General features: G+C 32.2%; 4 protein-coding genes and 2 long non-coding RNA genes across 8 annotated transcripts; 5 read left to right on the plus strand and 1 right to left on the minus strand.

The window, feature by feature from the left end:
• Positions 1 to 301: 301 nt before the first annotated feature.
• LOC124457218 lies at positions 302 to 5245 on the minus strand. Its single transcript, XM_047007499.1, has 4 exons — positions 5074 to 5245; positions 3658 to 3884; positions 2051 to 2186; positions 302 to 351 (listed from the first exon to the last, which is right to left on the minus strand). The coding sequence occupies exons 1-4, from the start codon at positions 5210 to 5212 to the stop codon at positions 302 to 304; spliced, it is 552 nt and encodes a 183-aa protein (XP_046863455.1). The 5' UTR covers positions 5213 to 5245.
• Positions 5246 to 19174: 13929 nt separating this feature from the next.
• Positions 19175 to 22671, plus strand: LOC124457871 (uncharacterized skeletal organic matrix protein 5-like). The gene is made up of 3 exons (XM_047008038.1): positions 19175 to 19208; positions 19830 to 19959; positions 22036 to 22671. The coding sequence occupies exons 1-3, from the start codon at positions 19195 to 19197 to the stop codon at positions 22549 to 22551; spliced, it is 660 nt and encodes a 219-aa protein (XP_046863994.1). The 5' UTR covers positions 19175 to 19194; the 3' UTR covers positions 22552 to 22671.
• Positions 22672 to 28694: 6023 nt separating this feature from the next.
• On the plus strand, positions 28695 to 36221 carry LOC124458332 (uncharacterized skeletal organic matrix protein 5-like). Of its 2 annotated transcripts, none has more exons than XM_047008367.1 (5): positions 28695 to 28916; positions 29005 to 29140; positions 32663 to 32699; positions 33321 to 33450; positions 35515 to 36221. In XM_047008367.1, exons 1-5 carry the CDS (start codon positions 28809 to 28811, stop codon positions 36040 to 36042), a joined length of 939 nt encoding a protein of 312 aa, XP_046864323.1. In that variant the 5' UTR covers positions 28695 to 28808; the 3' UTR covers positions 36043 to 36221. The 2 variants fall into 2 exon arrangements, with proteins under 2 accessions (XP_046864323.1, XP_046864324.1); XM_047008368.1 differs by having other exon boundaries at positions 35539 to 36221.
• Positions 36222 to 47214: 10993 nt separating this feature from the next.
• LOC124457770 (uncharacterized skeletal organic matrix protein 5-like) lies at positions 47215 to 53862 on the plus strand. Of its 2 annotated transcripts, none has more exons than XM_047007943.1 (4): positions 47215 to 47419; positions 50117 to 50153; positions 50497 to 50626; positions 53057 to 53862. In XM_047007943.1, the coding sequence occupies exons 2-4, from the start codon at positions 50140 to 50142 to the stop codon at positions 53570 to 53572; spliced, it is 660 nt and encodes a 219-aa protein (XP_046863899.1). In that variant the 5' UTR covers positions 47215 to 47419; positions 50117 to 50139; the 3' UTR covers positions 53573 to 53862. The 2 variants fall into 2 exon arrangements, with proteins under 2 accessions (XP_046863899.1, XP_046863898.1); XM_047007942.1 differs by lacking the exon at positions 47215 to 47419 and adding an exon at positions 47495 to 47643.
• A 603-nt stretch (positions 53863 to 54465) lies between these two features.
• LOC124458484 lies at positions 54466 to 54867 on the plus strand. The gene is made up of 2 exons (XR_006953212.1): positions 54466 to 54720; positions 54791 to 54867. It is a non-coding gene; the product is annotated as an uncharacterized LOC124458484 (long non-coding RNA).
• A 14454-nt stretch (positions 54868 to 69321) lies between these two features.
• Positions 69322 to 71611, plus strand: LOC124457675. The gene is made up of 3 exons (XR_006952723.1): positions 69322 to 69429; positions 70019 to 70131; positions 71177 to 71611. It is a non-coding gene; the product is annotated as an uncharacterized LOC124457675 (long non-coding RNA).
• Positions 71612 to 72089: the final 478 nt, after the last annotated feature.

The following is a 72089-nucleotide window of genomic DNA, read 5'->3' on the forward strand; positions in this document are numbered from 1 at the left end:
CCATTGCAAGTTAATGTTTAAGAGCGTGAACTTGATTGCCATGTCCAGAGACTGTTTGATCGTTATGGAGCAAGTCTTGGTATTTTTTCCATTTGTATTATTTGGAGAGACAATGAAGCCAGTATTTGCATTTAATGTTTTCTTTGAACAAATATTGATGGCGGAAGCTTAAAAATATCAAGAATAAGTTGCTCTGAAAGAAGCAAACTATATTTATGGCAACAGAATGATAATATTTTGTACGCTCTAGTGTTTATAATACATTATCTGTCAATGAATTATTTAAAAGTATTTTACTACTTTAATCTTTATATTTACCATTTGGATAACTTGCTGGGATTGTTGTTGGTGCTTTAAAAAAGAAACATTGGAGAAAGTATCAAAACACATTCTTCGCGTAAAAACTGAAAATAGCCACTAAAATGGAAACAGCTAACATTAAAAATATAGTATAAAATTTATCAATGGCAACAGTTTTATTTTATACCATTGGCCTTTCTGGAATCATGCAAATTGGAATATATCACACAAAAAGGTTTTCCCTCCAACTTCCTAATAATGTAATGTAAGCAATCGATGAGAGCAAAAAATTAAGCTTTTTACTCAATGCATGAAAATCATATATTCTTGCCCTGCAGACCTTATGCTATTCAAGCAAAGTCGCCAGCTAGGATGTTTCTCTTTCTTTTTACGTTTTAAAGCTTTTACATTGATCATTTATTTAAAAACATGTTGTTTATAAAGTAATTTTTCTATAAAGTGAAGTTAGGTAGTCACAAATAAAGTTCGAGAGTAAACAGTGTTGATGGAAAGTCAAAAAAAACTTTTGAGAAGTGTTCTTTAATAAAAATCTTTAGAAAATACAAAATGAAATATTTTTACATAGAATTTAAATGAAATGGCTTCTTTATAACTCAAGTAAACTTATATAAGAAATATTCAATCGTAGAATCAAGCGTATTTGACAAGCTTGCTTATTGTTTGACAAATTGACTTACTATAAATTAAAATTTTGAAATTTTACAGTCAAAAGAAAATTTTTTTGTTAGAGGAAGTTTTCTTTTTAATGCATAATGTACACAAATATCACCAAACTAGTAGATACCCTGGTCTGATCCAACATGGCACATACGCCAGTCCAAGCCTGATATAAGAGTTCACATGCAAAAATCATCATAGAGGCATATTGCACTTCGTTCACTTGCTTTTAGTTTTGACTAGATATGACACACAAACTTGACAATGAAGTGCCAATTATCACACAAGAAATGTGAATAATACAACTTAGTTACAAACTTACCAACTAGTTTTCTGATATTTGTGTACATTACATGTACACAAATATCAGAAAACTAGTATGTACTAGAATTTTTCAAATATATTTGTATGTTTTTATGTACTTTCTAGATAACACGATTTTTTATTGTTATTATGCTTATTTTAACTAAACGAATTTCGACCAAAAGAAGGGTAGAAATTGTTGTGTAAACTTTGTAATTTTCTTCAACCTCTTACGCTTAACTATTAACACGCATCTACGCCTCTCTTCTTTATTCTTAATTTTAGAAATTTCCTTTAACTCTTTAGGTTTGCCTTCTTGATACAAACATTTTTTGGGATAAACACAGAAAAATTGCAAAACATAACAAATCATCGGACTATCGACACTACTTAACAATAGATGAACACTTGATGATTTTTTACTGCGGTGTTTTAACTCGTTGATAATTAAATTTGCAATTTTTTTGAGAAAACTATTTTTGTTTATTTTATGTGTACCACTTTTATAAACGGCGAACAAATTAATTTCTTCATGTGGAATGACGTTTATATTTCAAGCATTATGACTGTTTTTGGTTTTTTTTGTTTATAATCAATCCTTACGCTTTTTTATTTATTCAATAATTTCGCAGGAATTAAAAACAATAATATCCTCTTAAAACAAAACAACATATTTTCCAAAAATATTGCGTGTTTTTGTTTAAATGTCAAAAACCTATACACGCAGTCTATACACAAAAAACTGTCATAAAGCAAGAGGTTTACTTACATACTCTAACCAAACAATTCTCTCCTGTAAATCCAGGACAACATTGACATCTATAGGGATTAGAACTAGGTCCATCTTTTAAATTAATAACCATTCTCCCTCCGTTTTTACATGTATTCTCTCTATTAGGTGGAATCTAAAATGATGTTTTAATTAGCTAATCATTTTTTAAATTCATTCAGGTTCAATAAAAATTCAATTTTATGATAGTATAAATTTCGCTTAGGGGTGGATTTAGTATACCTCAAATACCTCAACGAATCCAAGCAATGAAAATACATCAATATTTCAAAAAGAATTTTTGATTCAATCGCGAATTTTTTGAAGGAAAAATTAAAATGTTTGTTTAAATATATCAGTTTTGTATTATTCGTAGTTTATAAGACTGGGTTATGCAAATCTTGGAGAAGTTTGTGAGAACTCTCGAGCAGGTGCAACCATCAAACCTTGGCCTCTGGCTTGGGCTGATAAGCTTTCGAGTTCTCCCAAATATTTTCTCGGTCTGCATATACTAATGTAAAAACACCGTGAACATCTTTTATCTTTTAAGTAATTAAAATCATATTTACAGTCGGGATAGTCTTAACTCAGCTGTCAGTATCCAGTTTCTAATCCAGTTTATTTTGGGTTTACTTTTATGATTACATAATCACACAAATCTTATTCCACTTTGTGCAACATTTATAGCTACACGAGCCATAGATACACGAGCTGTAATGAGCATTCTGTATGTAGGAAAGGGGGGAAAATTTTGATGCACATTAGAAAAATATTAAGGATCGTGAAAAGTTTTTTAGACGGTAGAGCAGCAAAAACTCCTAAGAAGCGAGACTGATTGAAGCAGTTTTCATAAAGCTTACCCCTATTGTGGATAAAAAGCAATTTCTGAAGTCATGCAACAAAAGTAAATATCGATATGTTTGATATTCAATATTATTGTGAACATTCATGAAAGTAGTTATCCATTTACTGTTCAATTTAATAACTGATAGCAGAAAAAACAATCTATAATCAGGAGCAAGGCTGGAAAGCTATTTGGGGCAGGGGGGGGGTGACTATTGATATAATCTTCTGTGGCCAATTTGTTTCTTTTTATTTTGAAATAGATTGCAAAGGAAATCAGTCAGGTAAAGCTGAATATTTTTATACTCACCTACCCCCCTCAATTAGTGTTTTACCTTCCCTTGTATGAAACTAACAAACAACAATAAAGACTAACAAGAATGTGTAAGTCCAAAAAAGAAGACATTCAGAGGAAACTGTCAGTGTCAGAAATATTAGACTTGAAAAAAACAGTCTGAATGACAAAATAGATCACAGGAAAAAACACTCAGCAACAAGAATTGAAAAATATAATATACGAATTTGTATAACATCAAATGCGATGACATATTTTAAATGAACTCAATAGCGTGGCTAGCAAGCAAGTTTTGGTACAGCTATGTAAATTTAAAACATTAGCGTTATTTGTTTCTTTACAATTCTGCTGATTTTACAGTGAGTGAATACAGAAAAATTAACATAGCATGACCAAATCTGCAGGCTGGCTACTTCACTGTATTATTTGACACGTGTGACTTCATAAGGAAATTTTGTAAGGGTAATACCTTTCTTTTGGGATTAAGTAATTCATAAAAACTCCAGGTCTTGTCTTGGCAGTTTTCATTGTGTTTTGGTGGCTTATATGTCAGCTGGCATTTAATACTTTCCATCGTCTTCTCATCTTTCATATTGATTCCGGAACAGAAGGGATCTTGTAAACATTTCATTGAACAAGATAATCGAGAGGGGTATGTTGTTTCAAACAGAACATCTTCTGTAAGTTGACATGTCTCTAAAAAAAATTCTATTGCTATTAGAAGCGTAGCCAGCCCACAAGACTTATATACTTCCTATTTCAACTGGTATTTTTACAGTGAGGGAACAGAAAAACTTGCATTGAAAATTAAATGAGTAGGTTAGTGTGGGATTTTGTTGAAGTCGCTCGAATCCTTTGCAGTTGAAAATTTCTCCGTGGGACTTAACAGCTGCTTCACAAGCTCCTAGTATTCGGCCAAAACGTTTTTGAAAATGTTTTTTTCAACTTCTGCCTAAATTATTAACCCTTTGCTGCATGATGTGTCTTCAGGGCAACAATGATTGAACACGATGGAGCTCAGTCGATGAAAAAAATATTCAACAAAGGGTTAATATCGTTTAAAGAGCTACAAAAACACTTAATTTTTACGTTAAAGGGTGTTTTTACATTTCAGTTTAGTTTATCCACGCACATTTATAATAACCAGCGCATGATAAGGACATAAACCCGAACCGTGCTTGAACGCTTGGCAATTGAGTCCCAGATTATTTGGCATTTTTTGTGTTTGGCTAATTGCGATGCATTTTACATAATTTATTTTTAATTCATATTTGTATTAACTTGTATATATGCATAATTGATAGCACACATAACAAAGTGTATTTAACAAAAATGAAATATACAAAAACTAACCTGCAATTTAAAAGCCAAATGTGCGCGTACGCATTAGCCGAATTTCATAAAACTTTGTTAGCTCGAACAATATGTTCCATAATTTAACCAATGTGTTCCAATTACTTTTAGCTATGTCATTTTTGTGAGGACACGTTTTCAAATGTTTTTTCCTTTAGCACAAAAATTACCTTAAATTTTTTTTTGTTATATGCCACATATTTAGTGTCAGATTAATCCTTAAAAGTCCAACTAACTATTTCAACGAAACTTTTTGTTAATATTCTGCTGACAACTTAATTTTAGCAATGTTTCTCAAACTGCATAGATTTTGTTTGATGCACCCTATAAAAGACAAACTGTAAGAGCTTTCAAAATTTACGTAATATTTGAGCATTGAATTTGCTTACGAAAAAAACTCATTCGTCCATTTCTTAGCATAAGCAAGTTAAATAACTTTAAAACACATCATACTCAAGTAATACGGTGCAAACATTTTGCAAACTTTAAAGAACTTCTTGCTTTCTAATTTCATTTTATGATGCAAACTTACCGCTTTTTAGCAAACGCAACTTGGTCATTTCATGAGGGCCATGATCCTTTTCAACGGCAACTGTGCTTTTTGGCGTTGTAATTAAAAAGAAACATGATGATAAAATAGCAAACATGTTCAACATCAGGAAAATGAACATTTACAAAGACGATGTTACACAGTATGATTCAATATGTTACATACATACGCAACACCAAAAGCAATATGATCCCCTAAAATGTTGTTTTATTAATATATATTAGTATATGAAGAAATAATATTATGCAAATTATTATCACTTTGGCGGTCCTTATGAAAATTGGCAATAAGTTTTCTGTCTTAATAGACTGGAAATAATTACAGTGAAGAACGGAAAATTATATTTACCAAAACAAAGGAATAAAAATTTAAAAGACTTTTTCATAAAAAATGTGCCGATTGCAGATCACACCAAAATTTCTTGGCATGAGTGATTTCACTTCGGTTGTTTTGACATAACTAGCACAGGTGGCGGCTTATTAAAATAAATGTCCTTTCAAAAAACACATATTGACGTAAGTCAAACAATTATAAATTTTCAAATTTACATTTTGAAGTAGCATCACTTAAAAAGTATTATGGACGTACATGTTAAATTTGAATAAAAACTGTCTCTATTGAACCAAGTAAGTAAGTTTGTGGGTTGGTTAGGTACACAGTAATGACAATATACAGTAGAACCACTTCATTGAATTTTTTCGTGCCACGCATATCTTATTTCGCATATGAATAACATAGGGGCATCAGTCAATTGATTTTTTTGACCAATAGGAATGCTTTTGACCAAATGGCCAACGACGGCCAGTAATCTAATTTAATGCTCAGCAGCAAAGTTTCACACGAAGGGGACCTAATGTATACTCCTATACTGTGCATGGTTAGGTATTACGTACTTTTTCATGACGTATACGTAAGGGGTGAAGATAAAGCTCTCAGTTTTATGATGATTTTAAATATAACATTTGTCTTTTTTTATTGATATCTAAATGACATGATTTTTTTCAAAACTTTTTTCTTTTACATGTTTTATGGCTCTTCAAGCCTTACTTGACTTAAGTCAATTTTCTAAAAATCTTAGAGTTTTTTTCAAAAGTGTACACTGTTGTAATTATGTCCATCTTAATTGTGCCTTATTGTAAAATTTTGCTAAGTGAGACAGTGAGACATTTTAGTTTTAGACATCTAAAATTAAAAAAACAAAAGAAATCTTTGAGGAAACAACTTAATATTTCGTAGCACTTTCTTAAGCCTATATTACTCACTGGAATATAATTCGTGTAATAAAAATTAAAGCACAACATAAAGTTTTGATAAGAGCCATAGAAATAGACCAGAATAATTGTAAAATTGAATTTATTGTAACGTTTCGTCTTTACTCAAGGCATCTTCAGGCAAATAATAAATAGGATGTTAAGACAAGCTATTATATTTACAAAAAGTTATTAAATTACTACTAAAGGAGGCGGTGTCAAATGGATTATATGATAAGGAAGTTAGGAAGTAAAATAAGAGAAATTAAAAGAGGTTAAGTGAAATGGAGTTTTCTTGCACATTAAGTGAAGGCTTGTATTTATTGATTAGAAGGCTCTCATGAATGGAGAGTTCATAACAATCGTTAGAAGGGGAAATTAGTTTGTAGTCGTCTAAGTTGGGGGTGTGTCCGGTTGCGTTAATGTGAGCAAAAATACTTAATAACGCAGGGTGGGGAACTTGGTTGCCTGTAAGGGGGGGGGGGATATTCCCATGTGCTCTAAAAATCTGGTGTGTAGATGACGTGTGGTTTGACCCGCATACGAGGCGTTGTAGCTTCGACACTTGAAATAATAGACTACACCAGATCTCATAGATTTGGGAATTTTGTCCTTAAAGGGGAAGAAGAGATACGTTGGGAAGGGCGGAAAACGAATTTAATAGATATATGTGAGAAGGCTGCAGCACAAAGGCTATTGATTTGTGTGCGACTTGAAGGGAGTGTATGCCGGTGAAAAAAAGACAAAAATAAATGGGCATTTTATGAGCAGTGAGTGACTTTCTGGTAAAACCAAAAACGGTTTTCTTTCACGTATAACTGACCAAATCACACGTCGCTTCCTTAACAACATCTTTGCCCCCAAACCACTTGTCTTGACTTCTCGGTATTATAGTATAAATCTTGTGCTAAATATACCAATGTTAATACATATAGATACATTAGTTTTACAACAGATTTTATTCATGACTACCCTTTTGTGTATCAGCTGCATGAGTTACAATGATTTCAGTTTTTTACATACATATAAAATTCTTTACCATGCAGTTTGAAGGTCCATTTTACTTCAAATATATACATTATCTATTGCCCATGGCTTATTACCCAAGCTGAAAATACACGAAAGTCGATTAGTGGGTTTTATTGATATTACATCATATATTTACTATGTAAAATGGTTTATTTTTAATGTACATACAATCTTGCTTGCCAATATTTTTCTAAGAAGCAGAAAGCTCTAGCTACTGTTTGATAATTTAAAAAGTAGGAAAAAAATCGAATAAAACTCCCAAGCTTTAGACAAAATTAGGTTAATAAATCACAAAGGCAATAATAAAAGTTTCATAGTTTCAAAAGCTCATTAACAAATATACCTATTTTTTTTCATAACTCAGTTTTTGAAAGGAAGAATTAAGAACAAAAAAGTATTTTGTGTATAACTGTGAATATAGCATGTCACAAGCAGAGAAAAGACAGTTGCTACATTACATGGCTACTAACTATGATTACTTAAAGAAATGTTTTCTAATAATAAAAGTCCATCACCCTCATCTATTATAAACATGTGTGACTTATGTCTGTACAAACGGATTTCTTTCAAGAATTTTACTCAGCTGTTACAAAGAGAAACGAAACGACCTTTTTATTTGTCATCCTCAATCACCCAGTTTTAAATTCTGTAAAAGCAAGGCCATTTAAATATTTAAATACTTGCACGTAGAACATAATATGAATCAATTTGAGAAGAGTTCATTATTTCGTTTGCCCAAGTCCATTATATATAATTGGTACATGAAATAAAGCCGTCCTTGCCGAGACACATATCATTCATAAACATCGTACTGTACAACACAGAAGATAAGGGTCAATTTTCTTAAGAAAAGTCCAAAATATATGCTATAATTTAATCCGGTTACCATGTCATCGTGATTCGTTTATTAAATTTTCTTTTCGCATCATCAAAATCCGTAAAAACGACAAAATGCCATATTTTAAGATTTTTACATAAGCGAAAAGATTTCTCCTAATTTTGAATGCATTTTATAGTGCACGTGCCCGCCATTACAAAGCATAAATTGGTTAAACTTTATGTCATTTAACATAAACAACACTCCACGCAAGTTAACTACGCAGTTACTTAACTTTCCAACTAACTACGTTTTGTGCAACGCAGTTAAGTTGAGCAGTTAAGTTTCTACTGTTAAGGAGTTAACTACCGTAGTAAGCGTTAAATTTAGTTAAAGTTGATTGCATTTTTATACAACCGGGCCCCAGGTTTTGTGCGTTTGGTCAGTTTTATTTTGCATTGCAATATTTAATTTGTTGATAACTTATATTTTAATTTGCATCGTGGCTAAATTGTTGTTTATGAAATTTAAGGCGTTGTTTGTATATTGACGAATTACTCTGTGAATTGCAGATACGGCAACCGTAAATTATACATGAGTAAAAGGACAAAGTAGTTGTAGATATTGCATACACATATGATGTTATAGATCATAAAAATACACGTTGACTGATCTTGAAATCAGTAAAAACTGATAGAACATTGTTTCTGATTGTTGTCTTTAAACCTTTTATTGACCATATTCTTGAATATATACATCCATATTTTACAAATAATGTAAAAACATTCTTTCAGCTGCTCAAACAAATTTTAATTATTTAAAAGGACGTTTTGGACAGTATTTAAAAGCGTAGATGCACATCAAACAAATTTCAATTATTTAAAAGGACGTTGTGGACAGTACATAAAAGCGTAAATGCACATCAAACAAATTTTAATTATTTAAAAGGACGTTTTGGACAGTATTTAAAAGCGTAGATGCACATCAAACAAATTTCAATTATTTAAAAGGACGTTGTGGACAGTACATAAAGCGTAAATGCACATCAAACAAATTTCAATTATTTAAAAGGACGTTGTGGACAGTATATAAAAGCGTAGATGCACATCAAACAAATTTCAATTATTTAAAAGGACGTTGTGGACAGTACATAAAAGCGTAAATGCACATCAAACAAATTTTAATTATTTAAAAGGACGTTGTGGACAGTACATAAAAGCGTAAATGCACATCAAACAAATTTTAATTATTTAAAAGGACGTTGTGGACAGTACATAAAAGCGTAAATGCACATCAAACAAATTTCAATTATTTAAAAGGACGTTGTGGACAGTACATAAAAGCGTAAATGCACATCAAACAAATTTTAATTATTTAAAAGGACGTTGTGGACAGGGGCGGATCTAGGATTTTTCAAACATCAGTCATAAAATGTCGGAGGCGCTCCGCACCTGGGGGGGTCTGAGGCATTCTCCCCTGCGAAATTTTGAATTTCAGAGTCTTGAAAATGCCATTTTCAGCGTTTTAGAGCAATACAAAATGTATTTTGTGGGCATCGTTTTTGCGTAAAACAACACATTTTTCTTACGTTTTTTTTAAAAAAATAAAGTGAACAATACTTGAATGTTTTGCCAAATATTTAGGCTCATTATCATGCCAAATATATGGCTCATTAGCATGTCTAGGAACGTAAATTTATTTTACAATAATGCTATTCAAAAACAGATATATTCTTCAAAATTTCTACCAAGTTGTCAGGCATAGACCCCCCTAGAGACTCCCATTCAAACCTCTATGTAATAAGTTAAGTTAGAAATTTGGTACTACAAGTGACAGTTCATAGATATAGAAAAGCTCAGACTTCAAACCATGCAAGTTTATTGTAACTCTTTACCCATCTCCACATCAGTGCCAGCAAATTCACCTTTGAGAAAAACTCAAAATTTTTTCTGCCAAAGATTAAGCAAAATTATCAGAGTGAAAATTTGCAGTTAAGGTTAGCTTAATGCCATAAATGTTTATTAGGCATTTCACTAGACTATTATCTTCTGCAAGGTGTGCTATATAGCAATCACTAGTAGCATTGTATTATCAAATACAAACAGAATGTAACCAACATGTCTTTAATTATATAATTACATGAATGTTAAAATGGTTTATGTGTCATGCTTACTGGTTATGATAAATATCTTTTCATATGATCAAAGCTTGTTCAAATGTAAATCTAAAATAATTTAGTTTAGAAATTATAATGATCATCAGAAAAATTACCTAGTGATCATGAAAAATACTTTGCTGTTTTGCAAAAATTTCAAGGTTTATCTGCATACATAGGAAGACATTTTTACTTTATAGAAAATGCTTTTCATACATCAATAGCCCTTTGGAATTTATGGCAACAATCTGGTATGAGCCGTAGATTAACACACCTTTACATCTCTACATGAGGTGTTCAGTTAGAAAAGGGGACAATATGTGACATGGGACAACATTTCATGTGTGTGAAATACTCAGGTTTAATACCATTCCAGTCAAATTGTCAAAATAAAAGGCTTCATGGATCAGAAGACTCAAAATCACAGGTTATAGTAAACAGCTTCTCATGTAATCAATGTTAGTTTTCTCAAATCTTAAACAATATGTAGTATAACTGTCCAATGATTGAATGATCAATGATCATAAACTGAAAAGCCCCAAACATTTGTTTATGATAAAGTAAATAATAGTATGGCACCTTATGGCTACAGATTTTTTGTCCATTGAAATATATTTGCAGAAATGTAGGATTTCGCTGCCATATAACGGCCACGATTCCCCAAGCACTAAAGAAATCATAGCTAAAAGTCCTTCGGCAACAACAATTTTAGAAGCATCAATCTGCTTACCATACGCCATATTAACATAAATCGCATCACACACTCGCATAAATTGACTTTGATATATTGCATTCATGCATACACTTCACTTGTCCTTTACTTACGATTTTCGATGTAAATTTCTGCTGATAAAACTCAAAACAATGTTGGCTTTCTCTTGAACATCAATGACTGAAATGTCGCTCGCGAGATCGTCTTTGCCAAGCATTTACAATTCATCCATAAATTTTTCACCCTCTTGAAAAAATTCCCAGTTTGGAAAGCAGCATTCATGTCAACATATGAATTTGTAAAAGATTTCCATAAATTCCATCTGATTGTAGTTTAGTTTCTATCATGCTTCAGAAAATTACTATGAACGATCAAACATTCAATTCAGACATTGAGCTTGACTATGTTAGTTCAGTTGGCTATCAGTCGAAATCGGTCAAACCAATCACAGTAAGACAAAAATTCAAATGAACCAATTGTAAGATAGCAATTGGACTCCCTTATAGGTCCGGCCACCCCTATTATCGGTCGAGATTATTCCAGACTGTCCACTGATCTGGCCATTGACCAATAAAATAGCGTTTCTGGTGTTCATAGACTCCTTTATAAGTCGAACCAGTCAAGCCACCCCGCTTATCAGTCGGTTATTCCAGGTCAATTAAAATTCAACTGATCTGGTTACCAAGGAGATATTCATTGCATTAGTCATTAGTTTTCAATAATAAATAAAGCTGCATTTTTATTACGAAGTAAATGCGATAATAAAGTAAGAATAATTAATGAATTTTTAATTAATATGAATAGGTAATTTTTGAATTTCAAACATCAGTCGCGCGACGGATTTGACATACTCTAGATCCGCCCCTGGTTGTGGACAGTACATAAAAGCGTAAATGCACATCAAACAAATTTTAATTATTTAAAAGGACGTTGTGGACAGTACATAAAAGCGTAGATGCACATCAAACAAATTTCAATTATTTAAAAGGACGTTGTGGACAGTATATAAAAGTGTAGATGCACATCTAACAAATTTTAATTATTTAAATAGACGTTTTTGACCATATTCTTGACTATATTCATCCATATATGACAAATAATGTAAAAACATTTTTTCAGCTGCTCAAACAAATTTTAATTATTTAAAAGCACGTTTTGGACAGTATATAAAAGTGTAGATGCACATAGATATATGCGTCAAGTTCATTGAAGTTATACATATAATTTTACATTCGCAAACTGTTATACTGTCGATGTTTGAATATGTTTTCTTCTTTGTCGCATATGTTCCGATTGCAACATATATAATCACAATTGCTTTAGAAGTATATTGTGGTATTACTGAAAAAACCATGCTGCGTTTGCTGAAAAACGGTTAGTCTGTGTAATGTTTGATGTTTGTATTTTAAAGCATAATTTTTGAATTTATCTTTAAATTTTACAACTTACAGATATTTTTCGTGTCTACATCTATACATTTTTTATGTGCATGAGTGCAGTTGACTTTGATAGTTTTTGCAAGAGACGCGCAAGAAAGATATCTTCAATCCTTAGGGCCTGTTCATATGACACGGGCTATCCTGCTTTTATTGGGCTAGCTACGTTTGCTAGGATCTCACCTCATATATTATTTCATTGTATATTTAAAATTGCGTTCATATGAAAAGCGGGCGTGCCCGGCTTTGTAAGATCACGCTTGAATGAAGCGGGATCTCGTCTTTAATGAGCTTATATGAACGCATCAAGCGGAGTCAAACCACTGGTCAGCCCTACTCAACCGGGCTGAATGTGATGAGACTGCGCATGGTCAAATTACCACGTTCTCTTCATAATGGCAGCCAAGCAACAAACAAGGAAATATTTTTACTTGTCACCAGAAATGATTGAACACTTATTGTTGACTGATAAATATTGCCACTTGTAAAAGTTTTTAATTTTAGCACGGCAATAAAAATATGAACAATATTTGTACAAGAAACTATGGCGAGTACAAAGTTTTGTAATAGCCAAGGCAAGCAAATCAATGTGGTCCTCATGAAATATAGTGTGGATATTTTCTACTTTCCCCTTATAAACAGTTTATAATTTTTTGACTGTTCGTTATAAAATGCTACATCATTTAATCTTGCCTTAGCATTGTTGAGTTGCTGTTTGGCATTTTAACAAAGACAACATTATACAATGTCACTATATGTTATGTTAGCCCTTCATAAATGTCCAATTACTATTTATAGCAAAAAAAAACCCACTTGTCCTGCTTTCAAACTGCAGGGGATTTTCTCCTGTGATTAATACCACTATGTTAAGTGATCTGGAAGGCAGGTGTAGTTATAATACATATAAGATATTAAAACATCGTAAACTGTAGCACCTTCATCAGCGTTGATTGAAAAAATTGGGTGAGGTAAGTTTTCATGCTCGTCTTCATTTGCCCTAATTAAGTCATATTGCTTTCTTACCAAATCTTTGTCAGTATAATTGTTGTCTTGCTCACAGATATTATGCACTATATAACATGCATAAACAACAGTGCGTATTATGTTTAATGATAAGTCCATTGACCTTGTAAGAATTGTCCAACGTGCTTTCAATCGCCCAAAAGCGCGCTTAAAGGACATTGGCAACGAAAATTTTTTTTTTCATACTTTATCATAGATAGCTATGGAATACTTAATTTCGTGTTTTCGTGTCTCTTTTGAATTTTGCTGTTGAGAAAATTTCACATAAAGTTGAATCCTTATCCGCCATTTTGGAAAAAAAGCCTTATGCTAAATTATGCCGGAATACATTACTAACGTCATTGGCTGGTATCCACTGAATGACGCAATATAAAATAATAGTATTATAATAATATATAGCAAAATTTTTTCACTGGAATTTTAAAACAAAAACAACATTCGGCGGTTGTTAAGATTAACAAAAGTTGTGTAGTTTATCACGCTTATATACTTTTCCAACATTTAGTCGTTACAAGACGTAGAAAAGTTTATTTTAGCAGGTCTTACAACTAGGCTTTGCCGACATACCAAGTGTAAGCCCAGAAGACATCAAGCGCGTTTTATGCACTGCACATTTCGTGCAATAGAAATATTTCATTTTCCATATTACAAACCTGTGACCAACAAAAGAGTTATACGTTTAATTTATTATTTGTATACATAAGAGTCTTTGAAAGATTATGTAGTTTTAAAACGGTGATAAGCTCTAAGCCCCTATGTTTTGTTCTTGACTGTAGAGTTTCGTTTTTCCGTAATGTTTTACGTGCGTGTTTGCGTGCACAATGTACAAGTACACTTTATAACTTATGAATGAATACATGTTTTGGGTGGATCACTCATGCATCTTGCTTTTGCGCAGCTTGTGACAAACCTTCGACAATGATAGGGCATCGCAATTGCAGATCATAACAAAGAATATCAAAGAGCGTCTGTCTAAGACTTTAAATTTACGGTCTTTCGTGATAACAAGATGCCGACGCACGTCTATCTTTAACACACTTTCTGAGAGCATATTGTCCCTAAATTCTTGGTGTGTTTTCAAGCAATTTACTCCTTGAGTTTCTGTTTGGCCTAGCAAAGCCTCATACTCATCGTATTCAAACGCTTTTTCGTGGCAACAAAAACACTCAATTGGCTTTTTTGACAAAGTACAATGTCCACACTTACTTACACTAACTAAGAGTTTGAAGGCGCCAAGCATTTGCTTTCTCAAATTCAGCATGTATTTCATCCTCCGATGAGGACAAGTCGCTCTGTCACTATCCTGTTCGGAACCGCTTTCTTCACTAGTTTCGCCCTTCACTTCAGGTTCATATTGATAGGGCAGAACCTCACTCAGTTGATTTTCGTGTATGTCATCCATTACAGCAAAAAAACCCCCGTAAAATACGCTTTAAATGTGTTGTAAAGCAGTCAATCACCATACATATATTGTATTGTTGTTTTGACTGCTCACCAGCCAAAACAAGTGCGCGATAACTTGGAACAAATTTTCTCCCACCATTTTTTTTGTTCCTCTAGCCTAAACCAAGCATCTGTTCTTCTTTGGTAGCAATATTCCTCCTTTTGCATATTAAACTTTCCATAACTAGCAGATCGTCTTCTCGATGAAATTCTCATAATCGCATCGTTCTTGTGCTTAACATGTTCATTTGAAAAACGAATGAAATTATTCTTCCTATCGCCACTGCATATGCCGGTGATAACAGGATTTTTGCTTTTAGCTTTTAAATCAAGAATCTTAAAATGTTTTAAGTGTAAAAATTTAAAATGATGCAACTTGATGTAAACATATTTAAAAATGTCCCGAAAAAAGCAACATTTACGCAAAGAAATTAATTACGTCATATCAGCTAAGACAGCCCGTTTCATATGAACAGGCCCTTAGGCACTTTAATTTTATAACAAATTTAAATTTGGTTTTGAAAAGCTAATTTTAGAACTCGTTATTTCTTTGCATTATAGATACATTGTTCATGGCAATATTACTCATACAACTGTGTTTTTAATTTTAGAGACATGTCCATTAAAAGAAAATGTTTTGTTTGAAGCATTTTACTCATCGGCAGATTCATGTGCATTAAAATGTTTACAAGAACCATTCTGTGTTGGGTTCAACTTTTGGGAAGGCATAATGATGAAAGATGTAACTTGTCAATTAACTCACAAACGTCGACAGAATTATGAAATATGCACTGATAACAAGTGGATTTTCTATGAATTGCTGAATCCACAAAGAAAGGTATGATGGAAAGATATATCAACAGTTTTAAATTATTATTATTGACAAAGCTACTAATCTTGATTAATTGCACATTTGATTTATAAAGATACCATACAACAAAGAAAAGCTGTGTGAAAATGGCGGAATAATGACTGTTGACCTGAGAGACGGACCTGGTTCTGATCCTTATAGATGTCAATGTCCTTTTGGCTTTACGGGAAGATATTGCTCGGTAAAACTAAGTAAGTTAGTTAGAAAATAACAAGCAGTACAATTTCTTAAGATGGTTGCAATCTTTTACCTTCTTCCCTAATCAAATTTCACTTCACAAACAAAACATGACGAAAACATATGAATTAATAGCTACATTAAAATTTAAATGTGCTAATTTTAAGCTACCCTATATATATTCAACGACCACGACAATCACACACTTTTAAATAAAACAAAATAAAACAAATTCCGAAGACGGACGACTCGTTTTCTTGATATTCAAGATAATACAAGAGTTTGAAACAAAAGATGGAGCAATATTTCGTCTTTATTCCAAAGACATCATCGACTAATAGTTTACAATGCAGGATGCAAAACTTTCATATTATTATTTACAAGCGGAAGTGGCAGTTACTTAATTTTAGAACTATAAGACTCAACAATTAGGCAGTATACTTACATTAAAAATAGAGATAACTTCTTTCAGGCTTTGAGACCACTATTAAGTTGTGGTATATTGCGTTTTATCAAAAGAGCTTCTAAGATGAGAAGTTGATTAGGATTATTACTGTCCGTTTTCGGAATTTGTTTTGTTTTGTTCTATATATATTCTGTAGAGTAGAGCAGGTCGCAAAACGTATAATCGGCAAGCTCTGAGTTGGAGAGTAATCCGTACTTTTAATTGAAACCAAATGGTAAAACTAAATTTAAACGCAAGCACAACCCTAAACATAAAAATATTTTAGCTAAAATTTGCTGCAAAGTTTGATAAAAACTCGATTTAAAATTAAGTTGTATATTATATTTCTATTTTATGATATTAATAATATACATGAAAAAACTCCGCAATTAATTAGTATCATAAATACCAGGACAAAAAATAGAAAAAAATAAAAGAAATGCATTGCAAAGTATTTTCAAATAAAATGCGCTCCTGATTGTTTTGTCAAACAACGAAGTGACCCAAGACAAAATAATACATTTCAAGGCGAGTGGAAGTTAAATTAATATGAAAGGCGTAAGATTTAAGTAAAAATTTTTTGGCATATGAGCTTGCAGTTCACCATTTGCAAGATATTTCTGAATGAAAATATGAACATTTCAATAAGTAGCTATGTACAAATACATTGTTCTAGCTGTATGTGCGTATACTATGGTATTATGAAAAGTAATATCTGACAAAATTGAAAAATACGAGCCGGTCGATTAATGTTAATATTTTGCCGTCTAAAATGTACGTACGCTTAAGTTAAAAATCATTGGAAAATATAATTTTTTCGTGTCTTTTATCAAAACAGCTTCTTTTAACACAATTTCCACTCAAACTATTTGAAGACGTTTTTCTGTTAGATTAACCATTGAAAATCCAACTAACTATTTCACCAAAGACTTTTTTTGAAATTTGCGTGCTGATAACATTAGCAATGTTTTTAAATAACGGTACTATTTCAAAGGCAAAATACATCACCTATTCTTTACACGTAGAAACCTGAATAAGATGCTGCTGGCTGCATTGAATCACAGTATAGGGATTTACAGTAGGACCTAAATTTCATTAGATAAATGGCTGCCGTTAGCCATTTTTATTACTCCAATATATTGGTCAAAAAAGCATTTACTGGCTGCCACTATGGTAATCACATGCCTAATAAGATATGCGTGGCACGAAAAAATTTAATGGGGTGGTTCTACTGTGTAATCACTATATTTGGATTGTACAATCTCTTTTTGAATAAAGGCATTTTATTTCCAGTAGGCAATATAAGGAATTTTGATTCAACGCAAAAATCAAACACTGTACCATCTTAATTAGATGATAAATCTGCATTGTACACCTTAAACACTAAACAGGTCTGCCTGGTAAACGTGCATCTTACACTTTGAAATTGCGCACATATTTCGGCAGTTTCTTAGAGTAGGTTTTTCTTGCAACTTTTTTTGTTTCTCAATGTGCAATGGTTTTGGCAAATTCTTTTGAGATATTTTTTTATAGTTCTAAGCACATTAAATAAGATGAACTCAAAAGGGCTTTTTTCTAAATAAATTTGGTGATAAAAACTGACGCTTTTTGCATCGTTGATGCTTAAAGATATTCAGGACAATTAAAGAGAACTAGCTAAAAATAATCTTTTTCTCTAAATCTCTAGCATTTCCTAAACCAATCATTTCATTATAACTAAGATATTTTCTTGGGGATCGAGGGATATTCAAAATTTGATACAAATTGATTTATATTAAAAAGGCCTATATCTTAAGCAGGCACAAGAACAAGTGGAAACTCAGCATATTTTAATTTTTTAATTTTTTGGTCTGTTAGCACTGTTTTAATGTTTCTAAAGAACTTTTTGTTAGGTTTTTAAAAATCTTGTATAATCTGACAAACATAATCCACAGAAAGTATTTCCAAGAACAATATTAATCTGAATAATATCTTGGCTCCTAATTTGAAAGTAAATAAGAAAATGAAAATTGTTTTTCCTTCTGTTAAAGATGGCTTAATGCAAAATCAGGGAAACTATATTGCGCTGGGGATCATAAAGCATCATATAGCATCATGTAGCATTATATATAATCTGCCTTTAACAGAATTTCTTTTTCTCTTTCAAATGATATTTTCATCTGTCCAAGCTTTGGCATAATGAGTTCTCATAAACAGGGCCGAAACGAGAACGTCAATTTGAAGGGATTGTTCTTATATATTTAGCTCTGTCCGAATGAATTTGCTTGTTAAAATTATTATTTCAAGAGAAATCAATCGGACAGAGTTTATTATATGAATCCCCCCCAAAATAGCGTTCTAGTTTTGGCCCTGCTCATAACATAAAAAAGTCTATGGTACCATAGGGATGTGTCAATTCTTTTAAAGGTTTGTTCAACTGGCATCATTCAGAATAACATTGACATCGGATCAGAAATAGAATTATTAAGAATAACAAGGCAAAAGTGTAATTACATTGACCTTCATTGCCTGACATTCAAGAAAAGTAGGCTATTTTTACACCAGAGTATTTGTTTTGGTTTTCAAATTCTAAAATACGGTTTTTAAACTCTTTGGTTTCTACTACTCTGCAGAACTTGCAAAAAGGCTCAAATTTTAAGTCATTAGCTTTTCTGGAAGTATTTAGATTTTTTTACCATCATAAAATCTCTGTTTAATTTAATTCGTACAATTTTATGTTTAGTTTTTTCGTCATGCGAGGAGGCAATGAGAAATGCCAGGTATGAAAAAGTAAATTTACTATATATTTAAGTAAATAGCTTTACAGAATATTTTTTATAACTAATGTGGAACCAAAAATCAAGTAAGGTATAAACTGGTGTTTTAATCAAATATTTAAAATTTTCTGACTACCATACTTGGTATTTTTAGATAGCACAAACAGTCTATTAGAATTTGAGGTTCTATGTCATGCACATCTGATGATTAGCAATGTCAAATACACTAAGATATCGATACTTTCTATCAAATTATTTCTTGGAATAAATTCTTTTGTGATAAGAATAACTTTTCCTATTTGCTTTCTTAAACAACTTTTTAAACTCTGCAATAAGAATACGGTTCGCCAGAAAAGCTGAAACTTTAACTTCTGTTTATTACAGTTGAAGTACTCAATAGTGAGACTTTAAAAGAACATTTCATCATTTCAACATATTCTAACAATATGAATATCGTAGAAATCATAGTTGCTGTTACTTTTACTCTACTCTATCAAAAATGGTTTCGGCTTTATTTTTTTGGTCCAATATATTCACAATTTTATTCAATTTTTTTAAATGATATTGTTTAAATCGTAGGATGATTTTATTTGATTTTCTATAAATAACTTTCGTCTTAAATAGTTTAAAGGACGGGATGTACTTGATCAGCACCAACACTTTAATGGGATACAGCAAAGTTTTTTGTATGCGTAAAATAACGGGTAGCTCGGGAGAAGGCTGGACACTAGTCTTGAAAATTGATGGAACAAAGGTAAAAAGGAAATATTTTTGAATGTTTTGATAGCTAATAGAAAATTTTAAGAAATGTAATTCCTAAACACAATTATTTCTTCCTAAAAATAGTTCTTATATTAACTATGTTTATCATAAAAATGAGAATTTTATGCGAAAAAAGAAGTGAAAGTAATAAAATCTTAAAATTTCTAATGATGTTAGTTGCAGCATGGAATTCTTTTCTCATAAAAAACGCATTATCTGCATGCATTCTTATTAGACATGCTCAAATTTTTCACTTTTTAAATATTGCACATGAGAATTACTTCCAAAGGTGGATAGCACTAAAATTAAATAAAAGAAAAATTTCTTTTTCCATGCACTTTATTTATCAATGATCACTGCGATTTCTATTACATTTTCCGTAAATACTGCATTTTTGTATCAATTGCATCGCCTAAACGTTTTTCCTAAACACCAGTTATCAAGTCAAAACAGACCCCATCATAGTTATCACCTACCTAACAGATCCCTTTAATGTTTCTGCAGCATTACAACACAATGATTTATAAAGAAACTTTACTAAATTCACATATGGACAACTAGTCGAAATGACTTGAATTACAAACGTATTTTGAGCACACTATCCGGTAATCTGAATGTTTTAAATTAAACTTTTAAAAAGGAACCAAAAAATTTGCCAATTTCCTCCCTTCCCATTTTAAAAAGACATCTTCAAAGATTAGAGAATTTATCCGTCTTTATAATATTTAATCAGGTTTATTGATCATTATTTACCTAAACCATTTATTTGATCAAATATGTTTCTTTTGTGGTAATTGCTGAATACCGAATAACTTGACATTAATACAATGAAGTCCAACATCGTGGCCAGAGATTTACCAGGCAGATAGCAAATATGGGCTTTTGTATTCAGAACGAAGATTCGCTTTCGCCTGGTAATTCAAACATAGTATTTAACACCCTTGTTAACATTAAGATTACTATATTGAGACTTTAAGGCTATACTTGAAACATTAGAAAACCCTATTTCACCTCTCATGGCAATTTGTGCCTCGTTATATGCGTAGTATACCATTTAAAGTCGAATGATATAATCTATAATAATAGAACATTTTTCTTCTAAATAAGATTGCGAAACAATCTAATGCAAAAATGCTAACTGTTTTAGACCTTTTCACGTCTTTGCGGACGTTTTATAACTTGCTAAGGACCGTTCTAAGGGCAGTTCTTTTCTTGACCTAATAGCTAATAATAAATTTAAAAGAAAATTATAATATACTTCAAGTTTTATCACAGACTGCATGCACTGAGAGATTATAAATCTATGCTTTGGAGACGTGTTGAATCTTACCTTAAAAATAAAGTGAAGATCAGACAATTTAACTATAATGTTCTTAGAAATTGTTTATCCAGTGTTTTTATTGAAGTAGCTTATATACTACTTCACCAATTAGACGGAATACGTAAACTTTTATGTTTAACTGAATTAATTAAATTTTTGTAAATTAAAAAGATTACTTGATTTCTTTCAACTTGTGCGTAAGTAAATCATCGGCACTCCTTGATCATGAAGTGATCTGCGCAGACTGTCAAATTGATCAGATTGCGTTAAAAATCACCAGAACTAGGCATACCAAATCAGAAACGCAAAAAAGTTACAATTTTGGGGCATCCATTGTAGTTTTAATAATTGCGTTAAATTTCTGTCTCATGACAATTTTAAGGTGCATATTATTTATTACACTACCTTTAGCTAATGCATGCACCATCAGTTCAGTGACATTAGCCGAATGCCACCCTAAAGAAGAACTCACGGTTTATCACTATAGTGGTCATTTGGAATACCATTTGGCTTCCCACTCTGTGAGTTTGGGAAAACTGTTAACTGATTTTAATGTTTAGCAATATGACGTCGTTTCGTCCAGGGCTTTATACAACTAGGACTTGCCTCTTTAAGATATTCCTTTTAATTCGAGTAGATTCGTCTTAAAAGAATTTGACCATTTGTTATATTAAACGAATGGTCAAATAAACGCTGTTTATTCAAGGTTTTTTTCTTTCGTTTATGATACGAATTTATTAAATTTAGAAAACGTTCCGATATAATTCACCGCTTTGGAGCAACAAGGAGAGTTATATGATTGAAAATGGTGAAACTGGATTAGGTCAAAATGAAACAAAACTTCCTACTTACTGGAGCACTAAAATAAAGAAGATGTGTGTTGGAATGAAAGTAAACAGTAAAATAAAATTCATAGGTTTTGAAATGCAAGCTAAGTCCTTATACGACCTCATTGCTGACGGAAAATATAGGAAAACCACTTTGAGCCGTAGCCAATGGTTGAAATTAGTTGAAAGCAGCTCCCTTCAACAATACTGTGATAGAGAAGGCTTTAACGTCGTTGGAGAAAGTGGTGGACACGCTCGTGTAAAGCTTGGCATTTTGGGAAATGAACAAAACGACTGTATTACACCTGACTCTTTCATTGGCTTTGGTGGTTCTTATGAATGTAAATCTTGCGGTGCAAACAGCTGTGGTAATTTTGCTACTTGGAGTAGCAATGACAAACAAGTTAGAGCTATGGGATATATTTTTGTTATTTAGTACCTGTAATACAGGCAACGCTTGACGTTTTAATTGTCTCATGCTCCTCATGGAAATACAAAACTAAGCCAAATTGTAAAAGTTATTCTTCATTAAAATAAGAACAATTCTTAAGCTTAAGATTAAGAAGAAATCTTCTAGTTTTTATGCGAACGTTGTTTTTGAACAAAAAGTAACTGCAGCTCTCATATTATAAAATATTGAATGACATATCTGAAATTAAACTTTAAAAAAATTAAATTTTGCAAATAAATGAATTTTTATAATTCTCATCGAAATGCAAGAATTTCTTTGTATTTCCAAAATATACTATAAGTATGTAGCTTTCATGTCGAACAATTCTTTTAAATGCAGGAGAACAGTCAAAAATTGCAGTTGACTGTTAGAGTTAATTAATTGTTAATTGAGTAGTCAGTTGCAAGAGAACAGTCAGAATTTCTATGAAGTAGCCTTGATTGTTCGTTTAGGAGTAGCCAGCACTTAAATCTAGTTCTGTCCTGAAAATTTTGTGTGATCAAATCCTCACCAAACTAATAATTTTAATGTTCTGACATTTACACAAGACCAAAACTTGCTGGAATTTGATACGCTTCTTCTTTTATGAGCTGCGACTTGGTGGCAAAGCTAGCCCAATCTTTCGTTTTTTTACAGTGCAAATTTTTCATCTAACTATTTATCATATTTTTATGAAGTTAATTCACTTTATTCTATTTTTAAGTTACTGAAGGGAAATTTTTGCGTTTTGGAAGTAAAAAATGAAAATTTTGCTATTTAAATTATGATTGCAATGACCGTGAGTTTTGAAATGACGATGCATTTTCTAAAACAGTCAATGCATACCTCCTTTCGTTTGCGAGATAATGAAGTTTTGTTATTTCCATTTTATCTAACTTGTGACGTCATATTACATGAGCTCCTACATTGTTTCAAATACTCTTCTGTTTCCCGAAAACTTTAGGTTGATACTAATAGGCAGCATTTTATACCATAAACCACGTCACGCTAAAGGGAACTTAGTCTTTGTGAAGTAGTCCTAGTTCTCATTATGCAATATGACGTCACAAGATAAATTGGAGAATGCAAAAACCTCAAAATCGCAAAAATTTAAAGTGATATGCGTAAACTGTTTTAAGATGTACATTGTCATTTAAAAGGATTTCTTCAGTAAACGTAGAGATGAAAAAGCAAATTTCCATGTCATAGGCACTTTAATGGAGTAGACGATTTGAATAGTAGCTATCAATCATAAGATAAAATATTCAAAAATTTAACCTTTAAATTAATTTTCCTCACACCATACCCGTTTTCCTCTGTCTTTAGAAAGCTTGCAAAATGTTTGATAACAAAAATACTTTATTACATTAGCTAAACATGTAAAGAGAAAAAAAAAATACTAGCCACTTGCATGAAAATGCCGATGATAGCATTATTATATTATAAAGCATGACTTCAAATCGATTGAACAGTCATATTTTGCACCTTTAAGTTGACTAACTGCGGCTAAAAATCTTTGAGTAAATTTATATCACAAAAGTGCATTAGATTAGAAAGATGATTATTTTTTGTAGCGTGACATGTATTTGCAATGATTAACCCAATGCTGATTAAATATTTCTTCGTTGTTTTTATTACTAACTCATGAAAGCAACCCTCCGTCTGTAAATTAATGTTTATATAAATCACGTATGTATAACAGTATTTAATCTATGTTTGCTTAATTTTTGTTTAAATATTTTCTTTTTAATATAGGAAAAAGTTTTTGTTCTACATTTTGCTTTCACTCCGTGCTTTCAATAATAATGCACAAGATTCGATACAAAAGCTAAATTTCAAAAACTAAAATCTTAAGCGATGGCTTCTTAAAATATAAGAGCATCAGAAATGCTTGGACCCGGGATCTGGGGGCCTGACGCCACTGGCTGAATGACAAATAAATCATATTTAGAACCAGATGAATTTATCGATCTTTTTAAAAGATCATTGGTATTGCCTCTCATAGCATATACCAAACTATTGATTTGTACTTTATCATATTTTTCGTCTAAGCCAGCTGCGATGCGATAACATTCGAATCGTTCAATCCATCGCTTCCAATCTTTGGGCTTTTCGATTCGAATTTTTATGGCAATGGAATTTGTGTTTGAAATGCCATTTAAATTTATCTCCACGTCTCTTGTCCACTGGTCTTTACCATTTTAGACAGAATCCCATCTCTACCACCATGTAGAGTTTATATTAAGTGCCCTCTTATCTAAATGTCCTCTCTATATATATACATTATAAGCGGAAGTAATATTCAACAGGAAGTGACGTCTACACATACACAAACACAATTTGGCCAAGGAGAATGATAAATTAGTCGACGAAGAATACCAGACTTCCTGAAGTTTTCCCCATCTGGGTCCAGTTCTTTCACCAAAATTCTGACCGTTTTGCGCGGAAACTGCATCCCTTTTAACTTCAAGGAATGAGTAATGGAACGATAACCACTGGAATTTCAAGGTCCATCGAGTTCCTGCCGAATACCCTGGCAAACACTGTTCAAATTAAACTCATTGTTTTTTCTTCGTAAGCTGAGCGATCGAAGTCTTCAGTGTAAAGTTCGCAAAGACATATTAATACCATGATATCGTCTTAAGAGAAGCAGAATTTTTCATATGCATAAGCTTGCGTAAAATAGTTCTTAATTACATCGTCTTCGCCTTTAGGAGCTTCTTCGTTTTCCTGCATTTTAATTTGTGGTTGTTTGTATGAACTTTGGTTTTGCATTGCGATAATTGGGGCCGGTTGTATAAAGCTCTTAACTACTTTTAACTACACTTTTTGCAGTTAAAAAGTAGTTAAATTTAACCACGGTTAAGTCGGTTGTATAAAAAAGTAGTTAGCGCTAACTGCAGTAAAAAGGTAGTTGAAGTTAACTACAAAAAGGCACTACAGTATAAATGTTGTACTTAATATACCAATGATAATACATATAGATACGTGAGCTTTACAAAAGATTTTATTCATGACTACCATTTTGTGTATCAGCTGCATGAGATGAAATGATTTTAGTTTTTTAAATACGTAAAAAATTTCATTACCATGCAGTTTTAAGGTCCATGTTGCTTGATATATGTACAACATCCATTGCACATGGTTTATTACACAAGCAGTAAAATACACGACAGTCGATTAGTGGGTTTTATTGATATTTCATCATATATTTCCTATGTAAAATGTTTATTTTAATGTACATACAATCTTGCCTACCAATATTTTTCTAAGAAGCAGAAATCTCTAGCTACTGTTTGATGATTTGAATAGTAGAAAAAATGAATAAAACTCCCAAGCTTTAGACAAAAATAGGTTAATAAATCACAAAGCAAAATAAGAGTTTCATAACTAAGGTTCATTAACAAATATACCCAATAGTTTTTATAACTTAGTTTTTTGCAAGGAAGAATTAAGAACAAAAAAGTATTTTGTGTATATCTGTGAATATAGCATGTAACAAGCAGTGAAAAGACAGTTGCTGGATTACATGGCTACTAACTATGATGACTCGAAGAAATGTTTTCTAATAATAAAAATAGTCCATCGCTGTCATCTTTTAAAAATATGTGTGACTCATGTCTGTACAAGCGCATTTCTTTGAAGTATTTTACTCAGCTGCTACAAAGATAAACGAAACGACCTTTTCATTTGCTACCCTCATCACCCAATTTTAAATTATGTAAAAGCAAGGCCATTTAAATATTTAAATACTTGTACATAGAACACCATATGAATAAATTTGAGAAGAGTTCATTGTTTCGTTTGCCCAAGTCCATTGTATACAATTGGTACATGAAAGAAAGCAGTCCTTGCCGAGACACATATCATTCATCAACATCGTACTGTACGACACAGAAGATAAGGGTCGATTTTCTTAAGAAAAGTTCAATGTATATGATACAATTTAATTCGGTTACCATGTCACCGTGAATCGTTTATTAAATTTTCTTTTGCATCATCAACATCCGTAAAACGACAATAGTTTACCATATTTTAAGAATTTTACATAAGCGAAGAGATTTTCTTCATTTTGAAGTCATTTTATAGTTCACTTGCCCGCCATTACAAAGCATAATTTGATTAAACTTTATGTCATTTAACGTAAACAACACTCCACACAAGTTAATTACGCAGTTACTTAACTTTCAGACTAACTACGTTTTGTGCAACGCAGTTAAGTTGAACAGTTAAGTTACTACAGTTAAGGAGTTAACTACAGTAGTTAGCGTTAACTATAGTTAAAGTTAATTGCGTTTTATAAAACCGGCCCCCGGTTTTGTGCATTTGGTCAGTTTTATTTTGCATTGCAATATTTAATTTGTTGATAACTTATATTTTAATTTGCATCGTGGCTAAATTGTTGTTCATTAAATTTAAGGGGATGTTTGTATATTGACAAATTAGTTTGTGAATTGCAGATACGGGCAACCGTAAATTATACATAAGTAAAACGACAAATAATTTCAGTTCTAGCAAACACGTATGATGTTTTAGATCGTAAGAACACACGTTGACTGATCTTGAAATCAGTAAAAACTGATAAAACATTGTTCTGATTTTTGTCTTAAAACCTTTTTGTTGAGCATATTCTTGAATATATACATCCATATTTTAAAAATAATGTAAAAACATTCATTCAGCTGCTCAAACAAATTTTAATTATTTAAAGGACGTTTTGGACAGTATATAAAACGTAGATGCATATAGATATATGCGTCACGTTCATTGAAGTTATACATTTAATTTTACATTCGCAAACTGTTATAGTGTCGATCTTTGAATATGTTTTCTTCTTTGTCGGCATATGTTCCGATTGCAACATATATAATCACAATTGCTTTAGAAGTATATTGTGGTATTACTGAAAAACCATACTGCGTTTGCTGAAAACGGTTAGTCTGTGTAATGTTTAAAGTTTTATTTTAAAGCCATCATTTTGAATTTATCTTTAAATTTTACAAATTACAGATATTTTTCGTGTATAAATCTATACATTTTTCATGTGCATGAGTGCAGTTGTCTTTGATAGTTTATGCAAGAGACGCGCCAGAAAGATATCTTTAATCCTTAGGGCCTGTTCATATGACACGGGCTAGCTACGTTTGCTGGGATCTCACCTCATATATTATTTCACTGTATATTTAAAGTTGCGTTCATATGAAAAGCGGGCGAGCCCGGCTTGGTGAGATCACGCTTCAATGAAGCGAATAAAATTGCTTTTTACAAAAATAATCTAGTGAGCTTTGTGTGGCTTTTTAATTGGTATATGTTTCCCATCTATTGACTCCATTGCTGGAATTATTCTAAACTTAGCTTTGAACTCAGATACTATAATTTTCGTTTCTTCACAATCACGGGGCAAGTAGATGTATTTTGGTCCAAGATTTGTAGAAATTGTCTTGCATACTTCTCCAATTACAACAGAAGCTGTATTTATTGCTATCCCGAATGTATTGGCTGTAATTGACAGGAAGCCAGTATCTTTGAGATAATACAAACTTACTGCAAGTTTTTTTTTTCAGTGGACAGTGAGCGATAATTTGGCAACAAATTTTCTCCCACCATTTTTTTTTGTTCCTCTAGCCTAAACCAAGCATCTCTTCTTCTTTCGTAGCAATATTCCTCCTCTTGCATATTAAACTTTTCATAACTAGCAGATCGTCTTCTCGATGAAATTCTCATAATCGCATCGTTCTTGTGCTTAACATGTGTTTCGCGAGTCAAAAGAACCATGTTCATTTGAAAAACGAATGAAATAATTCTTCCTATCGCCACTGCAATTGCCGGTGATAACATGATTTTTGCTTTTAGCTTTTAAATCAAGAATCTTAAAATGTTTTAAGTGTAAAAATTTAAAATGATGCAACTTGATGTAAACATATTTAAAAATGTCCCGAAAAAAGCAACATTTACGCGAAGAAATTAATTACGTCATATCAGCTAAGACAGCCCGTTTCATATGAACAGGCCCTTAGGCACTTTAATTTTATAACAAATTTAAATTTGGTTTTGAAAAGCTAATTTTAGAACTCTTTATTTCTTTGCATTATAGATACATTGTTCATGGCAATATTACTCATACAACTGTGTTTTTAATTTTAGAGACATGTCCATTAAAAGAAAATGTTTTGTTTGAAGCATTTTACTCATCGGCAGATTCATGTGCATTAAAATGTTTACAAGAACCCTTCTGTGTTGGGTTCAACTTTTGGGAAGGCATAATGATGAAAGATGTAACTTGTCAATTAACTCACAAACGTCCACAGAATTATGAAATATGTACTGATAACAAGTGGATTTTCTATGAATTGCTGAATCCACAAAGAAAGGTATGATGGAAAGATATATCAACAGTTTTAAATTATTTTTATTGACAAAGCTACTAATCTTGATTAATTGCACATTTCATTTATAAAGATACCATACAACAAAGAAAAGTTGTGTGAAAATGGCGGAATAATGACTGTTGACCTGAGAGACGGACCTGGTTCTGATCCTTACAGATGTCAATGTCCTTTTGGCTTTACGGGAAGATATTGTTCGGTAAAACTAAGTAAGTTAGTTAGAAAATAACAAGCAGTACAATTTCTTAAGATGGTTGCAATCTTTTGCCTTCTTCCCTAATCAAATTTCACTTCACAAACAAAACATGACGAAAACATATGACTTAATAGCTACATTAAAATTTAAATGTGCTAATTTTAAGCTACCCGATATATATTCAACGACCACGACAATCAGACACTTTTAAATAAAACAAAATAAAACAAATTCCGAAGACGGACGACTCGTTTTCTTGATATTCAAGATAATACAAGAGTTTGAAACAAAAGATGGAGCAATATTTCGTCTTTATTCCAAAGACATCATCAGACTAATAGTTTACAATGCAGGATGCAAAACTTTCATATAATTATTTACAAGCGGAAGTGGCAGTTACGTAATTTTAGAACTATAAGACTCAACAATTAGGCAGTATACTTACATTAAAAATAGAGATAACTTCTTTAGGCTTTGAGACCACTATTAAGTTGTGGTGTATTGCGTTTTATCAAAAGAGCTTCTAAGATGAGAAGTTGATTAGGATTATTACTGTCCGTTTTCGGAATTTGTTTTGTTTTGTTCTATATATATTCTGTAGAGTAGAGCAGGTCGCAAAACGTATAATCGGCAAGCTCTGAGTTGGAGAGAGTAATCCGTACTTTTTAATTGAAACCAAATGGTAAAAAATAAATTTAAACGCAAGCACAACCCTAAACATAAAAATATTTTAGCTAAAATTTGCTGCAAAGTTTGATAAAAAACTCGATTTAAAATTAAGTTGCTATTTTGTATTTCTTTATGACCTTATTAATAACATACATGAAAAAACTCCACAATTAATTAGTATCATAAATACCAGGACAAAAAATAGAAAAAAATAAAAGAAATGCATTGCAAAGTATTTTCAAATAAAATGCGCTCCTGATTGTTTAGTCAAACAACGAAGTGACCCAAGACAAAATAATACATTTCAAGGCGAGTGGAAGTTAAATTAATATGAAAGGCGTAAGATTTAAGTAAAATTTTTTTGGTATATGAGCTTGCAGTTCACCGTTTGCAAAATATTTCTGAATGGAAATATAAACATTTCAATAAGTAGCTATGTACAGTTACATTGTTCTAGCTGCATGTGCATAAACTATGGTATTATAAAAAGTGATATCTGACGAAATTGAAAAATACGATCCGGTCGATTAATGTTAATATTTTGCCGGCTAAAATGTACGTACGCTTAAGTTAAAAATCATTGGAAAATATAATTTTTTCGTGTCTTTTATCATTAATAAAATATAGCTTCTCGAGAAAAGAGTTTATCGTCTTTTGAACTCGTGCAATTTTGATAGTCTTTGAAAAAATTCACTCGAGCATGTTTTTCCTGAATTGCACTCGAAATCATACTTTTACCTAAACTTATTGCAATTTTCCTAAACTTTTATTAACTACTAATATTTGGACTAATTTACTTTTAAATTTATGCCTAAATCGAGAGGATTGTAAAAATAGACATTCAAAAAGGAAAAATCCAAAATAACCGCAATTTGAAAGCTATGCTTTGGCTTGCACATCAGCCAATTTCCTTTAAAACTTTAACTGCTTGAAGAATAGTTGTCATATTTTCTAAGTCATTTTCGTGTGCATGCTATTTCAAAACAGCTTCTTTTAACACAATTTCCACTCAAACTATTTGAAGACGTTTTTCTGTTAGATTAACCATTGAAAGTCCAACTAACTATTTCACCAAAAACTTTTTTTGAAATTTGCGTGCTGATAACATTAGCAATGTTTTTAAATAACGGTACCATTTCAAAGGCAAAATACATCACCTATTCTTTACACGTAGAAACCTGAATAAGATACTGCTGGCTGCATTGAATCACACTATAGGGATTTACAGTAGGACCTAAATTTCATTAGATAAATGGCTGCCGTTAGCCATTTTTATTACTCCAATATATTGGTCAAAAAAGCATTTGACTGGCTGCCACTATGGTAATCACATGCCTAATAAGATATGCGTGGCACAAAAAAATTAAATGAGGTGGTTCTACTGTGTAATCACTATATTGGGATTGTACAATCTCTTTTTGAATAAATGTATTTTATTTCCAGTAGGCAATATAAGGAATTTTGATTCAACGCAAAGATCAAACACTGTACCATCTGAATTAGATGATAAACCTGCATTGTACACCTTAAACAATAAACAGGTCTGCCTGGTAAACTGCATCGTACACTTTGAAATTGGGCACATATTTCGGCAGTTTCTTAGAGTAGGTTTTTCTTGCAACTTTTTTTGTTTCTCAATGTGCAATGGTTTTGGCAAATTCTTTTGAGGTATTTTTTTCATAGTTCTAAGCACATTAAATAAGATGAACTCAAAAGGGCTTTTTTCTAAAATAATTTGGTGATAAAAACTGACGCTTTTTGCATTGTTGATGCTTAAAGATATTCAGGACAATTAAAGAGAACTAGCTAAAAATAATCTTTTTCTCTAAATCTCTAGCATTTCCTAAACCAATCATTTCATTATAACTAAGACATTTTCTTGGGGATCAAGGGATATTCAAAATTAGATACAAATTGATTTATATTAAAAAGGCCTATATCTTAAGCAGGCACAAGAACATGTGGAAACTCAGCATATTTTAATTTTTTAGCATGGTCTGTTAGCACTGTTTTAATGTTTCTAACGAACTTTTTCTTAGGTTTTTAAAAATCTTGTACAATCTGACAAACATAATCCACAGAAAATATTTCCAAAAACAATATTAATCTGAATAATATCTTGCTCCTAATTTGAAAGTAAATAAGAAAATGAAAATTGTTTTTCCTTCTGTTAAAGATGGCTTAAATGCAATATCAGGGAAACTATATTGCGCTGTGGATCATAAAGCATCATATAGCATCATGTAGCATTATATATAATCTGCCTTTAACAGAATTTCTTTTTCTCTTTCAAATGATATTTTCATCTGTCCAAGCTTTGGCATAATGAGTTCTCATAAACAGGGCCGAAACGAGAACGTTAATTTGAGGGGATTGTTCTTATATATTCAGCTCTGTCCGAATGAATTTGTTTGTTAAAATTATTATTTCAAGAGAAATCAGTCGGACAGAGTTTATTATATGAATCCCCCAAAATAGCGTTCTAGTTTTGGCCCTTCTCATAACATGAAAAAGTCTATGGTGCCATAGGGATGTGTCAATTCTTTTAAAGGTTTGTTCAACTGGCATCACTCAGAATAACATTGACATCGGATCAGAAATAGAATTATTAAGAATAACAAGGCAAAAGTGTAATTACATTGACCTTCATTGCCTGACATTCAAGAAAAGTAGGCTATTTTTACACCAGAGTATTTGTGTTGGTTTTCAAATTCTAAAATACGGTTTTTAAACTCTTTGGTTTCTACTACTCTGCAGAACTTGCAAAAAGTCTCAAATTTTAAGTCATTAGCTTTTCTGGAAGTATTTAGATTTTTTACCATCACAAAATCTCTGTTTAATTTAATTCGTACAATTTTATGTTTAGTTTTTTCGTCATGCGAGGAGGCAATGAGAAATGCAAGGTATAGAAAAGTAAATTTACTATATATTTAAGTCAATAACTTTACAGAATATTTTTTATAACTAATGTGGAACCAAAAATCAAGTAAGGTATAAACTGGTGTGTTAATCAAATATTTAAAATTTTCTGACTACCATACTTGGTAGTTTTAGATAGCACAAACAGTCTATTAGAATTTGAGGTTCTATGTCATGCACATCTGATGATTAGCAATGTCAAATACACTAAGATATTGATACTTTCTATCAAATTATTTCTTGGAATAAATTCTTTTGTGATAAGAATAACTTTTCCTATTTGCTTTCTTAAACAACTTTTTAAACTCTGCAATAAGAATACGGTTCGCCAGAAAAGTTGAAACTTTAACTTCTGTTTATTACAGTTGAAGTACTCAATAGTGAGACTTTAAAAGAACATTTCGTCATTTCAACATATTCTAACAATATGAATATCGTAGAAATCATAGTTGCTGTTACTTTTACTCTACTCTATCAAAAATGGTTTCGGCTTTATTTTTTTGGTCCAATAAATTCACAATTTTATTCACTTTTTTTAAATGATATTGTTTATATCGTAGGACGATTTTATTTGATTTTCTCTAAATAACATTCGTCTTAAATAGTTTAAAGGACGGGATGTACTTGATCAGCACCAACACTTTAATGGGATACAGCAAAGTTTTTTGTATGCGTAAAATAACGGGTTGCTCGGGAGAAGGCTGGACACTAGTATTGAAAATTGATGGAACAAAGGTAAAAAGGAAATATTTTAGAATGTTTTGATGGATAATAGAAAATTTTAGGAAATATAATTCCTAAACACAATTATTTCTTCCTAAAAATAGTTCTTATATTAACTATGTTTATCATAAAAATGATACATTTTATGCGCAAAAAGAAGTGAAAGCAAAAAAATCTTAAAATTTCTAATGATGTTAGTTACAGTATGGAATTCTTTTCTCATAAAAAACGCATTATCTGCATGCATTCTTATTAGACATATTAAAATTTTTCACTTTTTAAATATTGCACATGAGAATTACTTCCAAAGGTGGATAGCACTAAAATTAAATAAAAGAAAAGTTTTTTCCATGCACTTTATTTATCAATGATCACTGCGATTTTCTATGACTCTTTCCGTAAATACTGTATTTTTGTATCAATTGCATCGCCTAAACGTTTTTCCTAAACACCAGTTATCAAGTCAAAACAAACCCCATCATAGTTTTCACCTACATATCAGATCCCTTTAATATTTCTGCAGCATTACAACACAATGATTTATAAAGGAAACTTTACTAAATTCACATATGGACAACTAGTCGAAATGACTCGAATTACGAACGTATTTTGAGCACACTATCCGACAAACTGCATGTTTTAAATTAAACTTTTAAAAAGGAACCGAAAAATTTACCAATTTGCTCCCTTCCCATTTTAAAAAGACATCTTCAAAGATTAGAGAATTTATCCGTCTTTATAATATTTAATCAGGTTTATTGAGCATTATTTACCTAAACCATTCATTTGATCAAATATGTTTCTTTTGTGGCAATTGCTGAATATCGAACAACTTGACATTAATACAATGAAGTCCAACATCGTGGCCAGAGATTTACCAGGCAGATAGCAAATATGGGCTTTTGTATTCAGAATGAAGATTCGCTTTTGCCTGGTAATTCAAACATTGTATTTAACACCCTTGTTAACATTAAGATTACTATATTGAGACTTTAAGGCTATACTTGAAACATTAGAAAATCCTATTTCACCTCTCATGGCAATTTGTGCCTCGTTATATGTGTAGTATACCATTTAACGTCGAATCATATAATCTATAATAATAGAACATTTTTCTTCTAAATAAGATTGCGAAACAATCTAATGCAAAAATGCTAACTGTTTTAGACCTTTTCACGTCTTTGCGGACGCTTTATAACTTGGTAAGGAGCGTTCTAAGGGCAGTTATTTTCTTGACCTAATAGCTAATAAGAAATTTAAAAAAATTATAATATACTTCAAGTTTTATCATAGACTGAGAGATTATAAATCTATGCTTTGTAGACGTGTTAAATATTACCTTAAAAATAAAGTGAAGATCAGACAATTTAACTATAATGTTCTTAGAAATTGTTTATCCAGTGTGTTTATTGAACTAGCTTATATACTACTTCACCAATTAGACGGAATACGTAAACTTTTATATTTAACTGAATTAATTAAATTTTTGTAAATTAAAAAGATTACTTGATTTCTTTCAACTTGTACGTAAGTAAATCATCGGCACTCCTTGACCATGAAATTATCTGCACAGACTGTCAAATTTATCAGATTACGTTAAAAATCACCAGAACTAGGCATACCAAATCAGAAACGCAAAAAAGTTACAATTTTGGGGCATCCATTCTAGTTTTAATAATTGCGTTAAATTACTGTCTCATGCCAATTTTAAGGTGCATACTATTTATTACACTACCTATAGCTAATGCCTGCACCATCAGTTCAGTGACATTAGCCGAATGTCACCCTAAAGAAGAACTCACGGTTTATCACTAAAGTGGTCATTTGGACTACCATTTGGCTTCCCACTCTGTGAGTTTGGGAAAACTGTTAACTGATTTTAATGTTTAGCAATATGACGTCGTTTCGTCCAGGGCTTTATACAACTAGGACTTGCCTCTTTAAGATATTTCTTTTAATTGGAGTAGATTCGTCTTAAAGGAATTTGAGCATTTGTTATAATAAACGAATGGTCAAATAAACGCTGTTTTTTCAATTTTTTTTCATTCGTTTATGATACGAATTTATTAAATTTAGAAAACCTTCCGATATAATTCGCAGCTTTGGAGCAACAAGGAGAGTTATATGACGGAAAATGGTGAAACTGGATTAGATCAAAATGAAACAAAACTTCCTACTTACTGGAGCACTAAAATAAAGTTGATGTGTGTTGGAATGAAAGTAAACAGTACAATAAAATTCATAAGTTTTGAAATGCAAGCTAAGTCCTTATACGACCTCATTGCTGATGGAAAATATAGGAAAACCAATTTGAGTCGTAGCCAATGGTTGACATTAGTTAAAAACAGCTCCCTTCAACAATACTGTAATAAAGAAGGCTTTAACGTCGTTGGAGAAAATAGAGGTACCACTCGTGTAAAGCTTGGCATTTTGGGAAATAATGAAAATGACTGTAAATCACCTGACTCTTTCATTGGCTTTGGTGGATCTTATGAAGGTAATTTTTGTGGCCGCAAACCTCAAGTGAACAGCTGTGGTAATATATATTATTGCTCGAAGAAAAACAAAGAAATTAAAGCAATGGGATACCTTTTTATTGCTTAGTTGTGGCTTGATATTTATTATTGTTTGGTTTTGTTCATTCTTTTAGAAATACTGCACTGAATAAAGACTGAATTAATTAAAATAGAAAATTCACGTTTTATAGTCCATAAGTTTAAAGCTGTAAAAGTTATACATCTGTAACTTCTTTAAATTATAAAGTAAATGGTTTGAAACCGGGAGTATCGTTATATGTTTGTAAATGATGATCGTCCAGGTTAATAAAGTCCTGAGAAAGACTGTTATTGTTGTTGTTGACTGACGTTTCGATAACCTTAGCGGTAGTCATCTTCAGAGTCAAATGAGGAGTAAACGTCAGGTTAGCCGTATTTGTTGTCTGGTTCTTACGTCATTGTATTGTGTGTACAGGAAATGTGCAGTAAATGTGTATTGTCATTGTGGATTAGTGTGAAGTGAAATATTTTTTTTTAGTTGTGATGTGTGATTTAGGTGTGACGTTTTTAGTTGTAGTGTGTGGGTGTCAATTGTGTATTGTCATTGTGAATTAGTGTGAAGTGTAATGTTTTTAGTTGATAGTTTGTTTGTATTGTGAATAAGTCGTTTGTAAGGTGCCGGTAATTGCTGTGATCTGTTCAGGAGGGTTTGTTCCAAGTTGGTATACCAACTTTCTAATGTAAGCCGTTGTCTATAGTCAGTACTGTAAGTAATGCATTTTGCCGAGTGCCAGTCAATGTTGTGCTTTGTGATTCGGTGATGTTCGGCAATGTGATTAGTTTTGTCTTGTTTCTTAGTAGCTCGTTTGTGCTCAGTAAGTCTTATGTTTAAGTTCCTGCCAGTTTCCCCAATATAGGAGGCGTGGCAGTCGGAGCAGTTTATTTTGTAAACTGCACCTTGTCGCTCGTTGGGTTGTCCTTATGTTCGTTAGTACTTGTCGTAACGTTGTGATTGGTTTATGTGCGACACGTATGTTGTATGGTCGTAAGATACGCGAGGTAGTCTCAGACGTACCTTTGATGTAAGGTATCGTTGCTGTTGTCACTGAGTTGTTCGTTTCGTTGGGTTCGTTGGGTTTGTAAGTGTTGCGTTTGATAAAGTCAGAGTTATAGTTGTTTTTGTCAAAAACACGTTTTAGATAGTTGTTTTCGCTGTGTAGAGCGTCCAGTGAATCACATATGATTTGTGCACGTACTGCTCCGCCTGACACGCATCCTATATCGGGAAACTGGCAGGATTTAAACATAAGACTTACTGAGCTCAAACGAGCTACTAAGAAACAAGACAAAAATAATCCCATTGCCGAACATCACCAAATCACAAAGCATAACATTGACTGGCACTCGGCAAAATGCATTACTTACAGTACTGACTATAGACAACGGCTTACATTAGAAAGTTGGTATACCAACTTGGAACAAACCACCCTGAACAGATCACAGCAATTACCGGCACCTTACAAACGACTTATTCACAATACAAACAAACTATCAACTAAAAACATTACACTTCAAACTAATTCACAATGACAATACACAATTGACACCCACACACTACAACTAAAAACGTCACACCTAAATCACACATCACAACTTAAAATAAAATATTTCACTTCACACTAATCCACAATGACAATACACATTTCCTGCACATTTCCTGTACACACAATACAATGACGTAAGAACCAGACAACAAATACGGCTAACCTGACGTTTACTCCTCATTTGACTCTGAAGATGACTACCGCTAAGGTTGTCAAAACGTCAGTCAACAACAACAAAAACAGTCCTTCTCAGGACTTTATTAACCTGGACGATCATCATTTACAAACATATTCTTTAAATTATGCGTCTGAACATGAATCAAATTGTCAGTTAGCGTTTTTGGATGTTTTTGTCCATAAACGCAATGGTAAATTCCTTACAAGTGCTTATCGCAAGGCAACTTTTACGGGTTTGTACACACGCTTTGACTTTTTCTTCACACAGAGAAAAGATTTCTTTATTAAAATTGTTTAATAAAGCAAACGCTTAGACTGTCTCCAAAGGAGTTCATTGAGGGTGATCTTAACTTATTGAAAAAGATATTTCTCTTAAATGGAATTTCAGAAAAAAATGCTTGATAAATTTTTCTCATGCACAAAAAAAAAAATTGAACAGAACAGGCCTTTTGGACCAGCTGTGTTTATCAAACTTTCATGGATGGGTAAGGCTTCTGATGATATTGAAAGGGAAACTAAGAATATTACGAAGAATTTGTTTTTTGCAAGCAATGTTATCTTTATATTTTCGAAAACAACTAGTTGACCACCCACCCCAAAAGAATCTATACCGGCACAACTTTTAAGCAATGTAATTTATGAATATAAATATGAGTGTGATGCTCGCTACGTAGGTACAACGTCTCAAATGTTGGGTGATAGGATCAAACAGCATGTACCCACTTCAATCAGAAATGGAACGGTCCCTCAAGACAACAAACAGAGCGTGATTGTAAGAAAAGTAATTTAGTTTCATGTGACTCCGCGATAGGTAAACATTTCTTGAATAACTCTCATTGTGCTGATTGTTATTCACACATGACAATTCTAGAATCATTAAGAAATTCCGTTCATTCTTTCAGTTGCGTGTTATGGAAGCTGTTTTAGTTAAGTTAACCAGTCTCGTCCTCTGCTGACAAAAAGATTATGTTTTTAATTTATCCCTATTTTCACCGTCATCTCCCCTTTTAGAGATGACATACACTCTTTCTTGGCACTATAAATATCGGTAGATTGTAACTTTTAATTTAGCAGACGTCGACACCTGAAGAGTAGTCTGCCGAAATGCATCGTTAAGTCTAATTTAGAATTACTGGGTTAGTGCTCTTTACTTAAAACAGCTCTTTTTAGAACTAACAATTTATTATATTACTTTTACCATCCACTATGGCATTTGCTATCTTTAGAAACTTTTTCAGTAAACAAAATGTTTTTCTTTGTTCTAAAAAGCAATGTTTGATTTCCTTTGAATGTGGACTTCTTTCAAAAGCTGCCTGGTCTTGCCCTCCCACCCTGGAGGCGAAAAAAATTGGTAGCAGTATATTTTTAGAAAAGGTTTTGTTTTGACTAATTTGCTTATATCTGTAAAAGACTTAACCAGAGGTCCCAATGACTTTGAATTTAATCTATGTCCTTGACAAAATTTTAGAGTTATTCCAAAGAAAGTAAAAATTTTAACAATTTTCTGGCACTAACCAAAAATCTACACAAACGCCCTGATAAGTGGAAAACGACCCCCCCATGCTTTTTAAATGGCTATTGGTTTAAAACCGGGTTCTTATCGGTCATTGCAAGCAATAGGCATTATTACCATCACACTATTTCTATGAAGATGACCAAATCTGTTTATTTTTAATTATTGTATCAGCGTAAATGCCACTTTATTTGTAAAATTTATATTTCAAAACTATTTTTTAGTATGCAGAAAGTTAACGCTATTTTTATATATCTTCCTTTTGTTCATGAGGCATGTTAAGTTATAAATCTTAGATCACCTACATGTTAACTCACATTTATTAAATTTAAAAAACGTTCCAATATAGTTCATTGCTTTGGAGCAACCAAGAGATATATATGATTGAAAATGGTGAAACTGGATTAGATCAAAATGAAACAAAACTTCCTACTTACTGGAGCACTAAAATAAAAATGATGTGTGTTGGAATGAAAGTAAACAATGCAATAAAATTCATAAGTTTTGAAATGCAAGCTAAGTCCTTATACGACCTAATTGCTGACGGAAAATATACGAAAACCACTTTGAGCCGTAGTAGATGGTTGACATTAGTTAAAAACAGCTTCCTTCAACAATACTGTGATAGAGAAGGCTTTAACGTCGTTGGAAAAAGTAGTAGACACGCTCGTGTAAAGCTTGGCATTTTGGGAAATGAACAAAACGGCTGTATTACACCTGACTCTTTTATTGGCTTTGGTGGATCTTATGAATGTAAATCTTGCGGTGTAAACAGCTGTGGTAATTTTGTTACTTGGAGTAGCAATGACAAACAAGTTCGAGCAATGGGATATATTTTTGTTATTTAGTACCTGTAATACAGGCAACGCTTGACGTTTTAATTGTCTCATGTTCCTCATGGAAATACAAAACTAAGCCAAATTGTAAAAGTTATTCCTCATTAAAATAAGACCAATTCTTAAGCTTAAGATGAAGAAGAAATCTTTTAGTTTTTAGGCGAACGTTGTTTTTGAACAAAAAGTAACTGCAGTTCTCATATAATAAAATATTGAATTACATATCTGAAATTAAATTTTAAAAAAATTAAATTTTGCAAATAAATGAATTTATATAATTCTCATCGAAATGCAAGAATTTCTTTGTATTTCCAAAATATACTATAAGTATGTAACTTTTATGTCGAACAATTCTTTTAAATGCAGGAGAACAGTCAAAAATTGCAGTTGACTGTTAGAGTTAATTAATTGTTAATTGAGTAGTCAGTTGCAAGAGAACAGTCAGAATTTCTATGAAGTAGCCTTGATTGTTCGTTTAGGAGTAGCCAGCACTTAAATCTAGTTCTGTCCTGAAAATTTTGTGTGATCAAATCCTCACCAAACTAATAATTTTAATGTTCTGACATTTACACAAACCAAAACTTGCTGGAATTTGATGCGCTTCTTCTTTTATGAGCTGCGACTCGGTGGCAAAGCCAGCCCAATCTTTAGTTTTTTTACAGTGCAAATTTTTCATCTAACTATTTATCAAATTTTTATGAAGTTAATTCACTTTATTCTATTTTTAAGTTACTGAACGGAAATTTTTGCGTTTTGGAAGTAAAAAATGAAAATTTTGCTATTTAAATTATGATTGCAATGACCGTGAGTTTTGAAATGACGATGCATTTTCGAAAACAGTCAATGCATACCTCTTTTGGTTTGCGAGATAATGAAGTTTTGTTATTTCCATTTTATCTAACTTGTGACGTCATATTGCATGAGCTCCTACATTGTTTCAAATACTCTTCTGTTTCCTGAAAACTTTAGGTTGATACTAATAGGCAGCTTTTTATACCATAAACCACGTCACGCTAAAGGGAACGCAGTCCTTGTGAAGTAGTCCTAGTTCTCAATATGCAATATGACGTCACAAGATAAATTGGAGAATGCAAAAACCTCAAAATCGCAAAAATTTAAAGTGATATGCGTAAACTGTTTTAAGATGTACATTGTCATTTAAAAGGATCTCTTCAGTAAACGTAGAAATGAAAAAGCAAGTTTCCATGTCATAGGCACTTTAATGGAGTAGACGATTTGAAAAGTAGCTATCAATCATAAGATAAAATATTCAAAAATTTAAACTTTAAATTAATTTTCCTCACACCATACCCGTTTTCCTCTGTCTTTAGAAAGCTTGCAAAATGTTTAATAACAAAAATACTTTATTACATTAGCTAAACATGTAAAGAGAAAAAAAATACTAGCCACTTGCATGAAAATGCCGATGATAGCATTATTATATTATAAAGCATGACTTCAAATCGATTGAACAGTCATATTTTGCACCTTTAAGTTGACTAACTGCGGCTAAAAATCTTTGAGTAAATTTATATCACAAAAGTGCATTAGATTAGAAAGATGATTATTTTTTGTAGCGTGCGATGTATTTGCAATGATTAACCCAATGCTGATTAAATATTTCTTCGTTGTTTTTATTACTAACTCATGAAAGCAACCCTCCGTCTGTAAATTAATGTTTATATAAATCACGTATGTATAACAGTATTTAATCTATGTTTGCTTAATTTTTGTTTAAATATTTTCTTTTTAATATAGGAAAAAGTTTTTGTTCTACATTTTGCTTTCACTCCGTGCTTTCAATAATAATGCACAAGATTCGATACAAAAGCTAAATTTCAAAAACTAAATCTTAAGTGATGGCTTCTTAAAATATAAGAGCATCAGAAACGCTTGGACCCGGGATCTGGGGGCCTGACGCCACTGGCTGAATGACAAATAAATCATATTTAGAACCAGATGAATTTATCGATCTTTTTAAAAGATCATTGGTATTGCCTCTCATAGCATATACCAAACTATTGATTTGTACTTTATCATATTTTTCGTCTAAGCCAGCTGCGATGCGATAACATTCGAATCGTTTAATCCATCGCTTCCAATCTTTGGGCTTTTTCGATTCGAATTTTTATGGCAATGGAATTTGTGTTTGAAATGCCATTTAAATTTATCTCCACGTCTCTTGTCCACTGGTCTTTACCATTTTAGACAGAATCCCATTTCTACCACCATGTAGAGTTTATATTAAGTGCCCTCTTATCTAAATGTCCTCTCTATATATATACATTATAAGCGGAAGTAATATTCAACAGGAAGTAACGTCTACACACATACACAAACATAATTTGGCTAAGGAGAATGATAAATTAGTCGACGAAGAATGCCAGACTTCCTGAAGTTTACCCCATCTGGGTCCAGTTCTTTCACCAAAGTTCTGACCGTTTCGCGCGGAACCTGCATCCATTTTAGCTTCAACGAATGAGTAATGGAACGATAACCACTGGAATTTCAAGGTCTATCGAGTTCCTGCCGAATAGCCTGGCGAACACTGTTCAAATTAAACTCATTGTTTTTTCTTCGTAAGCTTAGCGATCGAAGTCTTTAGTGTAAAGTTCCAAAGACACGCGGTTTAATTTAACCACGCGGTTAAGTCGGTTGTATAAAAAAGTAATTAGCGCTAACTGCAGTAAAAAGGTAGTTGAAGTTAACTACAAAAAGGCACTACAGTATAAATGTTGTACTTAATATACCAATGATAATACATATAGATACATGAGCTTTACAAAAGATTTTATTCATGACTACCATTTTGTGTATCAGCTGCATGAGATGAAATAATTTTAGTTTTTTAAATACGTAAGAAATTTCATTACCATGCAGTTTTAAGGTCCATGTTGCTTGATATATATACAATATCCATTGCACATGGTTTATTACACAAGCAATAAAATACACGACAGTCGATTAGTGGGTTTTATTGATATTTCATCATATATTTCCTATGTAAAAATGTTTATTTTTAATGTACATAAAATCTTGCCTGTCATTATTTTTCTAAGAAGCAGAAAGCTCTAGCTACTGTTTGATGATTTGAAAAGTAGAAAAAAAATGAATAAAACTCCCAAGCTTTAGACAAAAATAGGTTAATAAATCACAAAGCAAAAATAAGAGTTTCATAACTAAGGCTCATTAACAAATATACCCAATAGTTTTTACAACTTAGTTTTTTGCAAGGAAGAATTAAGAACAAAAAATTATTTTGTGTATAGCTGTGAATATAGCATGTCACAAGAAGTGAAAAGACAGTTGCTGGATTACATGGCTACTAACTATGATGACTCAAAGAAATGTTTTCTAATAATAAAAATAGTCCATCGCTGTCATCTTTTAAAAACATGTGTGACTCATGTCTGTACAAACGCATTTCTTTGAAGTATTTTACTCAGCTGCTACAAAGATAAACGAAACGACCTTTTCATTTGCTACCCTCATCACCCAGTTTTAAATTATGTAAAAGCAAGGCCATTTAAATATTTAAATATTTGTACATAGAACACCATATGAATAAATTTGAGAAGAGTTCATTGTTTCGTTTGCCCAAGTCCATTATATACAATTGGTACATGAAAGAAAGCAGTCCTTGCCGAGACACATATCATTCATTAACATCGTACTGTACCACACAGAAGATAAGGGTCGATTTTCTTAAGAAAAGTTCAATGTATATGATACAATTTAATTCGGTTACCATGTCACCGTTAATCGTTTATTAAATTTTCTTTTTGCATCATCAACATCCGTAAAAACGACAATAGTTTACCATATTTTAAGAATTTTACATAAGCGAAGAGATTTTTTTTCATTTTGAAGTCATTTTATAGTTCACTTGCCCGCCATTACAAAGCATAAATTGATTAAACTTTATGTCATTTAACGTAAACAACACTCCACACAAGTTAATTATGCAGTTACTTAACTTTCAGACCAACTACGTTTTGTACAACGCAGTTAAGTTGAACAGTTAAGTTACTACAGTTAAGGAGTTAACTACGGTAGTTAGCGTTAACTATAGTTAAAGTTAATTGCGTTTTTATAAAACCGGACCCCCCGTTTTGTGCATTTGGTCAGTTTTATTTTGCAATGCAATATTTAATTTGTTGATAACTTATATTTTAATTTGCATCGTGGCTAAATTGTTGCTCATTAAATTTAAGGGGATGTTTGTATATTGACAAATTACTTTGTGAATTGCAGATACGGGGAGCCGTAAATTATACATGAGTAAAACGACAAAGTAATTTTAGTTCTTGCAAACACATATGATGTTAAAGATCATAAAAATACACGTTGACTGATCTTGAAATCAGTAAAAACTGATAGAACATTGTTTCTGATTTTTGTCTTTAAACCTTTTATTGACCATAGTCTTGACTATATACATCCATATTTGACAAATAATGTAAAAAAATTTTTTCAGCTGCTCAAACAAATTTTAATTATTTAAAAGGACGTTTTGGACAGTATATAAAAGCGTAGATGCGTATAGATCTACATATGACAAAAGCGTCACGTTCATTGAAGTTATACACTTAATTTTACATTCGCAAACTGTTATACTGTCGATCTTTGAATATGTTTTCTTCTTTGTCAGCATATGTTCCGATTTCAACATACATAATCACAATTGCTTTAGAAGTATATTGTGGTATTACCGAAAAAACCATGCTGCGTTTGCTGAAAAACGGTTAGTTTGTGTAATGTTTTATGTTTGTATTTTAAAGTCATAACTTTTGAATTGATTTTTAAATTTTACATGTTACAGATATTTTTCGTGTATATATAATACAATTTTCATGTGCCTGAGTGCGATTGACTGTGATAGTTTTTGCAAGAGACACGCAAAAAAGATATCTTCAATCCTTACGGCCTGTTCATATTCGACGGGCTAGCTACGTGTGCTAGAATCTCACTACATATATTATTTTAGTGTATAATTAAAATTGTGTTCATATGAAAAGCGGGCGTGCCCGGCTTTGTAAGATCACGATTGAATGAAGCGGGATCTCGTCTTTAACGATCTCATATGAACGCATCAAGCGGAGCCAACCCACTGTTCAGACCTACTCAACCGGGCTGAATGTGATGATACTGCGCATGGTCAAATTACCACGTTCTCTTCATAACGGCAGCCAAGCAACAAACAAAGAAATATTTTTACTGGTCACCAGAAATGATTGAACACTTATTGTTGACTGATAAATATTGCCACTTGTAAAAGTTTTTAATTTTAGCATGACAATATAATTATGAACAATATTTGTACAAGAAACTATGGTGAGTACAAAGTTTTGTAATTGCCAAGGCAAGCAAGTCATTGTGGTCCACCTGAAATATAGTGTGGATAATTTCTACTTTCCCCTTATAAACAGTTTATAGTTTTTTGACTGTTCATTAGAAAATGCTACATAATTTAATCTTGCCTTGCATTGTTGAGTGGCTGTTTAGCATTTCAACAATGACAACAAAATACAATGTCACTATATGTTATGTTAGCCCTTCATAAATCTCCCATTACTACTTTATAACAAAACAAAACAGTTGTCTAGCTTTCAAACTGCAGTGGATTTTCTCCTGTGATTAATACCACTATGTTGAGTGATCTGGAAGCAGGTGTAGTTATAATAGATATATGATATTAAAACATTGAAAACTGTAGCACCTTGATCAGCATTGATGGAGAAAATTGGGTGAGGTAAGTTTTCATGCTCTTCATTTGCTTTGATTAAGTCTTATTTCTTCCTTACCAGATCTTTGTAAATATAATTGTTGTCGTGCTCACAGATATTATGCACTATATGACATGCTTAAACAACAGTGCGTATTATGTTTAATGATAAGTCCATTGACCTTGTAAGAATTGCCCAACGTGCTTTCAAACGCCCAAAAGCGCGCTTAACTTGGTTCCTTGCTGGTGTTTGTATTTCATTAAAAACGAGCTGTTCATTGCTTTTGCAACATTTGTAATCTTTCATACAAAAGTGTGTTAATGGATTTTCTGGGTCTCCTATTTGACAGTTTGGTACAAGGTTACACCCTGGAACAACTGACTGAAAGGTTCATGGAAGATTGTTGCCTTGCAGTTTATGATTAACAGAGGAGTTGGCAAAACTTTAGCATCATGGACACTTCCGTCCCACATACATTCATTGTCCATGAATTGCCCTCTGTAGTCACAAATGGCCTGCCCAATTAACGAATAAAATTGCTTGTTACAAAAATAATCTTGTGAGCTTTCTGCTGCTTTTTAATTGGTATATGTTTCCCATCTTTGCAGCTCATTGCTTGTATCATTGTAAACTTAGCTTGCAACTCAGATAATATTATTTTCATTTCTTCACAATCACGAGGCAAGTATATGTATTTTAGCAAAAGATTTGTAGAAATTGTCTTGCATACTTCTCCAATTACAACAGAAGCTGTATTTATTGCAATTGCGAATGTAATTGCCAGGCAGCCAGTATCTTTGAGATAATACAAACTTACTGCAAGTTTTTTTTCAGTGGACAATGAGCGATAATTTGGCGATAAACTTCCTCCCACCATTTGTTCTAGCCTAAACCAAGTCTCTCCTCTTCTTTCGTAGCAATATTCCTCCTCTTGCATATTTCAACTTTTGATAAATAACAGATCGTCTACTCGATGAAATTCTCATAATCTCATCGTTCTTTTGCTTAACATGTGTTTGCAAGTCAAAAAAACTCTGTTCATTTGAAAAACGAATGAAATAATTCTTCCTATCACCACTGCAATTGCCGGTGATAACATGATTTTGCTTTTAACTTTTAGGTCGAAAATCTTAAAATGTTTTAAGTATAAAAATTTAAAATGATGCAACTTGATGTAAACATATTTAAAAATTTCCCGCAAAATGCAACATTTATGCGAAGAAATTTATTACGTCATATTAGCTAAGACAGCCCGTTTCGTATGAACAGGCCCTTAGGGACCTTAATTTGATAACAAATTTAAATTTGGTTTTGAAAAGCTAATTTTACAAATCTTTAATTCTTTGTATTGAGATACATTGTTCAAGGCAATATTACTCATGCAACTGTATTTTGAATTTTAGAGACATGTAAATTAAAAGAAAATGTTTTGTTTGAAGCATTTTACTCATCGGCAGATTCATGTGCATTAAAATGTTTACAAGAACCATTCTGTGTTGGGTTCAACTTTTGGGAAGGCATAATGATGGAAGATGTAACTTGTCAATTAACTCACAAACGTCTACAGAATTATGAAATATGTACGGATAACAAGTGGAGTTTCTATGAATTGCTGAATCCACAAAGAAAGGTATGATGAAAAAGTATGTCAATGGTTTTAAATTATTTTTATTGACAAAGCTACTAATCTTGATTAATTGCACACTTGATTTATAAGCATACCATACAACAAAGAAAAGTTGCGTAAAAATGGCGGAATAATGACTGTTGACCTGAGAGACGGACCTGGTTCTGATCCTTACAGATGTCAATGTCCTTTTGGCTTTACGGGAAGATATTGTTCGGTAAAACTAAGTAAGTTAGTTAGAAAACAACAAGCAGTGCAATTTCTTAAGATGGTTGCAATCTTTTGCCTTCCTCCCTAATCAAATTTCACTTAAAAAACAAAACATGACGAAAACATATGACTTAATAGCTACATTAAAATTTGAATATGCTGATTTTAAGCTAACCGATATATATTCAACGACCAGGACAATCAGACAATTTTAAATAAAGCAATATAAAACAAATTCCGAAAACGGACATCTCGTTTTCTTGATATTCAAGTTAATATATAAGTTTGAAATTGAAAGTGTAATGTTTCGTCTTTATTCCAAAGACTTGTTAAGCCTAGGCCACACTATCGTCCGAACGAAAACTGCCGCAACGAAAATTTTGAACGAAAACTCGACGAAAATTTCATTTTCGTGCATATTAGAAGAGTTGAACTTTTGACCTTTTTCGTGAACGAAAACGCATACTATTGGCTAATAATATCAGACTTTGTACTCAAACATGGCGGAGGGGCAAGAGGTTTTAATAAATCAGGGCTAATAGACTTTCTAAGATGTGTGCCAACTTTAGTGATGTGAGGTTTAATTAAATCCAAAATGTAGTCAAATATTGTCGTCGTCATTCACAAGTATTTTATGTGTCTATTTTCATTGTTCGGCTCTCGTAATTCTTTAATCAAGTTGTTAAATAGTCCAAGACGATCACGTCGTTTATTAATTGGATGAATTCAGTATCGACGTTTGCTGTTGCTTGTTTTCAACTTTAAAAGCAGTAACTTTTCTTAAGAAGAAATAATCTTTTTCTTTTGGAGATCGTCATTTTTTCTAATCCGTCAAAAATGCCGCTTGCTCATTGGCCAAAAAAGTTTTGGCTTTGCAAGCATGCTTGTAATTTTTCGCCGTGTCTGGCATGCATTTCGTGCGGAATTTTCGTTTCGTTTTCGTTTTCGTCAATATAGACAATAGTGTGGCCCAGGCTATAGACTAATTGTTTACAATGCATGATGCGAAACTTTTATAAATTATTTACAACGGAAGTGACAGTTACGTAATTCAAGAACAATAAGACTCAACAATTAGGCAGTATACTAACATTTAAAATAGAGATAATTTCTTACAGGCTTTAAGACCACAATTAAGTTGTGGCATATTGCGTTTCATCAAAAGTGCTCCTAAGATGAGAAATTGATTAGGAGTATTTTTCTCCGTTTTCGGAATTTGCTTATTTTGTTCTATATATATTCTGTAGAGTAGAGAAGGTCTTTGTTTCTTAAAACTTTTTTTTGTTTTCCGATGTGCAATGGCTTTACAAAATTATTATAATCCAACAACGTTAAATAAGATGAATTGCGAAGGGCTTTTTTCAAAAATAATTTGGTACAAAAAACTGACCCTTTTTCATCGCCAATGCTTAGAGTTAATTAGCTGTAATAGTCTTTTTCTCTAAATCTCTAACTTTTCCTAAACCAATCATATCATTATAACGTAAATTTTTTTTGGGATCTCGAGTTATTTAAAATTTGATACAAATTGATTTATACTAAAGAGGCCTATATCTTAAGCAAGCACAAGAACTTGCGGAAAATCAACACATTTTATTTTTTTGGCATGGTCTGTCAGCACTGTTGTAATGTTTGTAATGAACTTTTTGTTAGGTTTTTAAAAATCTTGTACGTAACCTGACAAACATAATGCACGGAAAACATTTCAGAAAACAGTATCAATCTGAAAAATAGCTAGGCTCCTCCTTTGAAAGTAAATAAGAAAATGAAAGTTATTTTTCTTTGTTTAAGATGACTTAATTGTGACATCATAGAAACGATTTTGCGCAGTGGAGCATATAGCATCATATAGCATCATGTAGCATCATGTGTCTTTAACAGAATTTCTTTTTTTCTTTCTATTAACATTTTCATCTGTCCAAGCTTTGGCATAATGAGTACTCATTACCAGGACCGAAACGAGAACGTTAATTTAAGGGGGATATTCTGCTATACTTAGCTCTGCTCGACTGATTTTGTTTGTTAAAGTTATTATTTCAAGAGATATCAGTCGGGCAGAGTTTAATATTTGATTATTCACCCACCCCTCAAAAATAGCGTTCTAGTCTTGGCCCTGCTTATAACAGGTTAACGAGAAATCTATAGTGCTATAGGGATGTGTCAATTCTTTTAAAGGCTTGTCCAACTGGCATCACTCAGAATAACATTGACATCGGATCAGAAGTAGAATGATTTAGAATAACAATGCAAAAGTATTACTACAATGAACTCCATTGCCCGACATTAAAGAAAAGTAGGCTATTTTTACACCAGAACTTTTGCATTGTTTTTCTAATTCTAAAATACGGTTTTTAAACTCTTTGGTATCTACTATTCTGCAGAACTTGCAAAAACTTTTAAATTTGAAGTCACTAGCTTTTCTGGAAATATTTAGATTTGTCACCATCATAAAATCTCTGTTTGATTTAATTCATACTATATTATCTTTAGTTTTCTCTTCATGCGAGGAGGCAATGAGAAATGACAGGTAAAGTAAATTTACTATAATTAAGTCAATAATTTACAGAATATATGATATAACTAATGTGCAACCAAAAATCAATTAAGGTATAAACTTGTGTTTTTATCAAATATTTAAAATTTTCGGAGTACCATATTTCGTATTGCAATATAAATATTATAGAAATTACAGTTGGTGCTATTTTTGCTCTAGTCTATCAAAAATGGTTTTGGCTTCAATTTTTTGGTCCAATAAATTTACCATTTTTTTCGATTTTTCTGAATGATATTATTTAAATTACAATTATCCCTTAAAATATTATCGTAGCATTTTTTTTTGTTTTTCTCTAATTAACATTCGTCTTTAATAGTTTAAAGGACGGGATGTACTTGATTAGCACCAACACTTTAATGGGATACAGCAAAGTTTTTTGTATGCGTAAAATAACGGGTTGCTCGGGAGAAGGCTGGACACTAGTCTTGAAAATTGATGGAACAAAGGTAAAAAGGAAATATTTTTGAATGTTTTGATAGCTAATAGAAAATTTAAGGAAATCTAATTCCTAAACACAATTTTTTCTTCCTAAAAATAGTTCTTATAATGACAATATTAATCATAAAAATGATATATTTTATGCGCAAAATGAAGTGAAAGCAATAAATTCTTAAAATTTCTAATGATCTTAGAGGTGAAATGGATTTATTTTCTAGTAAAAAACACATTATTTGCTTGCATTCTCATTAGACAGGCTAAATTTTCACTTTTTAAATATTGCATATGATTATTACTGCCAAGGGTGGATGGCATTAAAATTAAATAAAAGAAAAGTTTCTTTTTCCATGCACTTTACTTTACCAATGACTACTGCAATTTGTGGTAATTGCTGAATATCGAATAATTTGACAATAATACAATTAAGTCCAACATCGTTGCCAGAGATTTACCAGGAAGATTGCAAATATGGGCTATTATATTCTGAACGAAGATTCGCTTTTGCCTGGTAAGTCAGACATAGTATTTAACACCCTTGATAACCTTCAGATGATTTTATTGAGAATTTAAGGCTATATTAAAACCTTGAAAACACTATGTCACTTCTCATGGTAATTCTTGCCTCGTTATATGTGTATCCAATATCGAATGATATGCATTTTAATAATAGAATATTTTTCTTCTAAATAAGATTACGAAACACCCTAATACAAAAATGGTAAGTGTTTAAGACCCTAAGACCCTATCGGGTTTGTGCCGACTTTCTATAACTTTCTAAGGAACGTTCTAAGGGTAGCTCTTTTCTTCACCTAATAGGCAATAAAAAATTTTAAAAAATTAATAATATAGTGCATGCACTGAGAGATCATAAATCTATGCTTTGTGGACGTGTCAAACTTTGCCTTAAAATAGAACACATAAATATCAGACAATTTAACTATAATGTTCTTAGAAATTTTTCATCCAGTATCTTTATTGAAGTAGCTCATATACTATTTTACAATTAGACAGAATATTTAAACTTTTATGTTTAACTGGATTAATTAAATTTTTGTAAATTTGAAAAAAAGATTACTTGATTTCTTTTTAATTTGTGCACAATTAAATCATGGGCACTCCTTGACCATGAAATAATCTGCACGGACTGTCAAATTGATCAGGTTGCGCTAAAAAATCACCAGAACTAGGCATACCAAATCAGAAACGCAAAAAAGTTAAAATTTCGGGGCATCTATTGTAGTCTTAATTATTGCGTTACATTATTGGGTCATGACAATTTTAAGTGGCATACTATTTATCACACTACATTTAGCTATTGCATGCAGCCATCAGTTCGTTGACATTAGCCAAATGCCACCCTCAAGAAGAACTCACGATTTATCACTAAATTGGTCATGGTTTACCATTTGGCTTTGCACTCTGTGAGTTTGGGAAAACTGTTAACTGATTTTAATGTTTAGCAATATGATGTGGTTTCTTCTAGGGCTTTATACAACTAGGACTTGCCTCTCTAAGATAATTTTTTAAAGTAGAGTGGATTCGTCTTAAAGGAATTTGACCATTTGTTATTACAAACATTTTGTCCTTCATTATAGAGATCAAAAACAATTTCTCTTATGAATATTGTCATTATCACACTCCTAGTTATTCTTTGCCTCACAGCAATTAGCAGATATATTAACACTGCTTTAGATATACAAAACACTTAGTTTGAATGTCCCTTTGGTTGTAGCATTATCTGCATAACTCCATATAAAAGTTCCAGAACTTTCAAAACTTATTTTTGACTTGAAACCATTAAATTCCCTAATTCCATTTTACTGTCAAAAACATATTGACTTTGTTCACTACGAATTCAAAAATTGTTTTATTATTCACTTTAACTAAATAAAATATTATTAAAACTAATAAATGCAAAACATTTTTAAAACTTTGCTAATTTTTTACTGAAACAAAACTTGTTTATTACAGGCCTTGTCGTTTTATTATACTGTAAATATGTTCAAAAGCAGTTTCTTCGCTTTGTAGCATTTTTCAGATGCTTTTTGCTGAAAAGCTTTCGCTTATTGTGTTTAGAAATTACGGTAAATATCGCTATTATTTTATTTTTCAAAACCCTTTTTCAATGGCGTCAATAATTGTAGAAACTATTATCCGTAGATGTAACGTTATAATTGCAGATGTCGAGAGTTATCTGCAGGTAATTGACCAATCATCGCCAAAATTGCTTACATCGTGAATTATATTGGGCATTATTACCAATACGATCAAGACAGCAAAATTGGAGTTAATTTATCATTATTTATTGCATTTCGATGGATGGAAATTTGATGTTCACATTATATATTTCAAATACTCTTTTAAATTTAATGCGCGAAGTAAACGCTGTTTTTTCAAATTTATTTCATTCGTTTATGATACGAATTTATTAAATTTAGGCAACGTTCCAATATAATTCATCGCTTTGGAGCAACAAGGAGAGTTATATGACAGAAAATGGTGAAACTGGATTAGATCAAAATGAAACAAAACTTCCTACTTACTGGAGCACTAAAATAAAGAAGATGTGTGTTGGAATGAAAGTAAACAGTACAATAAAATTCATAAGTTTTGAAATGCAAGCTGAGTCCTTATACGACCTCATTGCTGACGGAAAATATACGAAAACCACTTTGCGTCGTAGCCAATGGTTCACATTAGTTGAAAACAGCTTCCTTCAACAATATTGTGATAAAGAAGGCTTTAACGTCGTTGGACAACTTAATGTAAACGCTCGTGTAAAGCTTGGCATTTTGGGAAATGAGCAAAACGACTGTATTACACCTGATTCTTTCATTGGCTTTGGTGGATCACATGAATGTAATTCTTGCGTCGTGAACAGCTGTGGTAATTTTGTTTCTTGGAGTAGCAATGACAAAAATGTTCGAGCTATGGGATATATTTTTGTTATTTAGTAACTGTTATACAGGCAATGCTTGACGTTTTAATTGTCTCATTTTTTTTATGGAAAAGCAAAACGAAACCAAATCGTAAAAGTTATACTTCATTAAAATAAGATTATGATATACTTCATTGCAAACTAAATGAATGTGTATAGTTTTAATCGAAATGCAACAATTTCTTTGTATTTCCGAAACTTGTTATAAATATTTAGTTTTTATGTCGAACAATTCTTTTAAATGCAGGAGAACAGTCAAAAATTGCTGTTAATTGCTAGAGTTAAAGAAAAATGTTTAAGCCGCTATGTTTTGTTCTTGACTGTACTGTTTCGTTTATCCGTAATGTTTTACGTGCGTCTTTGCGTGCACAATGTACAAGAACACTTTTCAATTAATTTTTAACTGATGAATGAATACATGTTTTAGATGGATCACTCATGCATTTTCTTTTGCGCAATTTGGGACAAACCATCGACAATGATATGGCATCGCAATTGCAGAACATAACAAAGAACATCAAAGAGCGTCTGTCTAACACTTTAATTTTACGGTCTTTCTTGATAACATCAGGCGGAAAATACGCTAATATGCTTGTTAGATTGATAACATGAACGTCAAGTACACACCAAAGATATCCGTAAAATTAGACCTAACGGAATAGCTGCGTCTGTTTCCGGGGATGGGAGTTAGCTTTCTTGAACACGCTGCACGGATTTGTTGTCACAATACTTTGGCTATAAAAGCTGATGCACAATGCATTGCTGCTCAAAATTAGAAAGGTATATTTCAGTTTAGATTACTTTTTAAACATGTATTGCCCGGTTCACGGTTGCAACAGCGACTTCAAAAAAAGAAGAATGATATTCTTTTCTTTCGTTTTTCCTCATATAAAATCAGAAGCACAGCAGAAGAGAAGAAAACTATGAATTGATTTTTGCAAAAGGAAATCATTCGAGCCATTGGCGAACATCAAAATTTGCTCGCTACATTTTGCAGAAGACGCGTACGAAACAGGGTGTACAAAGAAATTTCTTCATCAAATAGAGTGCGAGGAATCATTTCGATTACGGTTAAAGAGCAATGCTGTGCCAACATTAAACAAACCATTATCTGTAACCCCATCAACTAAGTGGCATTTTTTCTAAGAAAAGCAACGTAAAAAGGTGATTTTTTACAAGAAAACTTCTTTCATATGACGACCATGCTTACAATTATTAATTACATTTTACACAGGACATTACAGAACTTTTAGCAGATAGTGAAACCCCTATTACACAAGAATAATCTAATGAAGACGAAGAAACAGAAAATGAAGAAAATTAAAATTCAAATGCTATCAGCATTTCGCAATTGGTGTTTTCCAATTCACGAGAAAGGTCTACACAAACATAAAAGAAATTTGCACAAAATCAGTAACTGACACTGATAACATCAAGCTCGGCCACTTTTCAAGGAAAATATCTTTTTCCTAGTTTGACTGCCACAATTTCGTTTTGCTCCAGAATATCAGCAATCGAGAATGAAGACATTGCCAATTCTGCACCCAGTTATAGCAAGGATGCCACAGATTTTGTGTCATCTGCAGCGGCAGAGGTTGACAGTGAGATCACGAAAAGTGCCACTTCAAATCTGGATCCTGGATTTATAGATAGCGATGCTGAATTTTCAAACTTGTCCCCGTCCACAAACTGTGATAAAAGCAGCGGAGAAGAAGTTAGCTCAAAAGAACAAGTCTTAATTAAAGGAAAACCGCCTGAAAAACAGATGAAACTTATCGTGTTCGAGGATGCAATTGTAGATATTTTCGGTCGTTGCTGTCGATGTCATGCGAAATGCATTGTAGCAATTGAAAATCGATTTGGTTCCTCTTGCAATATTAGCGTTTCCTGCACGGCTAAACCTGAACATTCTTTTACATGGGCAACTGGACCAATGCTATTCAAAAAGTCAGTATTTCATTTAATATTAGCATCTGCAATTCTTGCAACAGGCATGGAATCTTCCAAGATTGTTCGGCTGTTTAATGCGCTTAACATTCCTAATCTGAAGCAGCGAGAGTTGTAAAGTATATTAAAAAGTTGTGCAATTCCTTCAATATATCAAGTTTGGCGAGCGGAACAATCTGCAAGATTGAAGGATATAGACGCTGAGCCAATTGCTATTGCATCTGATATGCGGGTCGATAGTGATGGTCATAGTGGACTTTTGGGATCAGGAAGTACTTTGGACATGAAAAGAAACATTGTTTTAGATACACAAGTAGTGAAGGTATTACCCTGACATTTCTATTAAGTTTTTTGAAATTCCTTTGTTAGCAATTTGAATTTATTTACAGAATTGAATAAAATTCAGATAATGTTAATCTTTCGTTTTGCAGTCAACTGAAGCAAAAAAATTCAAACGCGATGGCACTTCGTTAAAAAGTCAACTTAAATACTTGGAAGGCAATGGGGCTAAAATGAACAAGCTGGTGACAGACCGCCATGTCCAAGTATCTGCTTACATGGCAAAAGAGAAACCAGGAGTAGATCATGCATATGATGTCTGGCATGTGGCAAAAGTTATATATATTTATGTATGTATGGTTTTAATTTAAAATCTCTGGCATGAAAATATATAAAATTCTATGATATTGAAAAGTAAGTCTGTTATTAAGTAAAGGAAGTTTTTCAACAATCTTGAATATACTTTAGGGGAAAAAAAGAATTGATATACAGTTTTGTTTTCTTCAGAATAGCCATCAACAAATCTAACTAAAATTTTTCTTTCTCCATTAATCGTTAGTTTGTATTCAAAAGTGTAATCAATTTCATCTAATTCAACTTTAACTTCACTTAACCAACATAATGCTATTAAACTTTGCATGGTATTACCCCTGTACCCAAATAATGGAATTTGTGCAATTTTATAATCTTGTAAATGATTACTTCTAAAAATTTTTAGTGTTAAACCAGCAATTGTTATGCATGTTTTATCGTAGAAAAGGTAAATTATTTGTAATGTTGTAGATTAAATTTGAAAATATTATACATCCAAGTCTTAGTAAGTTAGTTAGAAAATAACAAGCAGTACAATTTCTTAAGATGGTTGCAATCTTTTGCTTTCTTCCCTAATCAAATTTAACTTCACAAAAAAAAACATGACGAAAACATATGACTTAATAGCTACATTAAAATTTGAATGTGCTGATTTTAAGCTTCTCTATATATATTCAATGACCAGGACAAATGAGAAATTGATGAGGATTATTATTGTCCGTTTTCGGAATTTGTTTTATTTTTTTCTAAATATATTCTGTAGAGTAGAGCAGGTCGCAAAACGTATAATCGGCAAGCTCTGGGTCGGAGAGAGTAATCCGTACTTTTTAATTGAAACCAAATGGTAAAAAATAAATTTAAGCGTGAGCATAACCTTAAACATAAAAATATTTTAGCGAAAATTTGCTGCAAGTTTTGCAAAAAACTCGATTTAAAAGTAATTTGTTAATGGTATATTGTATTTCTTTATAACCTTATTAATAATATACATGAAAAAACTCCGCAATTAATTAGTATCATAAATACCAGGACCAAAAACAGGGAAAAAGATAAAGGAAACCCATTGCAATTTTTTTTTTGAAAAAAGCGCGCTCGTAACTGTTTAGTCAAACAATGAAGTGATCTAAGACAAAATAAAACATTTCAACACCGGTGGAAGTTAAACTATACTAAACAAAGCAATTCCAATGAAAGGCGTGAAGACGTAAGTAAAAAAAAAAAATTGGTGGATGAGCTTACAGTTCACCGTTTGCAAGATGTTTCTGGATGAAAATATGAATATTTCAATAAGTAGCTTTATACAGTTACCTTGTTATAGCTGTATGTGCGTAAGCTATTGTATTATGAAAAGTGATATCAGACGAAATTGAGAAATTCCCTTTCGATTAATATTAATATTTTACCGGCTAAAATGTACGTACGCTGAAGTTAAAAATCAAGAGAAAAGAGAATTATTTTCGTGTCTATTATTTGTAATAGAATATAGCTTCTCGAGAGAAGGACTTCTCGTCTTTCGGACTCGTACAATTTTGATAAATTTGAAAAACTCACTCGAGCATGTTTTCCCTAATTTTCACTGGAAATCATATTATTAATTATAACAATTGCAATTTTCTTAATTATTTAGTAACTACTCACATTTGGATTAATTTACTTTCAAATTTATGTCTAAATGGCCAGAATTATAAAAATATGACATTTAAAAAGGAAAAATTCAAAATAATCCGCAATTTGAAAGCTAAGCTTTGACTTACAGCACTTGTCATATTTTAGCCAATGTGTTCAAATCACTTTTTGGCTAAGTCATTTTCGTGTGCATGCTATTTTGAAACAGCTTCTTTTAACAAAATATCCACTCTAACTATTTGCAGACGTTTTTCTCTCAGATTAACCATTGAAAGTTCAACTAACTATTTCACCAAAAAACCTTTCTAAAATTTTGCGTGCTGATAACTTTAGCAATGTTTTTAAATAACAGTACCGTTTCAAAGGCAAAGTACATCATCTTTTCTTTCCAAGCAGAATATGAATAAGATGCTGCTTGCTGCATTGTACCACAGTATAGGGATATACAGTAGGAACTCTGTGTGTAACTGGCTGCAGTAAATTTCATTAGATTTATGGCTGTCGTTAGCCATTTTATTACTCCCATATATTGGTCAAAAAAAGCAATTAACTGGCTGCAACTATGATAATCACATGCGTAATAAGATATGCGTGGCACAAAATATTCAATAGGGTGGCTCTATTATATAATCACTATATTGAGATTGTGCAATCTCTCTTTGAATAACGACATTTACTTCCAGTAGGCAATATAAGGAATTTTGATTCAACGCAAAGATTAAACACTGTACCATCTGAATTAGCTTGATAAACCTGCATCGCACACCTTGAAATTAGGCACATTTTTCGGCAATTTCTTTGAGTAGGTTTTTCTTAAAACTTTTTTTTGTTTTCCGATATGCAATGGCTTTGACAAAATTAATAAAAATCTAAGCAAATTAAATAAGATGAATTGAGAAGGGTTTCTTTTCCAAAATAATTTGGTACAAAAAACTGACACTTTTTTCATAACTAATGCTTAGAGAGATATTCAGGACAATTGAAGAGTCTTTGTTCCCGACATTCAAGAAAAGTAAGCTATTTTTACACCAGAACTTTTGCGTTGGTTTTTTTTCTAAAATACGGTTTTTAAACTCTTCGGTATCAACCATTTGCAGAACTTGCAAAACTCTGAAATTTTAAGTCATTAGCTTTTCTGGAAATATTAAAATTTTTATCATAATAAAATCTCTGTTTAATTTAATTCATAATATTTTATGTTTAGTTTTGTCTTCATGCGAGGAGGCAATGAGAAATAACAGGTATAAAAAAGTAAATTTACCATATTTAAGTGAATAATTTACAGAATATATAATATAACTAATGTGTAACCAAAGATCAATTAAGGTATAAACTTGTGTTTTAATCAAATATTTAAAATTTTCGGACTACAATATTTCGTATTGCAATATAAATATTTTAGAAATTACAGTTGGTGTTATTTTTGCTCTAGTCTATCAAAAATGGATTTGGCTTCAATTTTTTGGTCCAATAAATTTACCATTTTATTCAATTTTTTTAAATGATATTATTTAAATTGCAATTATCACTCATGATCTTATCTTAGCATTATTTTGTTTTTTTTCTCTAATTAACACTCGTCTTAAATAGTTTAAAGACGGGATGTACTTCATCAGCACCAACAATTTAATGGGATGCAGCAAAGTTTTTTGTATGCGTAAAAGGTTGCTCAAGAGAAGGCTGGAGACTAGTCTTGAAAATTGATGGAACAAAGGTAAAAAGGAATTATTTTTGAATGTTTTGATAGATAATAAAAAATTTTAAGAAATCTAATTCCTAAACACAATGATTTCTTCCTAAAATTAGTTCTTATAATATCAATGTTTATCATAAAAATGATCTATTTTATTCGCAAAAAGAAGTGAAAGCAATAAAATCTTAAAATTTTTAATGATGTTAGAGGTGGTATGGATTTCTCTTCTCTTAAAAAACACATTATGTGCATGCATTCCCATTAGACATGCTAAATTTTTTCACTTTTTAATATTGCATATAATTATTACTTCCAAGGTTGGATGGCATTAGAATTAAATACTAGAATACTTTCTTTTTCCATGCACTTTATTTATCAATGATAGCTGCGATTTTCTATGACACTTTCCGTAAATACTGTATTGTTGCATCAATTGCATCGCCTAAGCGTTTTCCTTAAAGTGGTTATATCACGAATTTTAGCCCCCCTTTTTTATTAGCTAAATTGAAAGACCTTGTTTCAGTGATTTTAAATCTGCAATTATAATTGAAATTGGATTGGTGAAAGTGATTTTACGGACGTTAAAAGTCACGATTTTCAGCATTTTTTTTGCGAACTTTTTGATCGGTATGCTAATAACTTGTGACGTAGAAAGTTGAACACATATATCAACATAGCGTATTCTACTAGTAATCTTAATAAAAAACGCGGAGGAAAACGCTGTGTTTCTGGCGGACCTAATCAAATTAGTTGCGCCAATGATTCAAAAACCGAAGGAATATTGATGCATCGGTTTCCTAAAAAAGAAACAGAGCCGCAAAGACATAGAAAATGGGTAAATTTTGTGCGTAAACATAGACCGGGTTTTGAGGCTTCCCTCTACCTCGTGTCTGTGTTCTGCGCATTTTGAAGATTCTTGTTTTGACCTTAATTTGAAAGAAGGTTGAAGAAAGATGCTATCCCAACCATTGACGTAGCTGGGATTCCTGAACCATTACAGGACGAAATAACCGATCGAAAGCGAAGACAAGTAAGTTTACGCTTGTTTATGTTAATTTTTCTTTTTTTGTCATATGTAAATTCGATATAAATTTTGTAGATTATTCGACATACTCTCCATAAGCCATCGCTGAAGGAAACATGTTCTCTCGATTAGGAAGTACCATCTACTAGTGATGGAGCTGAGAATTTTGAAGTATGCACTGGGGAAGCAAACGATTCGCCATTTGAAGAAGAACTACATGCAGTTGGTGAAGATATTTGTGAATCCCAGTCTCCATGTTAATCGTGCCATCGTCTTAAGAAAAAACTTACATCTTTACAAAAGACTTTAAGCTGTTATAAAAAGACAAAAGCATCTTTGAAGAAAAAGGCCCAGAAGTTGCAAAATGAATATCAAAGCGAAATCAGGGAAAATCGTAATATATCCGTGGTGACCAGCATTAATATAGACGATGAAATGCAGGGGAGTGCTGAAGAGCTTTTCGAAGGAGAATCATACATGGACTACTCCTCTTTCAAAGAGTCTAGTCAGAGTGAAGATTTAGATGAAGATACCACAAGTAATACATCAAGTTATGCTATGATTTAATTCCATATATTTTTTCTTTTGTCTTTTTTCCCAGACTGACATTGAAGAAAATATATTCTTTCATTTAATTCTTTCAGCTTAACCTCTCAGTAGTTGCACCAATTTGTTTTTATTGTTTACTCTTGTTTCAAACCATTAAACTGCATGTCAACTTATATAGTGCATCCATGTATCTCCTATTTGGTTTTCATCTAGGCATATTTCCTGACCATTCTAAACTCAGCAAAGAAGGTCAACAGTCTCTACAGTGCACAAGTTAAAAGACTATTCCATCATTGCCCCTCTGATGGTATGTAACCTGTTGTGTTACCACTTGGATATGCTTTCCGAATAAAGTGGTAAACACAAGCAGGTAAAGGCCGAGTATTCTCCCATCCCATAGACCCATCATCAACCATCTGTATATACCACAGCTCTCAAGTACCTGAAGTAAATAAAAAGGTTGGACTAATTATTGTTGATGAAACAATGTTGATTATAACATTGTTTCTCATACAATTTACAATCTTACATATTTAATGATTGTGATGCTTGGCGGCAATAAGCACGTCCATTCCTATCTCTCAATAGTGGCCCGACGTTTTCAAGGACAGCCTCATGAACTAAAGGCCCAAATTTGACATGCTGTGTTATGCATGATATTTTCTCAATGCTGCCATCGAATGTCATTTTCTGCAAAGCTGGTCCAATTTCCCTACAGCATCTGTACTCTAATGCGCCTTCTAACAAATCGGTATGACAGCATTGACAATTACACCTGAAACGTGTGAGCATTCTGGTTTATAAAGTAACTTTATGTATATTACAAACAGGAGAAAACAACAACTTACCATTCACCAAGTGGAATTACGCCATCACTTCGTTGTTCTAATGTCGCAGGAAGAATTCCATCGGGATCATCTGGAGTATGCACTTCATCACCATCTCCTGCTAGCGGTTCATCGCCATATGCGAAGTCGTTTAAATGCTCGACATAACCCACGGATTCCGAGCTCGAATCAGATACGCATTCAGACATCGAATTCGAATTATCTGAGCACTGATTTGATGCCATACTTTCCGGACAACTTGTTTTTTAATATTTTATTGAAAATACTGTCATTATTTGTTTTTAAGAGAAGAAAAACGACAACAAAATCACCTTCTATAATATAATATTATATTGACGGAAACAGACGTGTTCAAGTATCTACGTCACAAGTATCAATATGGTGTCGTATAAAATTCGCAAAAAGTACCCGACTTTGGAGGCAAAATTAAGCAACTTATATTTATCTGTTTAAGTCCAGCGACATGTCATAGTTCTTCAAATAATACAAATTTTCAATTAAGCTCATAAAAAAGGGAGGCTAAAATTCGTGATATAACCACTTTAAACAACAGTTATTAAGTGAAAACTGGCTCTATCATATTTATCACCTACCTACCAGATCCCTTTAATGTTTCTGCAGCATCACCACACAATCATTTATAAAGGAAACATTACTAAGTTCACAAATGGACAACTAGTCGAAATGACTTATAATACGAACGTGTTTTGAGCACACTATCCGACAATCTGTATGTTTTAAATCAAACTTTTAAAAGGAACCGAAAACACTAATAATTTTCTTCCTTCCCATTTTAAAAAGACATCTTCAAAGATAAGAGAATTTATCTCTCGTTACAACATTTAATCAGGTTTTTTGAGCATTTTTACCTAAACCGTTTATTTGATGAAATATGTTTCTTTTGTGGTAATTGCTAAATATCGAATAATTTGACAATAATACAACTAAGTCCAACATCGTGGCAAGATATTTACCAGGCAGATAGCAAACATGGGCTTTTGTATTCAGAACGAAGATTCGCTTTCGCCTGGTAATTCAAGCATAGTATTTAACACCCTTGTTAACATTAATATTACTATATTGGGACTTTAAGGCTATACATGAAACATTAGAAAACCCTATTTCACCTCTCATGGCAATTTGTGCCTCGTTATATTTGTAGTATACCATCTAACGTCGAATGATATAATCTATAATAATAGAACATTTTTCTTCTAAATAAGATTGCGAAACAATCTTATGCAAAAATGCTAACTTTTTTAGACCTTTTCACGTCTTTGCGGACGTTTTATAACTTCCTAAGGAGCGTTCTAAGGGCAGTTCTTTTCTTGACCTAATAGCTAATAATAAATTTAAAAGAAAATTATAATATACTTCAAGTTTTATCACAGACTGCATGCACTGAGAGATCATAACTCTATGCTTTAGAGATAAAGTGAAGATAAGACAATCTAAGTATAATGTTCTTAGAAATTGTTTATCCAGTGTGTTTATTGAAGTAAATTATATAATACTTCACCAATTAGACAGAATACGTAAACTTTTATGTTTAACTGAATTAATTAAATTTTTGTAAGCTAAAAAGATTACTTGATTTCTTTCAACTTGTACGTAAGTAAATCATCGGCACTCCTTGACCATGAAATGATCTGCACAGACTGTCAAATTGATCAAAGCGCGTGATTTTAGCGTGTAAGCACAAATTGACATATATTGCATACAAATTGTGTTATTGATATACTTACAGAAATAATGAACATATTAATACAGTGACAATTACATAACTCACGCATGATTGACACAAAGTCCTTGAACCAATTAAAATCCTTGTTGGATCATTTTACGCGTGATTGTCCATAATATATTGCAATTTTTGTGAATTTCATTGTGTTATTTTGAAACTTTTATAATATGCAAATATGAACAAACAATGTTCTCGACTAGCCCGAGTGATTACCTGCTAGTAGTCTTATAAAAAGACTTAGATGACTGAGAAAAATTTAGCCTTTAGAGCCCTTTGTTGCACCACTGCAACAATCACCGAACGAAATGTTACAAATTTTCGAAAAAGCCTGGGGACTACATGGTTAATACTGCCTGTTGATCAACAGACCAATTAAATTACTTAAATTTAGCTTGTTATATTGTTGCATCCGTCAAACCAATCAAGCCACACCGCTTATAAAACAGTCAGTAAATAACATTTCAGAACACTTAATTTCAACTGACTTCGTTACCAACGAGATTTGCTATATAATATTAAATAACAAAACAATGTATAGTGATAATAGAGTTGACGTAATGATAAAAGCAGAATAATTTTATACTTTATAGTTTAATAATCAAGTAATTTTTAAAGTTTAAACGTCAGTCACGTGACTGTACACCAGACACCCCAACATTGTGTTCGACTGTTTGTTACTTCTAAATTGAGTTAAATCATAGGCAGCTCACAACTACAGTTTTTATGCTGAATTCATGATAAATCAAATTTGTTCGTAATATGTTTGTGGGATTCATGTATTTGAGAGTGAAATTCAAAAGAGCATATGCATGATTGTAGTAAATGTTCTTTCAACTAAAGCAAATTAATTAGTTTGGACTGTGTGTTCTTTCTAAACCTCATATCTTTTGTAGGGCCAAGGTTTTATTTTTTGTGGATGGGTAGGAAACCGTCGTCATCATCGGAAATTTCTTTGTTACGATGACCAAAGATGCTGTAAATATAATCCTAGAATATCCGATTGGAAAGTCTATTTTTGTTGTGATATACCATGTGGGATATGTTGTGGTGGTGGTTGGTGCTGTCCACCTGGTGCTGTATGTGATGATGTACATAAATGTGCTTTTCAACAAAATACGACCAAACATTTTAGTAAATGAACATATTTTGTCGCGTACAATGATCTTCTCATTTTTAAAATTTGGAAATAATAGTAAAGTTTTGTCTTACAATTAATTTATTTTATATATTGATACAACTTATAAATTATAACAAATCAAGTCTCCAGCTCAGGTGTAAACTAAGTTGTGCACCTCTGGTGATCAATATATATATATATATATTTTCTAATTACAAGTGTTTTTACGGTTTCTTAACTTGGGCAACATCCCGAAGTGTTTGGGTCGGCCATCTAATTTATCAAAAGTGTTTTATTAAGTATCAAGTTAAGGGGAGTGTTATAAACTTTATTAGTGAAAGTATGAAAGTTAAATCCTTCCACAAATCGCACTGCTAAAATCACTCAAGCAAAGGACGCTGTAGTATTTTGTTAACAACACAGTCAAACTTTCCATGATGTTTCTCGTTTTGATATAAGAAATTAAAAGTATGTATTGCACCAAGCAATTTGTTGTACCGTAGCTTTGTCTTCCGTGTGTATATATTCTGCATCCTTCGTACTGTTTCTAAAAGTATGGCTTGACTGTTTGAAGTTGTCAATGGTGATTGAAAGAAAACAATGTAATACAATTTTCTAGTATTTTCATGCTTGTCTATGAAGAGGAAGTAAGAACTTTTCGAGTTTAATATTTTTTTGTTTTCTATAACTATCGTTGATGTCATCAACAGGCAAAAGTAAATTTCGGCTCATTGTGCACACTTATCGCTAGTGGCCACTCAGGGCCAATGTTGATTACTTTTCTTTACACTATCCTCCATGACCCTATGAAAGAAATTCTTATTCTCTTAATGTATGCAACGAAACTAAAAGATAGAGGTCCTCAGCCAACGGCTCGTGCCCCACTCCCTGAGTAAGAGTCGAACTTTTAAAAACACAAGCGCTGATATGCAAATGTTCGAAAAAAACGTGTGGTGCATATAAGCAAAGGATACGGATACAATCCAATATCGCAAGAGACTTCAGTTTTGCAAGAATCTCGCAATTTCCCTGAGACCTCCTCCAAATTTTTACAAAAAGAAAGAAATTGGAATTTTTCCCAATCTTATTTGTTGTTCGAAGTCATTTTGTTTCGGCTTACGTTGGTATCTTTTCTTTGGTACTTTGATGATTGTCTCTCTTTGATCTTTAGTCGACGATTGTGTTTATGATTATTTCATTCGTGAGGAAAACTCAGAGAATTTACAAGAAGCAGAAGTGCAGAGGTAGACAGACAGCAATTTCCGTCTACTGTACACAGACAATGAATATTGCACTACTTAAAATTAAAGATAGCTTAACAATATAGATGAACAGGCACTGTACAACTCTTTAGTGTTATATAGGCCTGCCAGAACATATGGTCCAATCGCTGCAAATTTTATTGATTTGCATCACAGGAAAAGCAATTAGAACGAAGACAAAAGCACACAAAAAAAACTATGGTTAAGCTTAGCCATCAACACGGGAAACATGACCATCATTGCACATAAGTTTCCCGGTCTTTTTAATAAACATTTTTTTTAACGAAGATAACATAAGAATTTACAGTATTTCTGTTAAGGTTAGGCTTTAGTAACAATTACTTCCCACTTTAAATGTCTCACTGTAAAAGCTTCGTAATGAAGCTACTTACAGATGCATGGATTATAGTGTTGAAAAGGAACATATAGAACATATAGGACATATAGAACATATACATATAGAGCATACAGGACATGTAGAACATATATGTTACATTATGTACGTTGTGTACATGCAAAATCAATAAAACTGCGCATGCGCAGATGATTTACCTGAAAATTTGCAACTGAGCGAGATATATTACATGATAATCAGTACTAGTAATTACAGTTGATCGTTGCCATGACCATGAACAAGGAGATTCAGTGAAGTTTACTAGGCATTAGATCCGATTAATTATGAATTAATTTGTTGCGAAGCGAGTTCTAATGATGGTGTTTGTATATGTGCTTAGCAAATTTCAATCATTTATATTTGGCAACTCTTTGTCTTCTTAATCTTCTTTTGGCAAAGGCATAATTAAATTCATAAACATTGTGTGACGCCACTTGTAATATCGCTGACAATGTTAGAGGTGTTTATATTTTTCTCCATATCTTTATATATTAAACAGAATTTTGACGATGAAATCCAAAAAATTACAAAATGAAAGTTTAATGATCAAAAAAAAATTGTAATTCTTAAATTTGATAAATAATTTTTGAACTACAAACATCAGTCACGTGACTGACTTGACATACCCTAGATCTGCCTTTGATACCATTCGTTGGCGTTGTTTGTTAGACTTACGACAAGAATCGTCTAGAGGATGGAAAACAGTAGAGTTGTTGCAAGATCAAGACACGCTCCTCGCTTTCCAAATTTTTTCTATTTCATAAAAATCAAGCGTCGCATGACAGGATGCATAACTATGTCAAATTGTTGCCTCTGAATTCCAACTCCCAGAGGTGTACGGGCGCTACTGTTCTAAAACGAAAAAAAATTAGAATTAAAAGTTTTGTAAAAGTTTGTTCAAGTCTTCAAAGGGAGAACATATCTGCTTCATTTGATTATAAATCTTCAGTAATAAGCAGTGTGAGCATACAATTTATTTAAATTTGGTCGTCCAAAGTAGCTTAGTGCTAACTCTATATAGTTACAAAATTGAGAACATGGGGAAGTGTTCAAGCTTATCAAGCTTAGTTTCAAACCATAGATGTTGAAAAGCACGCCATCGTTGCTTAGAGATTTTTTATTGCTGATTAGAGGTTTGCCATTTTGTTTCAGTCAAACTTTACGTCCAGAATTGTAAGTAAATTATTACTGAAACGTATGCACGAGTGAAAGAGATGGAAGTAGATTTGTGAGAGTATAATCATGATATTAATCTCTATACAATTTTGTTGAAACATGAAAAACAAGTGACTTCAACGGATTTGAACTTGCATCTAGTCTGCCGCTCTATCTTTTTAGCTATACCAAGCCCACAGGAATTGGAGACAAATTATGTCAACATGGCGTATGGTTTATACTTCTAAAATTGTCTTTGCCGAAAGAATTTAGCTATGCTGTCTTTGAGGAGTGGAGTATCAGAAATCAGAAAAATACTGAACTCCCGCTGATTTCAAATGGAAGCAATTTCTTGAGAAACACTTTAAAGAAATACATTTAAAATGAATGACCTCTGCACTACTTGTAAAACTCAACAATTAAAGTCTTTTATGAGATATTGATATAGATACGGAACTGAAAAAAATATGTTCACTTCAAAAAATTCAATGGGGAATATTTATATAAACATTATTGTTGTTTCCCTACGTATAAGATTGAATTCTGTCTTTAGTAGAAATAAAGGTATGGTAAATGCTGTTTAGCACAAATTTTCTTCCTTTCGACACCCCTCGCTGTTCAAAATAAACAACAATAGATCTTATGCGTTATATGACGTCAAAAGGCCGATGCACGCTGTGCATTGTGGCCTTAGTAGTCACGCAAACTGTGCTGCTAGATTATGAACAAAGTTCACAGATTTGTGAACTTTTTATTAATCTTCGTAGCTCGACAATTCTTTCAAAACAACGAAGATTTTTAAGACAATCCGATATTTTCTGGTAATTTACGAGTAATTTTAAGTGTTCTGAAAATTTCCGAGATTTTTGGAATGTCCGAGATAGTCAAAGCCTTTACGTTATCTTCTGATCTTAAAAATTTGATGTAATGTGAACTTTTTCCCATTATGTGAACTTTGGACCCGAGTGGAGTCACCGACTCTCCATTTTGCTTGGTCGAAATCGGCACACAAACTGGAATTTTAGCGTTTTTTTTAAGACAGCTGAACCCTGATGAGCCGTGCAAGAGTTTATACTAGATTTATGTTTTTTATTCCGATTGAAAGCCCAAAAAAGAGAACGAGAAACAGACACTAACTTACAACAAATTGTAAAGCCATATTGTAATGTTTATATTCGCGTGACTACCAAGAGTACAATGGACTGCTCGCACCATCCTTTTGTGTCATTACGCATAAGGTCTATTGGTCAACACTACTACATGGTCTTTTAATTAAGAAAGAACATTTAAAACACATCTGCGAAACTAATGTACATTTATAATGACGTCATCATAATGCCAAACACTATTCATGCAAACTAGCTAGTGATTCTTTCCAGTGTTTCATAAACTGGCAAAGGTAAAAGCTAAAGTGACAAACCTCTGGCTTTCACGAAGATAAAATAACAACTCTTATACTAAAAAGTCTGTTACTCACCATAGCAATAAGTTTTAAAAATTGAGTAATTGATGTTCTTGTACTTATTGTCAATTGGTTATGCCTATGTTTATTTACGTTTTGTCGAACCTTGGTCGAAAAAATGTCTGTGAAACTGAAAAAGAAACGCAACACCTGGTTTTACAGGCTATTTAGTCGCTTAAGATGAGGATTTACGCAACTTTCTACGGGGGTTAACTTGGACATTTGTAAGTTACATTTGGTCTCCTTGAAAGAGTTATTCATTATTGCCTGAATTAACAATAATTTCGTTGCTGTTTTGCTTTTAAAATATTGTCATGTGAGAAAGCCTGTGATATTATGATTTCATAGTTTTCACATGACGTAAGTCGCTTGCAAAACTATCATCAGTTCCATTCTTCCTCACATAATTTCCATACCCATAACCATAGCGAAAGTCGTGCAGAAAAGGAAGTTTAAGAAAGGTATCTCAAATGTAATTGTCGTTAACGTTTATAAAGATGTTTAGCTCTTTTATAAATATTCGATAATGAAGGTAATTCGGTCATATGCCGGAGAGCTGAAGTATATGCATGTCGTTGTAATGCCATGTCGTGTGATTCTAATATCAACTTTTAAAATGTTTGATATTGTCTTTTTGCAGGAACAAACTACGTAATCATGTCTTATTTTCTCAAAATATTTATAAATGATTTTTGAGAAAACTGTGCAATGCAAATGTTCGCAATTTGAAATACATAAATTGCTTGAACACAAGTTTGCAGAAACTTGTCCACAATTATAGGCAGTCATGGTTTTAAAAAATCTTAATATAGGAAGAAATGTTTCATAATCATTTTGGAAAAGTTATTCATAAAATGTTACCTGAATGTTCCAATGTTCATAGCGAGTACAAAGAACATGTTTAAAATGCCTGTCGATGACCATCAAATCATTCAAATCAATTTTGTTTACGTGGAAAAACTATTCTTTTCAATTGAAAGTCGAACGTTTTCTGAGAGCAAACTTATATGTAAAAGCTTTGTTTGATAAGTAAGAAATTTTCCGTTTCAGCCATGAACACTCTCAGCATTGTGTTGATTCTTTTGGTATTTTACGATTCAGTCAGTATGGAACGAATGAATGGAGAATGTATGACTTCAAAGTTGGAAAAGAAAACAAAAAAGGTTGGATGTATTGTGCTTGTAAAAATACGATCTTAGTATAGTTATATTTTAGATTATCCTATATTAAGTGTGCGGGTGTTTCGAATTTCAAAGCGCGTGATTTTAGCGTGCAAGCACAAATTGACGTATGATGCATACAAATTGTGTTATTGATATACTTACAGAAATAATGAACATATTAATACAGTGACAATTACATAACTCACGCATGATTGACACGAAGCCCTTGAACCAATTAAAATCCTTCTTGGGTCGTTTTACGCGTGATTGTCTATAATATGTTGCAATTTCTGTGAATCTCGTTGTGTTATTTTGAAACTTTTATAATATGCAAGTATAAGCAAACAATGTTCTCGACTAGCCCGAGTGATTACCTGCTAGTAGTCTTATAAAAAGACTTAGATGACTGAGAAAATTTTAGAGTTTAGAGCCCTTTGTTGCACCACTGCAACAATCACCGTATGAAATGTTACAAATTTTTGAAAAAGCCTGGGACTACAGGGTTAATACTGCCTGTTGATCAACAGACCAATTAAATTACTTAAATTCAGCGTTGTTATATTGTGGTATACGTCAAACCAATCAGCTTATAAAACAGTCAGTAAATAACATTTCAGAACACTTAATTTCAACTGACTTCGTTACCAACGAGATTTGCTATATAATATTAAATAACAAAACAATGTATAGTGAGAATAGAGTTGACGTAATGATAAAAGCAGAATAATTTTATACTTTATAGTTTAATAATCAAGTAATTTTTAAAGTTTAAACGTCAGTCACGTGACTGTACACCAGACACCCCAACATTGTGTTCGACTGTTTGTTACTTCTAAATTGAGTTAAATCATAGGCAGCTCACAACTACAGTTTTTATGCTGAATTCATGATAAATCAAATTTGTTCGTAATATGTTTGTGGGATTCATGTATTTGAGAGTGAAATTCAAAAGAGCATATGCATGATTGTAGAAAATGTCCTTTTAACTAAAGCAAATTAATTAGTTTCGATGTGTGTTCTTTCTAAGACCTCCTATCTTTTGTAGGGCCAAAGTAAAGTTTTTTGTGGATGGGTAGGACATCGTGGTCATAATCGGAGATTTTTTTGTGACGATGACCAAAGATGCTGTAAATATAATCCAAGAATATCCTATAATATAGTCTATTTTTGTTGTGATATACCATGTGGGATATGTTGTGGTGGTGGTTGGTGCTGTCCACCTGGTGCTGTATGTGATGATGTACATAAATGTGCTTTTCAACAAAATACGACCAAACATTTTAGTAAATGAACATATTTTCTCGCGTACAATGATCTTCTCATTTTCAAAATTTGGAAATAATAGTAAAGTTTTGTCTGACGATTAATTTATTTTATATATTGATAGAACTTATAAATTATAAGAAATTTAGTCTCCAGGTCAGGTGTACACTAAGTTTTGCACCTCTGGTGATCAATATAAATAAATATTTTCCAATTACAAGTGTTGTTACTGTTTCTTAACTTGGGCAACATCCCGAAGTGTTTGGGTCGGCCATCTAATTTATCAAAAGTGTTTTATTAAGTATCAAGTTAAGGGGAGTGTTATAAGTTTTATTAGTGAAAGTATGAAAGTTAAATCCTTCCAGAAATCGCACTGCTAAAATCACTCAAGCAAAGGACGCTGTAGTATTTTGTTAACAACACAGTCAAGCTTTCCATGATGTTTCTCGTTTTGATATAAGAAATTAAAAGTATGTATTGCACCAAGCAATTTGTTATACCGTAGCTTTGTCTTCCGTGTGTATATATTCTGCATCCTTCGTACTGTTTCTAAAAGTATGGCTTGACTGTTTGAAGTTGTCAATGGTGATTGAAAGAAAACAATGTAATACACTTTTCTACTTTTTTCATGCTTGTCTATGAAGAGGAAGTAAGGACTTTTCGAGTTTAATATTTTTTTGTTTTCTATAACTATC

The sequence above is a fragment of the Xenia sp. Carnegie-2017 genome, unplaced genomic scaffold (assembly GCF_021976095.1).
Source record: "Xenia sp. Carnegie-2017 unplaced genomic scaffold, XeniaSp_v1 HiC_scaffold_6, whole genome shotgun sequence".
Lineage (NCBI taxonomy): Eukaryota > Metazoa > Cnidaria > Anthozoa > Malacalcyonacea > Xeniidae > Xenia > Xenia sp. Carnegie-2017.

Excerpts from the sequence above, each read along its gene's own strand:
- LOC124457871 (XM_047008038.1), top strand. Across the intron at positions 19,960-22,035 it reads TGAAAATTGATGGAACAAAG|AAAACGTTCCGATATAATTC; the intron begins GTAAAAAGGAAA and ends TATTAAATTTAG.
- LOC124458332 (XM_047008367.1), top strand. The coding sequence starts at position 28,809 with ATGATGAAAGATGTAACTTGTCAATTAACTCACAAACGTCCACAGAAT. Across the intron at positions 29,141-32,662 it reads ATATTGTTCGGTAAAACTAA|TTTTTTCGTCATGCGAGGAG; the intron begins GTAAGTTAGTTA and ends TTTTATGTTTAG. Across the intron at positions 33,451-35,514 it reads TGAAAATTGATGGAACAAAG|AAAACCTTCCGATATAATTC; the intron begins GTAAAAAGGAAA and ends TATTAAATTTAG.
- LOC124457770 (XM_047007942.1), top strand. The coding sequence starts at position 47,550 with ATGACTGTTGACCTGAGAGACGGACCTGGTTCTGATCCTTACAGATGT. Across the intron at positions 50,154-50,496 it reads GAGGCAATGAGAAATGACAG|TTTAAAGGACGGGATGTACT; the intron begins GTAAAGTAAATT and ends CGTCTTTAATAG. Across the intron at positions 50,627-53,056 it reads TGAAAATTGATGGAACAAAG|GCAACGTTCCAATATAATTC; the intron begins GTAAAAAGGAAA and ends TATTAAATTTAG.
- LOC124457218 (XM_047007499.1), bottom strand. The coding sequence starts at position 5,212 with ATGTTCATTTTCCTGATGTTGAACATGTTTGCTATTTTATCATCATGT. Across the intron at positions 3,885-5,073 it reads GTTGCGTTTGCTAAAAAGCG|AGACATGTCAACTTACAGAA; the intron begins GTAAGTTTGCAT and ends AATTTTTTTTAG. Across the intron at positions 352-2,050 it reads GAATTGTTTGGTTAGAGTAT|CACCAACAACAATCCCAGCA; the intron begins GTAAGTAAACCT and ends TCTTTTTTAAAG.